The sequence below is a fragment of the Toxorhynchites rutilus genome, chromosome 3, assembly GCF_029784135.1.
Source record: "Toxorhynchites rutilus septentrionalis strain SRP chromosome 3, ASM2978413v1, whole genome shotgun sequence".
NCBI classification, from domain to species: domain Eukaryota; kingdom Metazoa; phylum Arthropoda; class Insecta; order Diptera; family Culicidae; genus Toxorhynchites; species Toxorhynchites rutilus.
Genome location: NC_073746.1, coordinates 250,443,340 through 250,509,751, shown reverse-complemented (window position 1 = coordinate 250,509,751; position 66,412 = coordinate 250,443,340). Strand labels below are relative to the sequence as shown.

The following is a 66,412-nucleotide window of genomic DNA, read 5'->3' as shown; positions in this document are numbered from 1 at the left end:
CCGCATTTCCTATTTCCTTGATGGTTAGAAGTCATTAGCCGGCACTTCTTTTTACAGAGCTTTTCTTTCCTTTTTTCTTTTGTTTTATGGGAGAGTTCATTTGATTTACTAATTTTTTTGCTGCGATTTTTATTAAAACATATGCGTTATGTCCAAATATATTGTTGTTTGAGTAGAACCCAAATTAATACTTGGAACCAACGGTTACAATACCTAAAAACATTAATGTTCGATGACAATTTTATTTGACGATATGTCGTGGTACATCATAGTAAGATGCATTTGTGTATTTATTTATATTTTCATCTCCACAAAAACTATGTTTTCCAATAGTTCTCATAATGTTCTCTCAAAAAATTACTAAATTTTCTAATTTGGTGCATTATACAATACTTTCCATAGCGCTGGTGATGAGGCTAGGGGGAACTTTTTACGAATACACGAATACAATACTTGTAAACTCATAGATTTTAGGAAAATAAACAAAAAAAATTATTAAACATTTATTAGATACTAGCTGACCCGGCAAACTGCCATATATTGTATTTCTAGAGAATATTTTGGTTGGTGAAAATAACGAATATACATCAAGAGAGTTTGTATGTTATCGTTCAGATCTGTAAAATTGATCTAAATGAAGATTTTTACAGCGAAACATACATATGCGTACCTCTTATTTTCGAATTTTCCCTTTTTTATTATAAATATTCTTCTTATATATAAAGACATGCATAGACTTTTTTTTCGAATTTTTCCAATCATCTCAAATGTTTTCCATAGTACTCTATCAATCTAATTTGGGTGAAGATAAACTCACAAAATATGCGAATGACGCAGATTTGATCAGCCGTTCTCCCGTGATGATGATATACGATATACGTACGTGGGAAAAACTCTCTTTTTTATGTAAAGATGCATAGTAAATTTTTTCGAATTTTTCTAATCATCTCAAATATTTTCCAAAGTAATCTATCATTGTAATTTGGGTGAAGATAAACTCGCAAAATAGTTGGATGACGCAGATCTGATCAGCCGTTCTCCCGTGGTGATATTTTACACGTACGTGAGAAAATCCTTCTTTTATATATAAAGATTTTCGTATATTTTAGATATACCGTACCATGCATGAATTTCACAATGTCTATATATAACCTGATCGATGTTTCTCAATTCGAGCCAGGCTTACCATATCTACAGAATAATCTGTAGATTTTCTAGCCTTTTTGAAGCTGAGAATATTTAGTTACAGATTACAGATATTTTGGGATTCATTCAGAGTTTACAGATTGTTTTTCAAATAACGTTCCAATATTAATTATGACTTGAAGTCAATAATATTTTTTTTCCATCTCACCAATTTTATTAAAATTTTGGCACATATTGATATGCATATGTAGCGTGATGTCCTGCTTTCTCATGTCTCATAAATCTCAATTATCTTTTTCTTATTGAAGGGTGTTTCACATTGTTTTTTTTGCCGTCTGACCATCGAAGCTGGCGTTATCGGTAATAAGGATCTTACTTTTTCCCTGTTGGATGTGAACCACTGCGTCCATTGTTTTGAACTATTGTGGTATGCCCTATTTTTTTCTACTACGCTTCAAGCTTATCTACTACTTGTGAATGAAGGAGTAGACTGATAGCTATAGCAAGATAAGTGCCAATCAGGAATAATATGTCTGATTCAATTTGATACTCCTGATCGGCGACACAAATCAAACCTTCTTGGGCTTCAAAAGGATCAGAAAGCACCGGGAATTTTTAAATAAAACAAAACAGAGTTAATTTCAGGCAAATTTATTCTATCTCCTTCCAAATATGATCCAGTCCTCCATGCATCTCTGGTAAGCCGACGAAGGGATGGCCTTTAGTTCCCTCGTCGCATTCTCTTTGATCTCCTCGATCGACTGGAATTTGTTTCCACGAAGTGGCAACTTCAACTTGGGGAACAAAAAAAAGTCACGCATGTCAGGTGTGTACGGTGCTTGCTCGATGGTATTTACTTGATGTTTGGTCGAATGATTTAGTTCAATTCGGGCTCGGTGCGATGGCGCGTTATCATCATGTAAAATCCAAGAATAGTCGCCCTAAAATTTAAATTTTACTCAGACTGTCTCCTGTTTGTTGAACGGGTTTGATTGACAGCAAGGTGACTTCCGAAGCGTAAGAAGCGAAAAGTGTGTACAAAGGAGCTACAGAGCTAATATTATAATTTAAAATTGAACTTATAAACTTTAATATAGATAACATACGACGTTCCTAAGAAAAAACAAGGATGAAAAGATTTTTTTAGATCAAAAACACAATTTATTATTGCAACCCTGATTCGAGCTCGTAACAAGAACGACTCCATTATTATAGTTATGCTCCAGCAGAAACAGCGCATGCGTACTCATAACATATCTGCAAGTCATCGATTTTCCATCAAATGCAGCGATGTGATTTCACCCTCAAAGGGGTGACACCCACGACCGCGATAATTATGTTTGCATAAAAAAAAACAATCTTTAAAACTTTAGAATGAACATCACGTCTTCTTTGAAATTTATTCCAGTAAATTCTGTGATTCTGTGATCATGATTTAGTGAAAAATTTCACCATGGAAATGTTCATGTGCAGAATCTCAAGTGAATTATTGGAGTTTTTTGTATTGGATGGAAAAAAGTTACTGATTTGAGTAACAACACCTCTCATTAAAGGGGTATTCTAGTACAGAGGCACGAATTTCGGGCGTTTTTTCGAGCTCTGAACAAATGAAACAAGGAATATTTTCACTATCCATTATTTCATGATTAGTTTCTTTCTGTTTTAACTATACAACAATAAATAAACGATAAAAATATTCAAGTGAGGGGGCTGATTCCGTAAATAATTCCAGCCCTTCTGGTTATCTGAAACGAAAAAAAAACTAACAGATTGGTAAAGATGCCGCTATCGTATGAGCCTCGGACAAGTGAAAAATCACTGAAATGACTATAACTTGGTAAACGGTGGAATTTACGAAAAACACTTTCTGGGGTATATTCTTGAATGTCTGAAACTCAGGAATATGAAAGAAAAAAAATCGTGTTTTTTCAAATTTCTATATTGACGAATTTCATGCCAACTTGTCTTAGGAGTTGGCAGCACCATCACAGACAGCAGCGAAACGTTGTGGATGTACACACATGGACCTTTTAAGCAACTTTGCATAAGGTAAATGATTTTGGTTTGTCCAGTCGAAAATATGATCATGGTTTGTCCACTTTTTTGAATGGTCTAATTTAGCACACCTTTGTCAAATCAGGTATTCGAATGTTTCAAGACACATGCGCCCCTCATTCGGACTAACTTTTAATCGATCACTAGATATTTTTTTGGCACGTATTCAGACCTTTTCTGGATTATAACACTTACAAATATTGTAAACATCATCATTTGTATCAAATTTACATAGCTAATCATTAAACCATTAAATTAACGCATTTTGATGAACTCAATTCTGATCATGAGTTGTCCAATTCAATAATTTTGTTTTGTCCACATGATTTCTATGGCAACCGCTTGGCGCGCTGCAGTTTGTTTATTATGTCCTTCGCGCATAGCAGAAATAAAGTTTCTCTGTATTGAGTGTGTTGAGGGTAACACTTTTAAAATGCCCAAGAAAAGGCAATATTCTAAAGAAAGCCTAAATTATGAATGGATCAATATGATGACTGTAAACTCAAGCAATGATAAACGCAACATCTACTTGAGAATTCGAATGTTTTCATTCAAAAATGGTGATTTCTAATACCGGACAAACCATAATCATTTTTTTGGACAAACTATGATCAGAGGTGCTCAAACCATGATCATGATTCCTCTTTGAGGAAAATCGTTAAAAAACATAAAAATTTGAATAATTTCAACACCTTATGGTAGTATTAGCAACTAGAGACTTGGGGTTTTTAACAAACCCAAACTCGAATCAATTATGTGTAATTTTCATTAAAAAAAATCGATTTGCATTTACTAGTTGCGTGAAAACACCCCAGATCGGACAAACCAAGATCATTTACCCTACTTGAAATATTCGAAAACAATTAGACTACTTTTTTAAATGAACCAACAAATTTTTCTTGATTTTTTACAAACACTTCTGACTCAAAAACTATAATATCTACAAAATTTGGGTCAAAGGCTGAAATGTAGGAAATTGTTAATATTTTCATAAAAAAAACACCAAAATTTTTTTTTAAATTAATTTTGCTGAAAAAAAAATATCTTAAAAATTAAAATTAATTTTTCTCAAAAAAGTAATTGTCAAAATTCTCAAAAAAAATATATATATGAATAGTCCTTACAATTTCTAATAAGTTGTTCATATATCGGAAGATGGGCACTTTTACAGGGAAATTTTTTTTCTAACAACAACATGTTATCTTTATAAAAATTACAACTAATCCTAATTTTGTTTGATGTCAAAATAGCGATATAGTGTATTCGACAAAGTTTTAGATCTTATTAAAATATGAATTTTCGTCAGAGACGTCAACTTTCTATCTTTTATAGTTTCTAGAATATAGGGCATTTTTTTATGGAGACCCCTGAAAAAAATAATGTTTTACTCGTTACATTTTTGTGTGTAAATTATCGCGTTTGACATGTTCTTGACATGTTTCTGATTAGAAAAAAGTTAGCAGAGTATGGAAATCGCGATATTTTATACATACAAATGTTACGAATTAAAATTTAATAGTAATTTTTCAAAGAAAAACATGAAAAAGTTGTTGTTCGAAAAACTTTTTTCCTGTAAAAGTGCCCATCTTCCAATATATGGCTGACTTTTTGGAAATTGTATGGGCAACTCATATCTATTTTCTTTAGAATTTAAAAAAAACATGTTTTCGAGAAAAATATTTTTTTAAATGAATGTTTTATTCAAAAATTTGCTTGATATTTTCTAATGAGAACAAAAACAATTTCCTACATTTCATCCTTTGACCCAAATTTTGTAGGTATTATAGTTTTTGAATTATAATTTTTTGTAAAAAATCAAGATCATTTTTTGACCCTATTTTGAAAGTAGTCTATTTCTTTTGGAATATTTCAAGTATACAAAGTTGCTTAAAAGACCCATGTGTTTACACCCACAATGTTTCGCTGCTACCTGAGATGGTGCTGCCAACGGCCAGTCGAGTTGGCATGTAATTTGTCTACTACAACAAGTGCCGTTCTCAATTTTCGACAACGTCCCAACTATGTCAGGAGGAGTTCAGGTTTTGTAGGGAAAGCAAAACAAAAAAGCCGTATTCAAGGGTGTGTAAGCCACTCTTCGAAATTATGAGGACAACATGCTGGTAATTTTGCTTGTTGCAGAAAAGAGCATTGATCGTTTTCACCAAAATCGCCATATAAGTAATCGTAATTTAACATGTATCTTGAGCAGTATTTGATTCCCAAATTTGCAAAATTTTACGGCGCAGTTTCGGAAAGCGAGTAGTTACTAGAAACTTAAAGGTTCCGTGGACATTGAAAGGCCGCTGGACTTAACCTAGACGATGCCAATCATTAGAAGTGTTACAGTTCTTCATGAAATGGAACTGCTAAAACGCTTCCAAATGTTACAGTGAGTTTGAAGCTGTCACTAACGATTTGCGTTTTTATGGTACCCAGTGGAAGAGGCTTATCAAAGTTGAAATTAATTAAAAATTATTCGCAGTCAACGATGGGATCGGCATGTTTAAATGGATTGTTTTTGTTGTCAATCGGAAGTAAATTGACAAACTCTGTTGACTTTGACGATGCGTCCAGACAATTGGCTGCTGGTAAGTCGAGACGTGTAATTATTTTACGATTTGTTGTTCGTGATTTTTTTCTGTTTAGTTTTCCGACGCACAAGTAATTCGTGCCATGTGTCAAAACTAAAGTTGCAAGTGTTGATTGACATTTCATTGTTAAACTTACAAAAAAATTGAATTTTGTTCAAATCATCAAAGTCAATGCTCTGTTAAAAATGCTTCAGCGATGAATCACATTTTTGGTTGAATGGATACGTTGATAAACAATATTGTCGTATTTGGTCACATGAGCACACACAAATGATACGAGAGCTGCCAATGCATCCCGAAAAATGTATTGTTTGGTGCGGGTTGTGGTCCGGAGGAATCATTGGCCTGTAATTCTTTAACACTCCTATACTCGCGCAAAAATCGAAACTCGTGTACTCACAGACTGTGCGCGTCTCTGTAATATTGGTTTTGTGTATTTTTAGACGTTATTGGTATTTATTTAAAAAAATATATATATAATTGGTTAAAAAACTCCAGAAAATATTGTTTCTTTAACTTCATTCAGTTTTAATAGTCATTTAATTCAGTCACCTCATTCATTCTAGGTCTGTCAGACCTATGCGCGAGTATAGGAAGATTAAAGTTGAAGATGAGAACAATGTTGCTGACAATGGTGATCGCTATTGCGCGGTTATTTTCAATTTCTGTTAATTCAAAAACAAAAGCCTCAAAAACACCCGTTTCATAATTTATAATCACCCTCAAATTTAGGTTTCTTGGATCTGTAAATTTGATTTTTCATTAGAGAACGAAAAGAAAGGCTTCATAACAAGATTTAATTGGAGGGGTGACACCCAAGACACCCACCGGTCATCCGGTCACGCTACGCCACTGAACCTTGCTTTAGTTTTTGTGTTCTTTTTATTAGAAATAACAGTTTGAACAATAAACAAACATTTAACAATAAATATCACAATCGCACAAATATCTTTGTCATCACCACTATTACCACTACTGACATGAGCTGCTGGTAGGCACTTTTCCGAGCGGATAACGTCCATCCGCTGGAATACTGCGTTTTACCTAAATCGGGTTTGAAGTCATAGCATGTAGGGAAATCGCGTGGTGCTGAAATCATTTCCGATTTGTCCCCCACTTTCAACACCAGAGCCATTCCGATCTCGGCGTGAAATTCGATGTGGCAATGGAACAACCAATAGCCTGTAATAATAACAAACAATCCTTTAGTTGATTCGCTCAGTAGGAAAAACAAAATCAATTACCTGGATTGTTTGCTATGAACCGAATGATGGTGTAACCCCCGTCGGGAATAGTAACGGTGTCCTTGATTGGTGCACCCTTCAGCCGCCTTTTGATCTTTCCCTCCTCGTCCAGCCGCTTCACTTCCTCCGCGGTTATATTCGCCGCTAATCGTTCCATTCCAACGACTCGGAACGCGTGGCCGTGCAGATGAAACGGATGGTTGGCATCGAATGTAAATCCCTCGTCAATCAGTACCATCTCAACGGTTGAGTGCAGCGGTACTTGTAGCACATGGCTGCACTGGCAGAACTCCTCGCGGCAATTTACGCCCCGCTCCATTAACGAGCTGGCGTTGCAGAAGAGACTCTCGTCGAGCTGGTCCTTGCCCGGCATCATGGGAATCTTCGGCATACGCATCGATATGTGGTTCAACTGGGGCGTGTAGAGTCGGTTAGTGCTGTTGATCACTGTGAAAGAACAATGAATGCAATTTTAGTCATTTGAAAGTAATTTTATGATTCTCTGCGATTTACCATCTTTAAAACCATACAAATCCGGCACATGGAAGTGTGGGTTATCTTTGGCGTAAAAATCGTAATACACGTAAAATTTGAAATCAGTCTTCTCCTTGAGCAGCAACAAATCCTCCTGGTCCCGGGAGGTGGTCTCTGCAATCGATAGCGTATCACTATGACCCGTTCCCTTGTTGAGCGAATTAAGTTGCAATCCTTCCAGCGGAAAATCATAACTGGGCCACTCCTCGAACTCCACTTCGGGGGCTCCTTTGTACCGCAACACTGCCACCTGATAAGCAGCGGTGAATCGTTCGTCGCAGTCCATTAGGCCACGGAATCGCATAAGGTAGTTGCCGATAGGCTGATTCGCTCTCAAAATGAAATCGAATCGCTCTCCGGCGTAGCTAACGAATGAAGCTAAGTCATCCACCGGATTTATGTCGAAACTATCGGATGCGATAACGGACATGTTGTGACCCTCGATCGAGAGCTCCACGGGACAGTTCAAAAACTCGGCGTTGATGAGACGAAATCGATAGCGCTTCATCTGTTCGACATAGAACACTTTCAGCGGGATGTGTTCGGATTCTGGAACAACGACAGCATTGAAATTTACGGTTCGTGACTGACGTTTGGTTCGCGACAAAGGACGCGTTGAACTACTCGAGTCGGTGGTGTTATTAGCTTGAGGCTCGATGGATAGTAGCTTTAGGTTGGTATCGTTCGAATTTTGCAGCAATTCTGCATCATTCAAAGTTTTGGCTGTGGTAGAAATCGGATTCGATGTGGTAGTGGTAATACTGGTTTTTGGAAATCGCTTAAAGTATTTGCCACGACCATTAATTAAAATATTTGGCGGTTTGTTATCTCCCGTTGAATGATGATGTGCAGTGAACATTTGAACTCCACCGACATGTCCCCAGTCCTGGACGGTTATCACGTGATCCGACAAGTCGTAATCATACATTATGCGCTGAGGATCGTTATCTCTTCTGATAATCAGTGCACCAAACGCTCCATCCCCTCTCTGCATTCCCGTGTGGGAGTGCCAGAAGTGAGTCCCTGGGTTATCGGCCTTAAAAGTATATCTAAAAGTTGTTTCCGGACTAATCGGACACTGGGAAATATGTGGAACGCCGTCCATATATGGTGTTCGCTTCTGATGTAGACCATGCCAATGGATTGTCGTACTTTCACCCATCAGATGGTTCTCCACATCGACGATGATTATATCGTTTTCACAAACCTCAATAGAAGGCCCCGGCATCATTCGATTGATGACCATCACGTTTCTCTTAACTCCATCGCCGGGAATACAGTGCGGACGGCTACAGTCTGTAGCATTATACGGACACTCATAACATGCTTTGCTCATCGTCTCATACCATTCTATTTCAAACTTGTAATAACAGTGTAGTGGTTTTCTTCCTTTCAGGCACTGTCTTTTACACACATGGTTCGTATAATCCAACTCATCGTAAAATTCCATTCCTTGAATCGGTTCGGGAGGCGCAGGTGGTTCATCAATAGTGAAATTGCAAACCCTGCAACAATTTTCCAACACAACATTTTCCAATGGACAGTCCATCATTATTGGGCACTGCTTTGGTTCGGCAGTTATGGACAACAAACCATTCTCCTTAACACATTGATACTCGAGGCATCCGTCCGCACTACGCCACGACTCTCCTTCCGGGTACATCTGATCGTTGAAGCGACACATATCCTGAACACATTGCGGACAACAGTGCTGATCCGAGTATTGAAGTGCGAAGCCCTGTAGGAATATTATCAATATTATAAATATTATCAATATGTATCAGTATTTTGGATATAAATTTCCCCAAAATATAAAGTAATGTTTAATTCGATTGAACTCAAATTAATTCGAGTTGAACTTTATCAATATTTTATCGAAATAAAAGTTTTCTTTACTTAGGCTGACCAAACGTACCGTTTTTAACGGGACAGTACCGTATTTGGAGTATAAAGAGAAAAAAGTATGTCTTGTTGTACTACGCGATTTGTTTGAAAACCCGTGCCGCAAGCAATGGTTGCTTTCTACCACAGATTTTTTTTAATTTTTCTATCATTTTATTAGAACTCTTCAACGTGAAGGGGAGAAGTATTTTCGACTAGCGAGGTACAGGGTTTTCCATTTCGGGCTTCCGAAAGTATACAGCCCTGCGCTGACAACCGTTTGACATAGCTGTCAACCAAAGCGTCATATCGTTAGTTGAATGTCTGCCATTTTACAATATGGATCGTTATAGCATCGCACAACGTGTTAATTTTATTAAATTATACTATAAAAATAATGAAAAACCGGCAAATGTTTTTCGAGCATTACGGACGGATTTTGGTCGTCATGGACGACATACAGAGCACACAATCGCTAATGTAGTGCGCAAATTCGAACAAACTGGATCCGTAGCGGATATTGTGAAACCTGTGCATCATCGTAATGTGCGTTCGGCCGAAAATATTGCTGCTGTTGCTGCCAGTGTGGATGATGACCCGCATGTTTCGATTCCACGGCGTGCTCAGCAATTGGGCTTTTCAAACACATCATTGTGGCGAATTTTGCATTTGGACTTGCACCTACATACATATAAAGTCCAACTGGTACAAAAATTAGAGCGTGGTGACCATGGAATGCGTCGGGCATACGTCGATTGGGTGAACGAACAACAGCAGCAAAATGCTGAATTTTCGCATCAAATTTTCTTCAGCGATGAGGCACATTTCGAGCTCGGTGGCTATGTGAACACCCAAATTTTCCGTATATGAGGCTTAGAAAATCCACACGTGATTGTTGAGAGGCCATTGCATCCGCCAAAAGTCACTGTTTGGTGCGCATTATGGTCTGGTGGAGTAATCGGGCCGTATTTCTTTGAAAATGAGGACGGCGAGACGGTAACTGTGAATGGTGAGCGCTATGGCCGCATGTTAACCGATTTTTTTTTGCCACAAGTTGAAGATATGGATACGGATGACATGTGGTTTCAGCAGGACGGCGCCACGTGCCACACAACACGACCGAACATGGCCATATTGCGAACGAAATTTGAGGGACGCACAATTTCGCGTTTTGGTGATGCCCATTGGCCGTCCGGATCATGCGATTTGAACCCGCTAGACTTTTTTTTGTGGGGTTATGCGAAAGACCGTGTCTATGCCAACTCTCCGCAAACTCTTGAACATTTGAAAGACAACATTCGTGAAGTTATGACCGAGATACCGCCCCATATGTGCCGAAAAGTAATCGAAAATTACCTGTTCCGGATCAAGGTGTGCGAGGAAACCTTAGGTGGACATTTGAATGATGTTGTATTTCACACATAATGGCATAAACCAGACTTTAATTTGAAATAAAAGTTTCATCGAAATTCGAATTCTAAGTGTGTTTTATTTCAATTTACTTTCGGAATTTAAAGTTGGAAAACCCTGTACAAACTGTTCTTAAAACTCTAGTTAATTCAGGTGAAACATAGTATGCTAAATTTATTAAAACTGTGAAAAAAAAATCGATACTGCGTTGGAATACATTGAATAATGGAAGGCTAGTATAGGAAAAACATAACAGAGTATGGATTAATAAATGACCAGCTGTTCAAAACAGCATTAGTTAAAAAAATTCAGTTTAAATAGATGATCACATTTTGTTTTATAAATGGACAATGATTGAAGAAGTTATAATTTATGAGATAAAAATTTGCAACAAACAATTCGTGCCAGTTGCAAATCGGAAGGTACAGATGTTTACAGAGATGGAAAACGAATTTTTAGAGGGTAAGAATTCGTGAAGCTAACGGATTATAGAGCAATTTCACGCCAAATCAGCCGACCGTTGTCCCGATAGTCTCCATTTTTTTTCTAATGTTTGTACGTATGGTGGCAGGTACCAAAATCATTATTTTCATTATAATATGTTCAATTTTATTTACATTTAATTTTTCATAAGGCCATATCTATGATCATTGACCTTTTTTGCTAAAATAATAACTCGGAATCCAGACGTCTGCTTAAAATATGATGTACGGCAAAGTTGTTAGAAAATCAATGGATTATTTTGAAAAAAATACATGGAGACATATTTTGAGTAAGATTTTTTTAACATTGTATTTTGAGTGTTATATTTTTCTATATAGTTAATTGATTTCCCAAAAAATTCGAGTAATGATTCTCTCGAAAAAAAATTATATTCGATACGGCCTTATAAAAATCAGTCGTAATTGGAATTGGTCATTTAAAAATGGAAAATGCAACTTTGAACAGTTGCAACAAGATTTTAAAAAAAAATTGAAGGTTGGTGTCCAAGATTCGACCGCATTGTTAACGTAGAACTACAAAATAATTGCCGGCGAGGGCAAGCGTTGCGGAACAACCTTTAATCTTCATTTGTCGTCGAAGAACACAGCTTTCACCTCAGGAAAACACCGAAAACAATGCACTGCATTCTCTGTGTTTTTCATTTTTCATGTGGCGATAACTTGCTCCTCAGCTGAAGTTTGAAAATTTCTTCCAAGCTGTAAATTTTGCCAACCGTAGTTTGAGCCTCTTCTTCTGCATCCCTTTAGTTAAGCACGAAATACGTTTGAAGTGCAAAGCACCATCGACCCTCTCGACGAAATTCCCAATAAAACACTTGTACATTGACACCACTTTAGCCCGGAAACAATGCTCTGATTCATGGAAATTAAATGATCGATCGGAAAAAGTTACAATCAAAAATCAATTCGCTTTACATTTAGCCGGACATTACATTAGGATACACTGAAAATTTTCAAATCAAGTTTCAGGACCGATGGAGAGAGTTGTAAAAACTTGTGGAGGTTATTGATTGATGATCCATTCTTGTCCTCGCGAGAGCAATGCGCAAGAAATTAATTTCCTTATTTTAATGCAGCGACAGTCAATGACATATTCGATCACAGACGATTAAATATACGCTCCCCCGAGATCAATATTGCACATTTCTTAATCATTTCAATTTACGTTGAGTAACACATGAAACAACAAAATGTGCGTGTCATGCATAAACTTACACATAAAACCTCTCAACACCAGGAAAAAAAAGAAATCTTAGAATATATCCGATTCGACTGGTGTGCAAATCATTAACATTCATTCATAGCGAAAGTAGTTAGTAACTTAAACTTTACTTCATAAAATCGTGATCTGTTTTCTGATTTGGCACCCTTTACTGAAAGTCGTAGTTCTACATAAAAAAAGGGTACATGATCGCGTCATAATTGTTTGTTTTGGTATGGAATTGCCGTATATTTTGTGTCTACCGTATTTTTGTGCCATGAACAATATGTGGACAAAAGAAAAGTCTCTACTCAATGTTGAAAGCATGAAAGTTAGTTTGACAACAGAACTTCGATCTGGAATGTGACAAACTTAATGATATAACTTCCAAAAATCAGAATATCCTTCACAACGTCTCTTCTTCATCTAAATATTCCTTCGTTGGATTCCTAAGAATGTTTGATTATTCTGTTTTACACTCGGTTACATTTACTCAATAAAATGTTTCGAAATTTTTTTTTTTTGCATAGGTGTCCAGTTTTTATGCCTGAACTATTTGGTCAGGCTATCCTTACTTGATCAAATTTTTCCCAAAACCCTTCAATTAGCGAAGCCAGGTTAATTTGTTCGCTACCAGTAGTACATATATGTGATATAATGTACACAACAACATTAACTCGGCTCCTTAAAACTTTATAACTGAGCCTGTAAAAATAAACGAATTAAGGAAAAAACAACATTAACATCCAAAAAAATTGGGCCATAATGCCATAATACATTGTCTCTAGAAAAGTTGTTGGACAAGAACTTTTTAAAAGACAATGTAACATTTTTGTGCCACTACAAGATCATTTGTCTCATTCACCGGATCTTGCTGCTGTCTGTTTCGTAAAGTAAAATCTAAATAGTAAGTAAATCAGCTTAGCTCGGGAGCTGGCAAAACTGCTGCATTATCCTAAAAGTACTGTGGCGCGAATGATTAAAAAGAACAAGGAAACTCCCACGAGTGCAAGTGCAAACCAACCAACTGAGTGAAACCTTAATCGTCAATGATTTGGCGGAAAAAACTGAATGCTGATCGCGATATTGAAAACTGCAAATAATTAGTCAAGTTTGCCGTTGGCAGAAAACACATCATCTTCGGCAGAAAAAAATATTTTTATCGTGTGCTGAAGGTTGAAATGAATAAATGAAAGCAACTTTTTCAAAAGCTTTAAAATGTTTGTGTATATATGGGAACAGACATCTCTTTCTCTCATACTGAACGTCAGCTTGGGATTGTGCCCAAAAAAAATCCGAACGATGACAAGCGGGAATGGAACCAAGGCCAGCGCCGTTTTATACGACCGCGCTATCTACATAGCCACTGGCGCTGTTGCATAAATGCGTGATAATATTACACTACAATATAGAACGAAGTTGGGAAATGCTTTCTAAGAGTAAAAAGGATATATCCTTTTCGGTCTGGGCCGTGTATGCGGCAAAGTATGCGAAAAGCTTTAATATGTACAGGATGGGCCATTTAAAGTGGAAGCATCTGGCAACCCCATAACTTTTGACAGAGATGTCAGATTAACAAATGTCATACCGCGTTGGAAGCGTCATTTCAGTACAATTTTAACCATGGAACAATACACACCTAAACAACGCGCTGAAATTGTTCAGCTGTACATTCAAAATAACTTCTCAATTGTGTTAACTAAACGTGCGTGGAAAAATAAAAATAAAGTTAAAACATCGCCTGGAGACAACACTATACGTCGATTATATGCCAAATTTATAACGTCTGGTAGTGTTGATAATGCCAGTCATCTGTCCAGACAACGACCAAGACGTTTCGACGAGAATATTGATGCCGTTCGAGCCAGTGTTGCAGAGACTCCATCGACATCAGGTCGCCATCGTTCGGAAGAGTTAGGCATCTTTTTATTGCCATTTGTTCGTGAAAATGAATTGGACAATTACTGGTTCCAACAGGACGGCGCTACATGCCATACAGCGGCTGCCACGACCAAATTATTGCGCGAAATGTTCCCCGGAAGATTAATATCGAAAAACGGCGATTATGACTGGCCACCGAGATCACCTGATTTGACGCCTTCTGACTTTTTTTTTATGGGGATATTTAAAATCCAAGGTATACACTGGTAAACCAAGGACCCTGGCTGCGCTGAAAGACAATATCCGACAAGAAATTGCTGCCATATCGGCCGAAACATTGGGCAAAGTGATGGGAAATGCCGAAAAAAGGGCACATTTGGCGGTCAAGGCCAGAGGCGGTCATTTACGAGATATCATAATCAAAAAGTCGTTAGAACAAATCTCCTTGGACCAAAATAAATGAATTTCAAAAAAAAAATTTAAAATTCCACTTCTTTACTTTGCTATTGCAAAAACAAATCCTTCCACTTTAAATGGCCCACCCTGTACTTATTCGCAATGTGTCTCTTGTTTCGCTCACTCATATTGCTCTTATATTGCTGTGGAATATATATTATACGAATGCTGTACTAGTATGAGAGAGTAGCACATTTTTTGTTATTTTTAGGTTCATTTAATGTAATAATTCATGATGCCAAATATGTGATAATTAATCATTTTGGGTGTAGCTTTGGGGGATTTCTTTCCTAAGCTGAATTTAAAATTGGCAATTCCTTTCATTTTCAACAAAAACTTATGTTCGGTCTACTAATTCTTCTGATAACGCTTATGAACAAAAAAATCACTTAGACAAAGCGATTACTAAATTTGTAGCGGCGAACAGGATGTACACAAGTGCACCCGCTAGGCTAGACTGATAGTGATACAAGATTCCTACCATTACCACGCTCGTCACTCCGTCATATGGATAACACTTTCCTCGTTCAAATTGAATAGGATTTTAAGAAGCAAATTGATGAAATGTTTATACATTACTTTTTACTAATTTATATATCGGATGGTTTGTCTTACGAACATATTTTCTATTACATTGGCATGGTTTTGTAGTCAATTTTAATGACGTTCGTCTTCAAATTAAAATAAAATATCCACAGAATGGGCCCCGCAAAAATCAAGCTGATTTGCGCTGGGCAACAAAAGTCTTAAGAAACACATAATCACACTTAATCTGGAATCCATTCGGATTTGAAATTCGATCGGATATCACAACTCGATCGAAATCGATTTCCGTTCGCCAAAATCGAATCGAGATGTGTAAATGTGGCAATCTTGCCTTGTGTTTAGTGTTTATTTTGTTTAGTCGTTTTATCATGAATACATTGACACTTAAGCAACGTCTGCAATTTGTTTATGTAGGACTACGCTTTTCATTTCTGTACCGAGATGTGAATCCAAAGTTTTGAAAACGAGATTGTTACGTTGGAGGAACAAGATTTTGAACGTTAATAAATATTTGCCGGCTGAACGAAGAGGTATGGTAAACACTTCATTCGGAAGATAAAATCTTGCGTAACTTTTGAAAGGACCTATCTGCTTTGATCGATTTTCTTCATTGACTTTCTCATTCGATAACCACGGCCTTGTAGACAGATTTCGCGTCTGTTTTGTCACATAGTTTGATAAACATTGCACTCCTGATCCTCAAACACATCAGGAAATGTTTTTACCGCTGAACTATTAACGAAAGAGAATGTTGATTAAGGAAATCTATCAATGCAGCTAGGTCCTGGAACGCGGGAAACGTCAACGAGTGATGCGTTTTTATACATATACCCAAAAAAACCTGTTTCAATAGCTCGAAAAGCACTTTAAAAGCAAACTGTTGAAATCACAAAAATCTGTACATAAACAGGTACCAGCTCGAAAATCCAGGGGCGGATGACCTTCGGGTTAAGCCCCTTAAAAAATTAGAACTGAATAGGTAATCCATTAGAGGCGAATGAACTGCAAAGTTTAAAGCCTCGTAAACTTTTTTAAGGCTTGTTTGCCTTATAAAAGTTTACGATATATATATATATATATATATATATATATATATATATATATATATATATATATATATATATATATATATATATATATATATATATATATATATATATATATATATATATGTTTTCAGTGAAAAACTTATCAACTTGTTGCATTTTCAACGAATCGAAAATCGCGGTTTTTCTACATAAAAATGACTCCCAGCTTAATATAGTACATTTTTAGCAGCCCTGAAGAAATTTGAGTATTCCCAGATATCTTTAGAAGTCTTTGGTTAACCAAAATATTGAAATAATATTCCAAGTGGCATTTTTTTCTGGGTGGTTATATAGATGACACGGCCTTACAAAGGGTTAAAAACAAAAAAAAAATGAATGAATGGGAATCTACTCAGTTACGATTGCGCAGTGGTTGGAGCATGCTCTCGCTGTCAGCCAAAGCAATGTGCCCTCCCTGTCCAAACCTCTGGCGAAAAACAACGGATCGTTAATAATTCGATTCGGATTACGAGCAAATGGTGACATTGGCTATGGATTCAATCGCGGAGAATGCGGACTGTTTGATATGGAGTTGAGAATACTACATGGGCTGAAAAGTCCCGGGATTTTTCAACAGATGGCGCCACTAAAAAATGAACAAGATTCATTTCGAGAGGTTCTGTCACTAGCTTATGTGTGAAGTTGTCATCGAAATGTCATGACATTTCGTTTATTTGTTCACAAACTACAGTTGTTTAAGTGTCACTACCTGAGCAGTCGTATAGAAATGGAAATAGAGGAATATAGTATTTTGATCAAACATTGTTTTTTGATTGGAAAAACTCCTGAACTATCAATGCAGTGGTTGACGAAATGCACCTCGCACTGGAAGGTCAAAAGAGGCTACGAATCCGGAAATCGTAAAACAAGTGCATCGACTCGTTTTGAACGATCGTCGAGTGAAGTTACACGAGTTAGCTGAGGCCATAGGCATTCTAAAAGAACGAGTGGGATACATTTTGCACGGTATTTCGGACATGGAAAAGCTATTCGTGCGATGGGTGCTGCGTTTGCTGACCGTTGACCAAAAACTGCGGTGCGTTGATGATTTAACAGCCGGGTTCAACGTTGTTAAAGCGTAATCGAGTGGATTACTTTCGTCGTTTTGTGACAATGGATGAAACATGGATCCATCTCCACACTGTCTGTCTGACTGTCTAATAGGCAGTCTGCAACGTGGCACTGAGGCATATTTTGAAGGCTTAGACGTGTCGGACTACAGAAAGGGAATTGAAATGTTGGAAACTCGCTATACGAAATGTATTGCCCTCGAAGGAAACTATGTGGAGGAATAAATACAGCTTTGCCCAAAAAACTATTGTTTTCATTAAAAATCCAGGGACTCTTCACCCATGTAGTAGAATTTTATGTTCTTCCCTTCATAAATGATAATCCAATATTTATACTCATCCACACACAGGCTTACAACAATAACGTTCAGCAAACTTTCCAAATATCCATTCATTTATTAACCCCTTCACGTACAATTGCATTTGCATATTATAAAGGGTGTGTCACATCAAATTGCATCACGGAAAAAACGCTGTAGAAATTCGCCCAGTAGACCGATCCTTTTGAAAATTTTAGACAGTAAAATAAAAACTATTAAACAATGTAACGATGTTACACATTTACCATACGGTTAAAAAAAAAAGTATTAACTGTAGACTAACGCTATAACTTCGATACAACTTTTACGAGGTACTAGATCGCGGTCTCTATCCTGTTGTACCGAAAGACGCCAGAAGGGTTTTGTCAGCGATTTAAATCCACATGCGGTTGTCTGTGTGATCGCTGACGAAAGGGATTCTCGGGTCGATCGCCATGGGTCAATATTGGGTTTGAAAAGGATTGAAAGGTCTCTTTCAGTTCAACCGGCTTAGAGAACGGATCTACGTTTGAGTTAGTAGGAAACAATAGGAGTTCATACACAAAGAAAGTGGTTATAAGGTGATAGAAGTTCTGCAAGTATAAAGTGATTAATGATTGAAATTTGAATTTGAATTTAGATCTAGATGAAGTAAAAGAATCACAGTGAAAGTCGAGAAAATTATAGAGAAAGATTTTATTTTGAGTGGTGTATTAGTTAAGGTAACTATACAAAAAGTATGAATTTACAATTAGGCCTAATTGAGTTTTCGCTTGAAGATGAAATTCCTTCAAGCGAAGATGCCAATCTGGGAGTGTTGAAATCCCCATACTTTGGCCGGTTCGACCTTTGGCATCCGGGAAGGCCGTGTGTCGCGCACGATAAGCCCGGAGAAAGTCACACAACAATCCGGAGAAAGCGCATACACCATTACGTGCGTTACCATCTAGCGAAGACACCACTCAGCGTAGCAGCAAGTGCACTTGTTCTCGACCACCGAGGGAGCCACAGAAAAAAAATACTTGCAAGTACTAGAGTTAAGGCAAATTTGTGATTAGGGATAATTTGAATTTAATAGAAAACAACTGTATAGATACTGTATTTCACATTATAATTTATGTTGATTGAATTTTGGCTGTTTGGAGGCTTTTCAATTGTTCGGTTTTCGGGTTCGAGGTAGCATAGGCTCTGGGAAGGCAAACCTTCAAAGGAAACCTTTCCATCCTGGATGTTTTGAATACCAATTTGATTGAATTCTATTCCTTGGTGAGCGCCAAGACAATTCAAGTGTGGGTTGAAGATCGTTGGTAGGAACTCGCCCTGAGGTCTCACGGTCGGGCACGGGAAACTGAAGAGACAAATCTCGCTCCTTCACGGCAAGTGTAATAACTTGCCTGGCGCTTAAGTGAAGGTTGTATCGCCTCCTTGTCCTCGATATCCTTCCTCCCGTTACAACAACTTTTGGCATTTTCTTTTTATTCATACTTCGAGCCCAAGCCCGTATGCTCGCACCTTCCTCTTTACCCCGTCCATAAGGTTCTGTACAACGTCAGGTTGTAGTTTTTTTTGAACAGAAATCCATTTTCTCTTGAAGTCCGCCTCCGATTTGACAACTTTTGGGTTCTTCCGGAGGGCCTGCTTCATAATCGCCCAATATTTCTCTATTGGGCGAAGCTCCGGCGCGTTGGGCGGGTTCATTTCCTTTGGCACGAAGGTGACCCCGTTGGCTTCGTACCACTCCAACACGTCCTTTGAATAGTGGCACGAAGCGAGATCCGGCCAGAAGATGGTCGGGCCCTCGTGCTGCTTCAATAGTGGTAGTAAGTGCTTCTGTAGGCACTCCTTAAGGTAAACCTGCCCGTTTACCGTGCCGGTCATCACGAAGGGGGCGCTCCGCTTTCCGCAAGAGCAGATCGCTTGCCACACCATGTACTTTTTGGCAAACTTGGATAGTTTCTGCTTGCGAATCTCCTCCGGAACGCTGAATTTGTCCTCTGTGGAGAAGAACAACAGGCCCGGCAGCTGACGAAAGTCCGCTTTGACGTAGGTTTCGTCGTCCATTACCAGGCAATGCGGCTTCGTCAGCATTTCGGTGTACAGCTTCCGGGCTCGCGTCTTCCCCACCATGTTTTGCCTTTCGTCGCAGTTAGGAGCCTTCTGAACCTTGTATGTACGCAGGCCCTCCCGCTGCTTGGTCCGCTGGACGAATGAACTTGACAAATTCAGCTTATTGGCGACATCCCGGACCGAACTTCTCGGATCACGTCTAAACTGCTTAACTACGCGCTTGTGATCTTTTTCACTGACGGAGCATCCATTTTTGCCGTTCTTCACCTTCCGGTCGATGGTTAGGTTCTCGAAGTATCGTTTTAGTACTCTGCTGACCGTGGATTGGACGATTCCCAGCATCTTACCGATTTCCCGATGTGACAACTCCGGATTCTCGAAATGAGTGCGCAGGATTAATTCACGACGCTCTTTTTCGTTCGACGACATTTTTCCAAATTTAGGAAAAATTGACAGTGAAGCATGGCCAACGTGATCTATACACTCTTATATGATTATAAGCGAAAGCTGAAGATATAATTCCTAAAAATTAAATTTCTACAGCGTTTTTTCCGTGATGCAATTTGATGTGACACACCCTTTAGGGCGCTTAAACGCTTAGCAGAGTAGTGAAATCACGCGATACCTGGCCGAATTAAATCACACGTTAAGGAGTTAATTTAGAATCGATCCAGATGCAAACTTCAAACAAATGAATACTAAGCCAATGGTAATCCTACGTCTATCTTGCGGTAGTATCACAGATATAACCCACCTCTAGTTTTTTTAACGAAATTTTTGGTTCAGTTCGAGTAACTCGTCAATCAGAACAATGAATTCGAGCAACAATGGATCTTTTGTACATCCCTTTTACTCTATAGGATAACACGCCTCGTCAGATACTTCGTACTGTGTGTAACGATTTTTGTTGTGTTTCATCGGAACCACTTCTTGTACCACCATTTAGTGTCCTTAACACGTTAATCCCTGATTTTTCTTGCTGCCCTTTCCATTCAGCGCGTCAAAAGCGATTGCTCGATATCAGCGTCGGTCCCAATTCCCTAAGATACTTTTTGTATAAATAAGAAATAGTCATCAATTTGTCCCACCCAAGGGAAATATTTTTCCCTTCTACAAAAATCGTTATCAATTGTTCAATTATTATTGAATCGACATTTTTTTCACTGAATGTCAAAATAAAACGTATGTCCAAGGCAGCAAATGTGTTTATGAACGAATAAAAAAAGAGCTGTCAAACATTGTTATGTGCAATGACCACTTGTGCTTTACAAGTAAACGAAATTGTTTCGTAGAATACCACAACTAACTATTTATTTTACTTTTCTAATAATTTTTATTATGTTTTTTTTGCATTAGCAAGAAAATACCGACATAATAAACCTAACTCTTCGTTTATTTACTTTTATGGTCCATAGGGAAAAATATTTCCCATGAATAGCTAAATGGGAAATAGCTAAAATATTGTGTTGTATTGGCATATTTAGTCTTGGATATCTTTTTTTTTTATGCCCTCCACTCACCCCCATCTCGAAGAAACTCTTATTCGAGAATCCTAGAGTTGGGCACCAATTTTTTTGCTGGAAAAAAAATTAAAACAATTTACAATTCCATAGGACAACACAAGATATTTAGGTGAGCGTGAGGTGAGGTGAGCGGACAATAACATGTAGAGAAAAGATGTATGGATCCCAGTGAAAAATAGTATTTCTTTTAAGGGATCCAATTTAATATAAGAATATAAGATAGTAAAAAAGATAAATAGAAACAGCAAAAATTTGAATATCAAATATTTAGGGTACAAAATTATGAGAACAATTGTACAAAAAGAAGGAAAACTAAACATCTTATGGTCCTTGAAGGGTTAACACAGTTAGACTAATTTTCGATGGGACGGTACGAAATAACTGATATCCGGCCTACATTGTTAAAAATAGTTGTCACGTAGGGAAACCCGAGGAATCCATCAAACAGCATCAAAATTTCCTTGGTTTTTTTGGGTCGCCAGTTTTCGCCAACAACAGTTTTCTGTCTGAGTTATTCCAAAAGTTCGCATTGCCACTGATGATGGCCAAATTAAAATGTTGTTCAAGAATTATTTATGAGTACCACATGTGAAGTCAATTCACTACAGACATCTAGAACCACTGCTCATGATCATCTGATGATGCTTGGTTACGTAAATCGCTACAATGAATTTGTTTCACCCAATTTGACCGAAAAACATTAAATGGATTTATGTCGTTTCACACATATCGTGATGAGTGACGAAATATGGGTCAATTCAACAAAAAAACGGCGCGAACTTGTCGACTTTTAGCGTACTACTTGTTTGCCTGATACCGCTCTATTGCTCGCTCTAATAATGAAGCGTTTTTAGAACCACTTTGAACAAAGCTCACATTGGAACATTTGAAAATAACTATCACAAAAACTTCAAACGCGCTGACAAAAAGCAGAATGCTTCTGAGGCCTCGAATAGTTATTGGCAAGAACATTTGGTTGAAGAACTCAGATCGACCGTTGGTCGGATACAGAGCTAAAAATCTGGCCACACTCATAATCACGAAAGTGAGCGCTGCCCAACAGACACCCACTGGCCGAACAATTGGTCTTGAACATCGATAGTTTGAGGAGAACTTTCCCAACTCAAAGAAATCGAGTGGTTCTAACGTTATGACACACGGTGTATGGGTTTCTACCAGAATGTGAGACGAGTCGTCATGAGCCATTTGCACAGTCATATCTCTGGGTGGAAAACATATGGTTTTAGCACCTCGATAACGCAGTTGCTCATCGCCTTGATTATAAGTAACTTTTTAACGAAGATTCGATGCTTCGCAGGCATCATACACATTAGATAGATGTCAGCGTGCGACTTTTTTCTCTTCCATAAAAAGGAATTTCCGCTTCGTGCAAATCGTTCATTAAAACAATTGCCGATGGGCCGAAGATACTACTGCGAAAGGAACAAAAATATTTTTATCCGCAATTTCCTGGTACGTTTGAGTCAGGAGTGTCATATAGTTAGCTTTTCAATGAATGCCAAATGCTATCAAGAACACACTCTGTCTTGAAGAGGAACACTGCCCGTTACTATAACCAACGCTTGTGTGAATAACAATTAGACCGCTGACAACTCGGTCACAGGAACACAATTGTTACATTGATCTCGGATGAAAATTTCAACACCTGTTTTTGTCAAAACATGTTCCATAAATCACTTAATGCGAAAATGTTAAAAACAAACAACATCAAATGGGTGAAAAAACACTGACTTACATAAATTAGGTACAATTATCATATGTAAAACAAACCCTTCCGATCCACCCTTTTGTGATTAGTACGATCAATGGGTAAACTTACCGCGGTACAACTGGCATTGCATGTTATTCCAATCGAGTTCACGAACGGTTCCAGTGTGCTACTTCTCAGGCATTCAAAATTCATACACGTCGTGCTGTTGACCATGCTGAACCATTTTTCACCAATATGTTTCCTCGTGATGGTGCCATTGATATCCACTTCGCATTGTTCTTGTCGTGAGAAATCGTCTGGAAAAGCCGGTACAAACGATTCTTAATGCTGCCACAACACGTATGCAATCATGCTTACCGCATTCGTATAAAGTGCAGCATCTGCCTTGGACGATTCTGGGCCGCACTGTCCTCTCCGCATCACAAAATTGTCTAAGCGGGGGACACTTGCTGTAGTCACATCTCACTCGGGTCACCTCGCAACAGTTGACAAGTTCCTTCACGGCGCGTTCTCCCACCTGCAACAAGTTTTCCGCCACAACAACCGGTGGTGGACACTTGGATGGATCGCAACCTGTTGGGAAAAGATAAGATAAACGCTACGTTACTAGATGAGCCACTTTCCACGCGGTACCAGCAGTAATCAACTTTCATTCATAAGCCGCTCGTTCAAGTTCAAGTGTACAACTGGTCGGCGGCAAAATGCAACGAATGACCTTGCGACATGCCAGTTTGTTTAGCGACTTTGCGAGCGATCATTTTCAATTCATTTTAGCGCGATGCGTGATCATTTGAATAAACGTCCAAATTGATTCGCTCCGTCATTTGTTTGAAAATACGGATATCAATGCGTACCCATCACGGTGTATGGCTAACCACCTTTCAATGGAACAATTTCGCATGCTGTCAGTTCCGCGCGATCAATCGAAGCGATGTAAACAAGCTGTGGGACTCGAAACATGCCAAGTTTATTGGACTTTGATTGGAATGCGGAGCGCGCGCACGCTTGCGCCTCATATGACATAACGTTGCTCGGAGCGTAAAACGATTGACAAAACGTGCTCACAGATATGGTCAAGCGCGAAACTGACCATTCGCAACCTCCCCTGATAAGGATAACACGGAACATGCGCGCACGCGTACCGAGTTGAGTTGAATGATAATGCATTTCTATTTCCAGTTTGGTCACAACCTGAGATGTACATATGAAACAGGAATAAAACTCATCGAAGCATGATTTCTTATGAGTTAGAAAAATTTAAATCGATGCTGTAATGTAAGCGAAGGTTTCGGTCGGATTACGGGAAGGATAGATTTGTTTAGCAAAAGATTAGCCGGAAAAATAAAGAGCGAAACATCGGTTCATTCCTCGCTGGGAAATGAAACTTAAGATGATCAGAAACCAGTTACAGGTATTTGAACTGTGGCAACAATGCCGCAGCCCAGATATTTTAAGCTGCCTATTTGTTGACCAACGAGTCACAAAGGGCATAGCATTCGAAGTAACATTAATCGCTTTTTAGCCGATGATCTGATAGATATATAGCAATGTTCAGATACCGTTAACCATAAGCATGGAAATTGCATTATAAGCTCAACAACAAATAGAGATTTTGGTTCTCAGGACGTTTATCGAACACGACTACCGTGTAGGCTTCGTTCTGATTGCTCGGAAGCATTCATTCACTGATTGACGCCGGTTTCACACGCGATAATAATCATGATACATGCTGTGGCAAAGTATCAATAATACCGTTCATTTTATCGCACACACATACACTGTACCGTGATATTATGCAAGGTGATCTCAACTCATCCCTCCCTGGGAGCCAGCTGCTTGTATGTGCATCCGTTATTATAATCAATGACTTCGAGTCGCTTTGCTGTTTATCTGGTTAATTACCTGAGTACAAGCACATCCAAGTTTGGTTTGTTTCGGATGCTGATCTCACGAATCGTTTAGTGGTCGATTTAAAATAGTTTCTGTCAGTTATACGGTGATATTTCATTCATATCTCAGAATAATGAGTTCATTTACGTTTATGAATAATGTGTTCTTGGCTGAGCGGTAACGACATCACGGCGTCGCATGACTTGGGTCAATTTTATGCTCGAATTCCAGTTGAATCGGATGATTCCTCGAGGATGCAAAATATGTTACGACTCATGGGGTAAATTATATTTTTTTCCCTGTTGGGTGTGACCACTGCGTCCATTATTTTGAACTATTGTGGTATACCCCTTTTTTATACTACACTACAAGCTAATTGATGAAGGAGTAGACTGAAAGCTATAACGAGATAGGTGCCAATCAGGAATAATCTGTTTGATAAAATTTATAATCCTGATCGGCGACGCAGACCAAATTTTCTTGGGCTCCAGAATAGCTTTATCAATTTTATCAGAATAGCGTCTAGTTAGAGCTCCGCAGTTACAGAGCAAATGTTCCGAGGTTTCGCTTTCGGCATTACAAAAGCGACAAATATCATCTTCGGCTAAACCTATGTTTTTAAGATGGTATTTACTCGGGCAGTGTCCTGTTACAAGCAGGGTTGCTAACTATAATTTTAAAACACCAGGAAGAATGAAAATAAAAATCAGGATAAATCAGGATAGCTCATATTGGGTTGTCCGAAAAGTTAATGTCGATTTTTGGGAAAACAAAAACATAACTTTTAATCAAAGCATTATAATTTAATTCTATAGCAATAGTTCTGTTCCACAATCTTTCGCCATCTTTCACACAGCCTAAATATTCTATTCTCCCAGAACATATTTGCTTCCTCGTCGAAAATTGCTGCGAGCCATACATGTAAGAAACAGGTTGCTTGGTACTGGCTCATAATACAGAATCCAAAATCCAAATCCCACCAGAAACAGTCAATAAAAAGGTTTTATATGTAATTTGTTCAAAGATTTTCTCTTGAGTAATTTTACGCTTTGAAACGTCTTCTTCTTCTTGGATGGCACTAAAGTTCCCACTTTGGCCTTCTCAACGTAAGTATTATTTACTTACGTCATTTTTATTAGTAGTACCTTAGTTGAAATTCCTATGTCGAAAAACACGCCTTGAATGTATTCTGGAGTGGCAAGCTCTAGAATACGCGTGACCACAGTGCAAGTCGGAAGAAATTTCTTTGGCGAAATAAATCCCCCGGCCAGAACAGGAATCGAACCTGGACCCCCGGCATGACAATGTGGGAAATCACTCGGCCGCCACGGGAGCACACGCTTTGAAACGTATTCGTACATTATTGACTCTGGGGACACATCTACATACACATTATTCTGAATAAAGCAACGTTGTTTCTCAAACTTAATCTCGTTGTAATTTCATAAAATTTTCTAGCACTGTTTTGGAAAACCACGAAACAATTGAGGGTAGAGATAAAAAAGTTAAGTGCATCTTCGCGTCTAGAGAATTCAATTTAAAGTAAGATATACACAAGTGCGAACAAGTGAGAACTATCATGACAGAAAGCTTTGGCATGGAAACCAGTATATTTATTACGAATAATGTAAAGAGTACAAAAATCAGGAAAAATCAGGATCGTTTCAGAAAAATCTGGATAAATTGAGTGTTCGTCAGGATATCAGGGAGCGACTTAAAAATCCTGGGAAATCCTGAAAAATCAGGAAGGTTAGCATCTCTGGTTACAAGGCAATGTGCTGAAGTCTTTCTTACTAAGGCTTAGCAGCTGTTGAGTAATTTTAATACTCATTACTTATATATAGTTCTAGTCAAATAAACCAAAGCATGTGTGGGTATATTTTGTACACGAAATACCGTTTTTTCTCAAATTCCGAACACTTAAGCTTTGTTGGCCATGAAACAGTGTCTCATTACTCAAAACGGTACCCTTTTCGCGAAACTATGTGATTTTTGGATACAATAGAGCCTTTTCTTTCATTTTTCCACCATAAAATTGATTTACAAATACATACGAGGGCGATCCGATATGTACTTTACCTCATCAACCGATGGGGTCAGTATCGCAAGAGAGATTACTTATCGTGTAGTACATTCACGTAAACGGCTACTGTCAAAATTTCAGCCGGATCGGACTCGTAGTTTTGTTTTGACCGTGTGTGGAAGCGGGCGTATCCGCGGATTTTTGAAAAATGGAAAAAATGGAAATTCCGCTGTCGCCACGGCCACGGTATTCTCCAGATGGAGCCGATCTGGCGTAGTGGTAACATCCATACCTCTCACGCTGAAGATCACGAGTTCAATTCTCACTCCCAACATTCTTCCAAAATTGGAAGTAAAAAGTGACGAACCAGCCAAAAGTGTTGAAAGTCACTATAATACAGATATAAAAAAAAAAAAAAAAATTCTCCAGATTTGGCTCCGTGCGACTTTTTTTTTTGTTTCCAAACTTGAAAAAGTCACTCGCCGGGCAGAATTTTGAGTCGAATGAGGATATTATCGCCGTCACGGAGGCCTACTTTGCAGACCTCGAGAAAACGTGTTTTTCAGATGGATTAAAGAAGTTGGAGCATCGCTGGGTCAAGTGTATCGGGCTAAAAGGAGACTATGTTGAGAAATAAATCGCCACATTTCCAAAATTTTTGTTTTTTTTTTGGTAGGCTAAGTACTTATCGGACTGCCTTCGTATTCATGACGAAAAAGTAAAAATATGTTTGATTACTTGTGTCTCAAATTCCGAACAGCAAAAATGCATTATTAAAAAAAATATCATAACTTTTGAATTACTAGACCGATTCAGATGTTCGACATTATTGATGAAACGGATAGTAGTTTGGCCGGATACCGGATATCGGATATCCGGCAAGCTTCGAGGCCGGGTAGCAGTATCAATACCTGTAAATGATGTTAAAATGAAGCCTATACCACACAGAAAGTCTTGGTTTTCATTATTCAGTTATTTATAAAATTAATGTTTGGTAAATTTACATTTAAAAATGAAGTGTTCTTTATTTCATCTTTATTTTATCTGACTATATGTTGTCATATTAAAAAATTGACGGGAAAAATTCAAAATGGCGTAAAAACCACACATCTTTACATCATACATTGAAATTAACACATAAAACCCAGTATTCATCCTTGATTCGGAGGATTCGGTGGTCCACGTTGAATCCGACAACGGAAAGCTTCAGCAGATTGGTTGAAGTCGAAGAATTCATTAAACACATTGAAACGTGCTGACATGAAGCGAATTGGGTCTTGTAAGCCGTAGTTCGCCAAATGTGGTCCAAGATGAAGAAAGCTTCTTGAGCGAAGGATTCCCTCAGGTACATAGATGTTTATTTCCGCAAGAATACCAGGACTATCAATTTCTCCCAAAAGCACTTTGGCTGCAAACAATGCTTGGCTTATCTTCCATCTATTCTGGAGTGTCTCAAGGCTCAGTAATTGGCAGTGAGCCTCGTAGGGTGGGAGATTAATTGGACCATTCCGTGGGAGATGACGTAAGGCATAACAGACGAATTTTCTTTGAATTGATTCGATTCTTTCAACTCACAATGTTTGATAGGGGCACCAAACCACCACGACGAATTCCAGAACCGATCGAACAGGCGTGCAGAATAATGCTTTCAGGCAAGTGGGATCGCAAAATTCATCGGAAATTTTGAAGATGAATCCGAGAAGCTGAGAGGCCTTAGATATTATGTTCGAGTAATGCGGCTTGAATTTTAGAGCTGAGCCAAGCGTTATTCCGAGATCACGTATTTTTTTCTACAAGTAGCAAAGGACGAAGATCGATCAGGTATGTAAATGTTATTGGCTTGAGTTTTCCGTGGAATGTAATGACGTTGCAGTTTTGATAGAAATTTTTTTAAGCACGACTCATCGAAAGTGTTTAGCAAGTGCTGAATTCGCAAGCAGTCAGCCATTTCCCGAGCTGTCATAAAAAATTTGTCGTCAGTCGCATAGAACAATCGACTACCAATTGGGAGGATCAACCCAATCACGTTCAAAAATATAGAAAACAGTAACGGTCCGAGGTTGCTGCCTTGAGGTACTCCTGAGCTGTTGGTAAACTTTTCCGAGAGATCCGTTCCAATTCTCACACATAGTTTTCGGTTCGTAAGGTACGACCTGAACCAACGAGTGAGCCTTGGAGATGCTCCAAGCTTTTCAAGTTTGGCAAGCAGTATGTTATGATCAATGCTATCAAATGCAGCCTTGAGGTCGGTGTACACAATATCCACCTACGTTCCAGCTTCCATATTCCTCAGCCAAAGCGAAACGAAAGGAACAATATTCGTTGAGACAGATCTCTTAGGGTAGAAACCGTGTTGATCAGCAGAAATATAATTTTTGCAGCAATAAAGTAATACGTCGTTGTTTATGATTTCGAATATCTTTGAACAGGCGTTAAGCGACGTGATCCCTCGATAATTTTCAAAGTCCTGCTTGTCTCCTTTCTTGTTAAACGGGAACATAGATGAATGTTTCCAACGTGTTGGAAACACACCCTGCTGTATCGAGATATTGAACAGATCCGAAAGTGTTATTATAAGTTCAGAAGAGCAATTCTTCAGTACGCAGGAGGGAATTCCGTCGGGACCAGCAGCGTTGGAAAATCTCAGTTTTTTATGGCAGATTCGACATAGGCTGATGAAATCGTAGCGATATCAAAATCAAAAATGTCTCTGGGAGTATCCCTTATCGCATCTCCAATCTGGATCGACGAAGCGGAGCGATCGTTGAAAACACTTCTGAAGTGCTCAGCCAGGATTTTGCATTTTTCAAATGAGCTGCAGGCAATTCGGTTTCCCAGGTGATTTTCCAATGGTGGCCCATCCTTCTTTCGTATTGTTTTCACAAACGACCAGAGCTGTTTTGGATTACGCCGTAGATTGTCCTGAATGCGCCGTGTATACCTTTCGTAAAGGAAACGATCGTTCGTTCGGTATTCCTTGCTGGCTACTGAAAGCAAATATTTGGCAATAGAATTGCGGGTGTTACAGTACTTGCGAAGCGCTCTTGATCTCAGTCGCTTCAAATGACGTAGTTGAGCATTGGACCAGGCAGGCTTCAGAGCAGGTCTGCTCAGCGGTTGAAACTAAGCCTTCTGTCACGTCCAGCTGCCCGCATGGACTCTTTATATTCTCTACCAAGGATGGCTCAATTTCAGCCTTTCTATATTAGCTAGTAAAGGAAAACACACTCTTATAGGTTACCTAACGAGACGGCGTTTATTAGCTCGGTTCTGACCTACTTCCCTAGCTCCTATTTTGTATTACAGTACTCACAGGTGTATTGGGTATTGTGTCAGGGCCCGCCGCTGCCTCTGCATCCGCTAGACCAGTTCCAGACCGAAACGTTGCACTGGTTAGGGGTGTTCTGTATCGCCGTATCCTTCGCCTCTTCTGGACCAGTTTCTAACCGGAATATTGCTCCGGTTGGGTATAAGAATGCTCCTTCTTTCGGCTCGATATCTCCTCGAACTCCCGTTCCTTGACTGGTGCACAGGAACCGGGATGTTCCACTCGTTTCCGTTTGTCGGCACAGTTATTGCTAGCACGTACCACAAAACTCGCGCACAAATGAACTCGGACGTTTTATCTAGTGGAATCTGAACACAACTTTTCAGACAGGTTTATCAACGATGATGGATGGAATACGTCTATTCTCTATCTCGTGTCCCAAGCAAGTCCCCTCTTCTCAGGCCGGAATTTCCTCCAACCAGCCGAGTAAAAATTGGGATCGATTTATCCCGCCAGGAATCCACTCGTACCAATCGTAAAGCCTTTTATTTTGTGGTGTGTAGTGTTGTGGCTGCTGTATATAAACCCTGGTTTCGTGTAATGTTTGTTGCCTGTGCGCCGTCCTTTTAATTCTAGCTAGCTCGTCTTTTATTAATAAAATTTTTATTTCGTTTCATATAGGTTTTATTTTTATCAATGCGTTGGGTGCATAGTTTCATTTTTGTGTAAATGTCCCTAAGTAGCTTATTTATTTTTCCCATAGATGTGTGTTTGCCTTTTTTTCCTATATTTTAATGCCGTGAGTTGAAATAGAACCCCGAACAACATAAACGAACAGGTGACCTGTCACACGGTACACAATCAGAAATTAGTCGGCTCACTCCTCCTCAAAGTAGTTAACTGCATCATCTATCGATGGGCAGGAATCCAGAAACTGCCAATCTGCCTGGGCGAGTAAAAGCCTCAATGCAACAAAATCGGTTCTTCGAAAGTCGAGCTCACGCACATCAGTTCAATTGGAATTTGAGACTGTTCGGAATATAAATAAAATAAATAAAAAAACTTTTTTAAGTTAAACGGTTTAATTGTGATTAAACATAATAATGTACTAAACGTTAGAAAATAATCAGGCAAGTAGAAGTTAGCAGTTATCACACCTCTCCTTCATTAGTCTAGGGCATTGATAAGACTAAAATAAAATCGTGGGACATATGATGAGTCACTATTTCTGGATAATGGAAATCCAACGTGCCCCACGATTTTATGTGTGATAACTGCTAACTGCTACTTGCCTAATTATTTTCTAGCTTTTAGTACATTATTATGTTTAATCACAATTAAACCGTTTAACTTAAAATTTTTTTTTTACTTATTTTATTTTCTAGTTTTTAGTACATTATCTGTTTCATTAGAATATTTCTCTACAATAAAACCATTGTACTGAATTCTATCAGTCAAAAAATTTCATTTGATACCGATATTGAGTGGATTGCAGAAAATACATAGTGTGTTCTCCAAGTCAAGTTCGTTCGTTTGATACACATATCACAATCAACCTTTTTTTAAGATTATATGGAATCAGCTATTTTGTATGCAGCGGCCAAATTGAATTTTTCAAGATAAGCAGTTTTAAAATGACAGGAGAGATAAAGGTATTTTATAAATTCGGTCAGTTCCTATTGGTCAAATTTCTATTAATGTGGGACAACCACACAGACATACAAACATACATACGAACAGTTCAAGCTAAATAAACCCGTTTGATAAAGTAATTTGCTATTTTGTGGTTGCGGCCATCTTGGATTTGGATTTTTCATTATCTACTGTGATCTACTATCCAAGCCTATTCATTTCATACCCATATTAATCGGGTTTTGAGAAAATAAAGGGTGTGTCACATCAAATTGCATCACGGAAAAAACGCTGTAGAAATTAAATTTTTAGGAATTATATCTTCAGCTTTCGCTTATAATCAGATAAGAGTGTATAGATCACGTTGGCCATGCTTCACTGTCAATTTTTCGTAGATTTGGAAAAATGTCGTCGAACGAAAAAGAGCGTCGTGAATTAATCCTGTGCACTCATTTCGAGAATCCGGAGTTGTCACATCGGGACATCGGTAAGATGCTGAGAATTGTCTAATCCACGGTCAGCAGAGTACTAAAACGATACTTCGAGAACCTAACCATCGACCGGAATGTGAAGAACGGAAAAAATGGATGCTCCGTCAGTGAAAAAGATCACAAGCGCGTAGTTAAGCAGTTTAGACGTGATCCGAGAAGTTGCGTCCGGAATGTCGCCAATAAGCTGAATTTGTCAAGTTCATTCGTCCAGCGTACCAAGCAGCGGGAGGGCCTGCGTACATACAAGGTTCAGAAGGCTCCTAACCGCGACGAAAGGCAAAACATGGTGGGGAAGACGCGAGCCCGGAAGCTGTACACCGAAATGCTGACGAAGCCGCATTGCCTGGTAATGGACGACGAAACCTACGTCAAAGCGGACTTTCGTCAGCTGCCGGGCCTGTTGTTCTTCTCCGCAGAGGACAAATTCAGCGTTCCGGAGGAGATTCGCAAGCAGAAACTATCCAAGTTTGCCAAAAAGTACATGGTGTGGCAAGCGATCTGCTCTTGCGGAAAGCGGAGCGCCCCCTTCGTGATGACCGGCACGGTAAACGGGCAGGTTTACCTTAAGGAGTGCCTACAGAAGCGCTTACTACCACTATTGAAGCAGCACGAGGGCCCGACCATCTTCTGGCCGGATCTCGCTTCGTGCCACTATTCAAAGGACGTGTTGGAGTGGTACGAAGCCAACGGGGTCACCTTCGTGCCAAAGGAAATGAACCCGCCCAACGCGCCGGAGCTTAGCCCAACAGAAGGAAGGAAGGTATTGAATTAGAGAGACTTTAAACTCTGAGAGTTCATTCGTCTCTTTAGCCCAACAGAGAAATATTGGGCGATTATGAAGCAGGCGCTCCGGAAGAACCCAAAAGTTGTCAAATCGGAGACGGACTTCAAGAGAAAATGGATTTCTGTTCAAAAAAGTCACAGGTGGGTTGTGTCCGAGACACGACCGCATAGTTGACGTAGGATTCCGTTAGGCTATCTGTTGAGTTTGGATATGTTTGGAGAATTACATCGTTAAACTCTTTGATAATGATTCGGTGGCCCTGAAAAGGACCGTTTTGTTTGGTTGTTGGGTATTGTTTGTTCACTCCACCAATATTTACCGAGCGATGGCGACAGAAGGATGGTAAACAGTCGTTGGATGGTACGTATCAGATAAAAGATACCAAAGATGGAAGAAGATGAAGAACACCGCCCTATGTTATCCAAAACGAGATGTCTCCTGTGTTATGTATGGATGAAGTAAAAGGAAAAAAACTCTCAACTCTCACCAATTTGATATAAATAATTACCAATACCGAACACAATTATCAATTTTTCTCATTAGTAAAAACATGTTACTTTAATATAGAGAAAACATATTTGAAATGGAAAGGTAATTTTATTTTATAATTTTTACTTTCTGAGTGTTTATTCTACCCAATGCGAATTTTAATTGTACTAACACCATCTAATACTATATGTAGAGTATATGGGAAATCACTTTTTCTAATATTTCTTCACTTTTCCAATCTTTTTAGCCGTATAGAGTTTCCTTGGGTGAAAACGAACACAACAAAACAGACTTGAACCAAATGACCAGTTCTCGAGCGGGACACCTTGGTTTTTATTTATGAAAATTGAAATAAATCATTTCATATTTCAAGTCATTTTTAACACAACTGCTACCATATACAATTTTACACTTACACTTGTGCTATCACAATACACAATACACGATCGGTTATTGATATGAAATTCCACGAAGCAACCAACTTTAAAGTTCCAAATTTAAATTTTATTTGCTAGTATTAATCGTATCCTTACTTGCAATATAAAAAAACCCCGACTTACATATGTTTTCAATGCCGATTTTCCCCGAGTACCTTGGTTTAGATGTCTCTGTTAGAGAACCCTTTTCGGTGAAAACAAAAGCTCCCACTACTTTCATGTATTTGTAATGTCGATTTCCTCAAGGCAACATGGTTTTAATGTTTCTTTTAGGGAACACATTTCGGTAGGAACAAAAATTCCCTCTACTTTCATGTATTTTCAATGTCGATTTCCCCTAGGCAGCTTGGTTTTGATGTCTCTGTTAGGGAACACATTTCGGTGGGAGCAAAAGCTCCCCCTAATTTTATATATTTGCAATGCGATTTCCCCTAGGCAGCTTGATTTTGATGTCTCTGTTAGGGACCCGCCACATGTGTCGTCAATTCGACCAACCAGAAGTGGGTATTTCCGTTAGGATAGCGGTTGAGATTTTTCAATTGTTCGATAGTTAATTACATGATATATATTATTTTATTCAAGGTAAAAAATTGTTATAGAGTGCAGAAATCGTTTGATGCAAAAATCTCATCAATCCATGATGAAATGACTGAGCAATAAGCGTTTGAAATTGGACATTTTTCACGATGCGATCGATTTTCGTTTTTCGATTTGTACCCCCATATGTTCCCGAAAGACGTAATCCTACGTCAAAAAAACTACAACCTGACGTTGTACAGAACCTTATGGACGGGGTAAAGAGGAAGGTGCGAGCATACGGACTTGGGCTCGAAGTATGAATAAAAAGAAAATGCCAAAAGTTGTTTAATAGTTTTTATTTTACTGTCTAAAATTTTCAAAAGGATCAGTCTACTGGGCGAATTTCTACAGCGTTTTTTCCGTGCTGCAATTTGATGTGACACACCCTTTATGCAGCCCGCCATTTGATAGAGACAGCCATCATAGATTTGCATTTTTCATAAATAACTGTGTTCTACTAGTCAAGCCCTTTCATTTGATACCCAGAATAACGGGGTTTTGACATAATATGTATTTCGCCATTTTGCAGTGGCAGCCATCTTGGATTAGCATTTTTCATAAATAACCGTGTTCTACTAGACAAGCCCTTTCATTTGATATCGATACTAATAAGGTTTTGATAAAATATGTATTCCGCCATTTTGTAGTGGCCATTTTGGATTCACATTTATCATAAATAACCGTATTCTACTAGTCAAGCCCTTTCATTTGATACCCATATTGATGGGGTTTTGGAAAACCATATTGATGAGGTTTTGAGAAAATATGTGATCCGCCATTTTGTAGCGGCCTCCATCTTGGATTTTCAAGATCATGAAATACGCAGTTTTGGGTCAGTAATGTGGGTCAGCGCTACAGACAAACATGTTACAAAGTTAAAAACATACAGACAGATTACAGGGCAAGCTAAATAAAACCGTTTAACAAAACGGTAAGTGGGTGAATTGTAAAATACCTTGCAAGAACCTTAAAGAATAACAAATGCTTTGAAGAAAATATCGATTTTTTGAGATTCTATCAACACCATCATCAGCATACTCTAGCAGTGTATGATGTTGATGGTATTAATCCATTGGAGAAAAAGTTCAATAACCATGCAAAATCCAGGAATGTTCAATTTTTTTTTAAAGTTATGCGTATTGATTGCGGCTTGAACTATGATCAATGATAAATAATTCCTACGTCGATCTACTCATATACCTATGTCATCGGCAAAACGTTAGTAATCTGGATAATCACGCAATCACTGATATGTACTCATGAGATGCAAATTGCTCCAGCTACTTTCAATCTCACTCGGAAAAACGAGCACAAACAGGTGATGAATTTAAAATCTAACCCCGATAGCTGTTCTACCCAGGTGGGATTTTATAATTAATATTTATTCGTATATTCACCCTATTTTAGCAAATCGCAGTAATTTAGTTGGTTCGTTATAAAACCATTGGTACTGGTGATGCCAAGCATTGATGGATCTCGGAGCAAACCCTTTTTTTCGAAATAAATTATTTATATAGATTGCATGCAATACTTACGAGAAAATGATTGTCTGATTTAAACACTGTCACGAATTGTCTTACATATGACCGCACCTGGGTGATATATCGGTTAATATTCGTTTCCGTATAACTCTTAATACGAAACGGATATGAGCTTGTTCGGTGGGTAGCATTTTCTGTCCAATGCCAACGGCGATGTGTGAACTTTACTGGTTTAGCGTGTACGTTCTAAAAATCACGCTACCCTGGAAGGTCACTACAGTTTGGTTTATTTCGGTATCGAAGTTTAGGCATTCTTCTCCGATGGTGAATTGGTTTAAACATAGCTTGTAATGATCAGTAAATACCGGTTTGGTCTAGCGCAGCGGTTCCCAATCTATTTAACTTTACGACCCCCTGTAATTACTATCAAGTGTTGCGCTGCCCTCTGAAGGATGTAATGTAGAATAGCGCCGAGGTAAATGAAAACAGTTCTGTTGGAATACTTTTTTGAGTTTTATTTCAAAAGTTCATGTTAAACTCGAACTTTTCTCCGTACACGGTTCATCATCTTTTGTATGAGCCCTGTTCCCTCTTGTTTAGCTGCCGAATTCCATTTCTACTTGAAATCCTTCAGATCAATTGCAATTCCACCACCTTCAGATTGTAGTGTCAAGCATTGTACCTAGCTATTGACAAAAAAAAAGTGAAAAACGAAAACAAATATGTGTGTTTCACAAGGCTATGTCCGAAATAAAAAGCACATTTCAAAGATGATATTAAATCTGGACGGTTCACTGCAAAAGTTGCAAAAAAGTATGTTCATGAAATAATTTTCATAACTTTCGTTCATTATTGATGTTTGGTTTATGATTATAATATAATAACAATGAAATGCAATGATAGGCATAAAAGAAGCTTAAAGAGCTGGTTACTACTACCGTAATTTCAAAGAATTGTATATTAACTATTATTCTTTCATGTAATTAACAAGTTTTGCCATTTTTGTTAGATTTTGTTTACTTCTCTACATGACTTCTTTAAAGTGTGCAAATATGCGATGACAAAAGCGCAAGCCCCACAAAAATAATATGAAATTCATTCAAAACCTTTGAGTAACCCCTCATTTCCGCATGTTATGACAACTAGTGCTGAGCGATAAAATTCACAACCTTTCAGTGATTCAGTTGACGCCATATAAACAAAGTATTGTTTACGTTGGCAGATAAAAGTCGATTGTTGTTGTTTACACAAAGAGTTTTCAACAAAATCAAAATAGGTGGAAAGAAAATCAGCATGCAAGTCCGAAATCTTGTTGTACAGGATCATTTGCAGCAGGTTTCACAGCGGAAGATTGCAAAGAAGTTCGGAATAAGCCGGGGAGCAGTCCGTGAAATTGTGCACAACCACAAAGCTTACGGTTCGCTTGCTGACAGATCCGGAAGAGGCCGTCGTCAGAAGACCGCTTGCCGGACGGATCAACGAATCATCCGGTCAGAACCGTACGCCGCTGACTAGCCGAGCATGGACTCAAGAGCAGATTCACAAAAAACATCCGTTTTTTTAGCAAGAAAAATAAACTGAAACGGATAGAGTTTGCCCGGAAACATGTTAACAAACTCAAAAAAAAAAGGTACTCTGGACTGACGAATCAAAATTTGAGCTTTTCAAGGAATTCATTTGTAGGCTACAGTCAAGCACGGATGGGGCAATGTAATGGTGTGGGGATGCTTTTCCTGGGCGCGTGTTAGAAATCTGGTGCGAATTCACGGAATCATGACAGCAGATGTCTACATTGACATCCTTAAAGACAACCTGAAGGAATCGTTTCGAAAAACTGGCAAGGGAAACAGCTTCGTTTTCCAACAGGACAACGACCTGAAGCATACTGCTAAGAAGTCTATTTCTGTTCACGCAAAATAAAACCCCTTGAATGGGCTCCCTGATTTTAACCACCCGATTGAGAACCTGTGGACCATTCTCGACAACAAAGTCGTGAAAGATGGTGACTAATAAGGACACTTATTAGTCACCATGGAAAGATGTCACTAATAAGGACACTTATTTCACGGCTCTCCAGAAGGCGTGCAACGAAATCGACCCTCAGCACCTCCAGAACTTGGTCGATAGTATGCCAAACGTCTTCAGCAGATCATTAAAGCTTCAGAAAGCCACACTGAATATTGATGCTTTTAACTTTTTCAGTTAAGACTAATGAAATCGCTATTTTTGCTCAACAAAATTGTTTTTTATTTTATTTAAACAAAATTGAAAATGCTGTTTTTAATACAATTTAAACAACACTTTGTTTATATCGCTTCAATATCGATTGCTAACAATACCGCACAGCTCTAACAGTCATAACACGAAGAAACGAGGGGTTACTCAAAGTTTTTGAGTGATTTTAATATCATTTTTTGGGAGTGGGCTTTTATTTCTGTCAACGCATGTTTGCACACATTAAAAAAGTCATGTGAGGGATTCAAGAAAATCTAACAACAATGGCAAAACTCGTTAATTACTTGGAAGAGTAATAGTTAACAAAAAATTCTATAAAATTACGGTAATAAGTAATAAGCTCTACAAAAATCAATAACTAATATCTCTCAAAAAAAAGTTGCTGACAAAATGTTTAGGAATTAGAATCAGGAGCATCCGGAATTCAAATAATGAATAACAAAGTGTCCGGATTTCAAATCACGATATAGTGAAAAAAAGGTACAATTTTGACAAATATAACATGGTTTTGTGGAATTCTGTGATTCATAACTTACATGATTGCACTCAGTTTCTCCGCCAAAACGACTGAACAGTCAGTCGGGCGTGTAGTCGCTATCTCCCTCTACCGACTCGACTATATCATTTCATTCTTCCCAGTCAAATTGTCCTCATTGCATTTTGAAGTGACTTCCCCCAAAACGGATTCGTTGCTCTCTCTCTTTCCCATGTATCTTTATGCATGCATCGATGTTTGAGTTCACCGTGGTTTGACAAACGCTGCAGGTGACCTAGATTTTTTTGTATCGTACACGAAAATTACTCACACGTATAAAATAGCGTGCTGTGTGTAAGCTATTTTGCACGCCTAATACTAACTTATACTAACGCGAGGACCTTTATAGTATACTTGATAAATGTCTAAGTTCGTTGGTTTGAGTTCACGATGGGTAGAAAATAAACCGTCCATTGATGGGGTAACTACTTTTTTGCATCAGGAGTCATCAGGAGTTTTCGTTCCTCTTTATATGGACGTACAGTAAGATTGCATACAGGGGTACAAAATTAGTGTCAGGGGGAAATGGAAATGTGGATTGAAGTCAGTTGAATGAAAAGGCAGATTTGTATTCATTAGTCGAGTCAGTTAAAATAACCACTGACTGGACTAGTTCACCAGTCATCCTTGCTAGTCAACGCTAGTCAATTCATTTTCTAGTCAAGTCTTTTTTTTTGTTGGCGATGACTGCCGAAGCAGCTCTAGTCGAAGCGGAGCTGCTGGGAGTAGAGTCGGTCTTCATTTTTCACCCTCGAAGATTTCGGGCCCTGCTTCTGAATTGCTGGGCTTTGTATTATTCTACCAAGAAAAATACCCAATAGCAAAAGTAAAAAAATGATGTATTCAATAGAAATATTTCTTTGAGTTTAACTGATTTTTCCTCTGATCTTATCTCCATGAAATATACGCGAATCTCTTGAATCAATCACAACACGCTGAGCCCCACACTGTTCTTGCTGAGTTTTCCATTCAGTCCGAATCAAGAGCGCTTGCAGATTATTAGTACCGGTCCCAGCTCCCAAAAATATTTATTGCATAAAAAGAAAACACAAATTCACAATTCAGTCACAAATTCGACTAGAGAGTTATGAAGTTTTGTATCACAACTGAAGAAGGTTGGGGAAAAAGTAATCCATTATTTTTGGGTGAAATTCAACTATTTTTCATATGCTTCGGATTGTCCGATACGATACGCACCGTTTTGTTGTAAAATTTATCGCCATTCTAAAGGTAGCTTCAAAATGTCTCTATCATAGAAGTCTGGGTCCTTATTGGCAAAAAAAAACTCTAGCAATAGATTTTTACGATCTTCTCTTAATCCTAATTTCTTATCACTCTGGAAATTTTGCAATGCGAGAAAAAGGTGGTAATCGCTTGGTGCCAGGTCCGGATGATATGGTGGATGCATTAAACAATCCCAATCAAGCTCTCGGAATTGTATGGCCTTGCGTTGTCCTGGCAAAACACAACGCCTTTTCTGTTGGCCATTTCTGGACGTTTCTGGTCAATTGCTAGCTTCAAACGGTCCATTTGTTGACAGTAGCTATCTGAATTTAGTGTATTGCACTAAAAAAAAATTAAAAAATTCGAAAAAATAAATTCAAATAAACTTTAAAAAAAATAATTTATTTTCTAATAAATTAAATTGCACGTAATACACTGTTGCGGTATCAGTACCATAAACACCATTCGAAATTTCAGCAGCCTGGCTAGCATTTTCGCCATTGTTAACACCCTGTAACTCACAACTGAATGGAACAAACAGCAAAAGATTTTTTTTAGTGTGAAACGTCACCTTAACAACGAGACTAAACGAAGTTGTATGATCGATATTATCGATATATTGATCACTAAAGCCAGCTATAGAAAAAATAATGGATAACTTTTCCCTCAGCCTAATATTTTTAAAATGTCTTGCTTTGTAACTGTCATTCCTAGTGAGTGATAAACTTTCTCCCAACAAAAAGCTCAATGTCGGTCCCTTGTGACCGACGGTGGGCTCAGCGTGTTAAGTAAACTGCAAATAATACAGCGATGGCGAGCTGAGATATGTGAATACATTTTTTTTTCTATTTCCACTTATTCACCTCATCTTTTTCTCATCATTCACTTTCGCGTAAAAGAACAATTGACAGCAAGAGTCATATTGAATGAAGGATGCCCACACATGAATATACGTGGTGTTTTGCCTGGAAGCATATCACAGAAAAAAATATCTGAATAAACACAAATTATTATTACCAAAATCCCAAAATCGCTCCATTCAAGTACAAAAAAAAACCTTACTGTGAGAATATCCTCAATTGTATTTGAGTGATAAACAGAAATGATGTAATCGTTGATCACAAATTCGTAATTCCTTAACACGTCGCCAGTGCACGTTTCGGTCTGGCATTCTACCAACGAAGTGAGTGGTTAGATCAGTCTGAAAGTCATACGAGTCAGTCAGCAAGTTTTTCAGTTCGTCTATAGTGAATGAAAGAATTGTATAATATATGTGAAAAATTGATCATACGACGAGTATCATTTTTGCAACCGAGAAACATGAGGTTGTACATGGACATCATCAATACAAAACAATAATAAATACTTTTTACCGGTTTTTACCGGCTCTTTTTTGGCTCTCAACTCTGAACTCAGAAGCATACCGTACATTTGAAGCACACGATCGTCATTACAAGGGTTCAGTTTTGAGATACGTGATCGCCTGTTGCAATACGTAATTCGTGACGTCAACGTTGGATAGTGCAAATTTTATACAAATACATACAAATAAAACACAAATTTCTGCATAACTTGAGAACTAATCAATCAAACAGAACTAAATTTGGCATGTGGAGGTTTTAGGGGGTACAAAATGTTTCTATGGTGGTTGAACACTCATCGTCCTTCTCTCAAAGAGGTGGCTGCCATACAAATGAAACACAAATTTCTGTAAACTTGAGAACTAATCAAACAAATGGAGCCAAATTTGTCATGTGGAGGTTCTAGGAGGCTTTAATTTTTTCTATGGTGGTTCGCCACTCCTCCCTCCTCTCTAAGAAGGAGCTGCCATACAAATGAAACGATGATGAAATTAGTTTAAACGGATTATTGGCTGTAGCCACTACTAGAAAAAAATGTTTCGGTTCATCCAATTTCGTCACAATTTTAACTGTCAGCCTAGTGGATGTGATAGTGTAAATATAATTTGTGACCGATTCATTACAAATTTATTATACATATCTTTTTCGCATGAACCAATAAAACATTATGATTTTTCAACGTTATTATTTAAAAAAAATCGAAATCGTCATGAAAAACGTGCTAAAGAGCAATTTTTATTTTTAAACGGCCACCATTTTGTCAAGAAACAAGTTTTTGGCTTATCCGAGGTTCATGCGATAGCGGTATCTTCACTGATTCCGAATCTGTTCGATTTTTTGTTACATATAACCAGATCGTGTACGCTATGACACAACTTATTTTTCAACCCCCTCACTCCATCAGCTTGTAACTATACCAATTATGAATATTTTTTTCCTTTCAATTTTTGTTTTTTTTTTTGCTGAAAGATAGATAAACAAATAATGAAGTAATGGATGGTAAAATTATTCTTTGTTTTATTTTTTCGGAGTATGAAAAAACCTCCGGAATTCGTGCCTCTACACTAGAATACCCCCTTAATGAGGCGATTCAGATGATGATATTATGGTTATAGAATTTGTTAGGTGGTCTTAGATGAGATTAAAATCTATGATGGATTGAAATACCTTCCTCCTCTGAAAGGGGTTTTCCCATATAAACAAAACACAAATTTCTGCATAACTCGACGAAAAGAAAAGGAAAACTAAGTTCAAACGAAAAGAAATCCAAACAATAGCTAAGTTGCGGATGAAGCAGAAGAAACTTGAACAACTGAAAAAGGCAAAAAAAAACTTCAAATTCACGAATTTCTTAAGCGAAATTGGTACAAAAGAATAATGACAAAATAGATGAAACTATGTAACATAAAAGCAGAATCAAGATTCAAGCTCTGTGAATAACCTTGAGTTATTTTATTAATTTGAACAACTAATAACTTGAATTGAAATATATAATTATCATTCAAGCAATATAACCCTTACGATATTTTAAACTATGAAGCTACAACATAAAGAAAAATCAAGAAACGACAAGCATTTTGAAGGAAAATAGGGGAAGGGGTAAATGCTTGTAAATATTACAAAAGAGGTTTTTGAAAACTATTTCAAGTTAATTAAAAAAACAAGTGGTATTGGTTCTACTACAAGTTTACAACCCATTTGGGTGTGTAAGGAAAGTTGCAGTACACTTAGAGACAGGTCAATTGGTTATTATACTCGCATGTTTGATCATTTCATTGCATTAGTAATTGTACAGAAATTTAAATTAAGCTTAAAACCACAAGAAACCGTTATGCTAACAGAGTGTCCGAAATTCGAATTAACTTTATCCGGAACTTGTTTTTTTTCATAAATAGTGTTCTAAATTTGATTCTTATTCGCTTCAATTGAAAAGCATTTTTATTCAATAATGTTTTGATGTTTTCAATCAAATAGGTACCATAGTAGAAAGCTTGAAAGCATATTGTACTAATTTATTCAAAACTAGCTGACCCGGCAAACTTCGTCTCATTTGTTTTTTTGTTATTAATACCTTCAAACATTCAAGTTTTCTTACTATGAGCAAGTTCATGGGTCCAATCGCAGAACTGTTCACTGATTGATCTTCTCATCGACTCCGTTGGATTTACCTTTTACTATGAAATTTCAAGTATTTCTAACAAAACTCATCATTATAATATCAGATTATTTTCAGACACAATTCTCGTTCAAGATTTTTCAACCACTTGCAAATAACATGTTTCTCCGTTACATGGAATAAATGTTTTATACATAAAATATGATAGAATAAAGACAGCCCTAAATCGGACAATTCCTTCCTCGAATTCTGCTCTTATCAACACATTCGGCGATACTATTTTATTGGTATAGATAAAATAAGATATAGGAGTGCATTTCATCACAAAAAAATCCATTTCCAGTTTCGAACGAATATCAATTTCGCTAGCGCAAACATCAAATGGACTAACAGCACTTGTCACTATGTAATTGTAGAACATATGGGAATTAGATTTTCCGAATTTTCCCTTTTTCCTTCAGAGTTTTCCGAAAATTTTCAATTGTCATGTTTGGTTGGAATATTTTTGGTTTAAATATGTTTAATATTTTTATGGGACCCCCTCTCCATTCCAGAGGAGGGAGGGGTATCATACCATCATAGAAACATTTCTCATACCCAGAAACCCTCACATCCCAAATTGTGCTTGATTCGTTCTCGAGTTATACAGAAGTTTGTGTTTGTGTGCCTCCTGTAATTTGTGTTTCGTTTGTATGGCAGCCCCCCCTTAGAGAGGGGGTGGAGTGTTCAACCACCACATTTATTGTACCCATATGCCTAATTTGGTTCCATTTGCTTGATTAGTTCTCGAGTTATGCAGAAATATGTGTTTCATTTTCATGGCAAGCCACCCCCCCTCTAAGAAAGGTGGGAGGAGTGTTGACGCACTTTAGAAATGTTTCTTGCCCCTAAAACCCCCACTTGCTTGATTAGTTCTTGAATTATGCAGAAATGTATGTTTCATTTGTATGGCAGACCACACCCCCCCCCCCCCTCCATCAGAAAAAGGGTAGGAGTGTCTATTCACCATGGAAACATTTCGTGTCTAAAATATTCGCATGACAAATTTGGCTCCATTTGCTTGATTAGTTTTCGAATTAGGCAGAAATTTGCCTTTCATTTGTATGGTATCTCCCCCTTAGAGAGAGGGTGGAGTGTCTAACCACCGTAGAAACATTATCTAATCACCGTAAAAACATTGATTGCACCCTAAAACCTCTACATGGTAAATGTGGTTTCATTTGCTTGATTAATTCTCGTGTAATGCAGAAATTTATGTTTCATTTGTATGGCAGCCCCCCCTTACAGAGGTGGGTGGAGAGTCTAACCACCATAGAATCATTTATTGCACCCTAAAACTTCCACATACCAAATTCCGTTTCATTTGCTTGATTAATTCTCCAGTAATGTAGAAATTTGTGTTTCATTTGTATGGCAGCCCCCCTCAGAGAGGAGGGAGGGGTCTCAAACTATCATGAAAACCTTCCCCGGCCCCAAAAACCCCTACATACCAATTTTCATGTCGGTCGGTTCAGTAGTTTTCGAGTCCATAAGAATCAGGCAGACAGACAGATATCAACTAAATAATACATGTGCATAAAGTTCAGATCTGGTTTCTGCATCAAATGTCTTAAGTGCCTGAAATATGATTTAGAACGGTACTAGGGAATTTATAGTAAAAGGAAATTGTAAAGGGTCAATTAGAACGTTGAACGTTTGCTTATTAATAAAACGTGAATGTTTGAAAGTATTCATAACAAAAAATCCATTCTGGGCGAGACGAAGCTTGCCGGGTCAGCTAGTATTAAATAAATTTGATTTCTCAGTAACAAAACAAAGTTGAACTAATGTCAGAAATATTATTATCAATAACAAGTAGGGTAAATTTACCAGATAAAACCAAACATAGAACACCATAACCTATTACTTTTCCAAAATATAATCGACAACTATTACTCAAAAGTAAAATTTTAACTAAATTTTCAGTGTTGGTAATCAGTAGAAAGAAACAGAAAATATATTCCAGAGCACAGTCCTTTTTTTCTGTTGAACAAACGCATATTTCGTTGCACAGAATGCTTTCACTGAGCGGCGCGAGCAATCGGCACAGCAGTGAAATTTCCAAATTAACTCTCACATGGTTCCACACATGGTGATAGCTGATCGCTGTCTAGAGTGAAACTAAAAATCGAAACCACAGAGCAAATCAAACATACCTCTTGTTCGATGCATCGTGACATTGAAGAAAAAAACATACCCGAATTGCATGCAAGAATGTTACTTGTTGCATCGCGGGAGCTTGTAAGCGATGAGTAAAATCAGAAAAAAGTTCATACGTTACATTGTTTACACGTTTCCCTATTCTCACTATATAGGCCTTGGGGGCTGTCCACATACCACGTGGACAATTTTAGAGGGGGTAGGGGTTACGAAAATGACCACACTTGTCCACGGTGAGGGGGGAGGGGGTTTTGATAATGTCCACGTGGATACGTTAAGTAATTTTGTCAAGTAAAACATTCAAGTTAATAGTCAAAATTGAATGAGATCCGTTTTGTATTTACACGATTTTTTGAACTTCGCGCCCGCCCTGAGTACTCAGTATTCATCAATAAAAAGAATGAACTGCCTGAGAGTGCTGCTCGGTCAAACATCCATATGTATATTCTGAAGGTAACGCACATGAACTTGGATCCATCAATTTATTCCAATGGGTAATAGAGGGCCCTTAAATCCGTCAGGATAAAGACACCCAATAACACAAAAAATGTTGGATTTTTTGTAGTACTAAAAATCACGACTTAAGTGCGGGTTGAATTCAGCTTTTGCTCAAAACTGTTTGTTTTTTTTCGAGAACTGTCAAGGATTTCTGAACAAACGAACAACAAATTCTTCCATGAGTGTATGGGCCGTATCTCTGGAGATCTATTTCATGCAATGATTTTGTTCTTCATTGATGTCTGGTAATTTTTGTAATACGCTTCTTTTGAGTTGTCTGGAAAGTTCATGCTACTACTGCTGATTAATTAAAAGAAAAGATTAATCCTTGATGCACATGAATTTGTAGATTCGCTACAGATGTCGAAAATCACCGTTCATGAGAGACGAAACATCACGAAAAACGCTACAATGCATGGTCTACCCGTATTACGGAACCCGGTCGGATTTGACACATCGGAATCCGAACGAAATAAACTTTTGCATTCTGCATTTCAAGATTGCAACATTTGCACAATCCGATAGGATTTGACTCGATCAGATTAAGGGGGATAGAGACACGAATTTCATGCGATAGAGAGATGCATACAGATTGTATTCATATAAACATAGATCGGATAAGTAGAACTTGAGATATCGTGTAAGTCAGCTTGAAAAACATGTTTCGAGAAAAACGCGCTTGAAGTTAATTGTTATGGCCGTACTAGATAAGATATCGCATCACTAAAATGGCTATAACTTGGTAAATAATGAGATTTTTGAAAAGTCTCTTCTAAGGGATATTCTTAAATGTTTGAATTAGAGAAATATGAAGAGAAAAATGATTTTTTTTCAAGTTTCTAGACTAGAATACACTCTTAAAGAACGCAATATTGTGCTAATCCGACCGGATTTCGGAATAAGGGTTTATTTTACCGAAAAACACTTGAAGGGACTTATCTCAATATGCGGTTCGTTTCATAAACGCGACGAAAATACATATCTGTAGCGAATTGTTCACAAGAATGTTGAGTTAAAAAAAATCTTAAATCTTAACTCCGAAGCAGATTTCCGCTTGAAGAAAGTTATGGCTGGGTCTGGTAGGACTGGAAGAAAATCTGTATCATGAGCTTCTTCCAAGCAACTAGTTTCGATGAATTCCAACAAAAAGCTGCTAGCAGCTCAACGTATTAAAATCAACGATCCAGAACGCTCCTAGGGCACTTCTAAAACTCCACCCGCCTTACTCATCAGATATTGAATCTTCAGATTATTAACTGTTAAGATTCTTGTAAGAACTTCAACTTACTGCATAGCATAAGTTCTGAGAGGATGGAATTCTCAAGTTGCATGAAGGATGTACATATACAGGAAAAAACGGTGCATCTATGATCGAAAAGATCTATGTCTACAAAAATATGCTTTTGGTTTTTTCCTTAGAATTGGCACACATTTTTCAGCCTGATTTAACAATTGAGGATTGTAGGTCAACGGAATCATCGATCACGATGATACTGCAGATGTTTTGTTTTTACTAGCTTCATTATAGCCATCAGGCACTACCGAACCTGTAAAAGCAAAAGTCATTGATGTTCTGACGAGAAAATTATGTTTTCAAACAAAGTGCTTGATTTCATTGTCTGATTTTTTGAAAACTCAAACAGCCATCCAGCTTTAATAAAAATACTCGAAAATAAGTTCACAATCTATATTTTAAAATGAATATGGAGATAACGTAAATGGAATTCGGAAGAAAATAATGAGCTCCCGGACAATGTTGAAAAAAATTTAAGATTTCAAGACAAATCGTTACCATTTTTTTTTTTTTTTATCTTCGCTTATTTTTCGTCGGCCTATTTCCGCCACTTTAGTGCCAATCACCGACATCAGGGAGGCGACTCCACCTGTTCCTACCTATCAGACTCAACAACTCATGAGCCGGGCCAACTTCTTTTACTTCCGCTCCGAAGGAAGACGTAACCAGAGATTTTTCGCCTCAGAAAATCCCAACGACGCCAGCTGGGATTGAACCCAGGCCGATCGGATTGTGAGGCTGTTACGCTAACCATACAACCACTGGCGCCGTCAAATCGTTACCATTGGTAAGGCTAAAATTTCTATCAATAAAAATATGGAATAGGAAATAGAAACAAACTTGAAATGAAATTTGAGCGAAAAAAATTAAATTGCTTGATTTTTTTTTTCAAACCCGGAGGAATGTCCACGTGGACAACTGGGGGAGGGGTATAAGGAATGTCCACGCTTGTCCACGCAGAATTGCAGATGCAGAACTTGTTTTAAATATGCATTTTTATTTTATTTTGAGTACAGTAGATTACAAGACAATGAACGCGTGAGCAACTAGAATTATTATTCGGTGAACCGAAGAGATAGGGGAAATATCCCCAATTAGAACCTCGAGACCCAGCGTGTGAGTCGGTTCAATGCATTCAAGAACTACACACAAACCGTTCCAGGTATTGTCGTTGATTTTTTTTTCGGATATGCTATAAGTTTTCCCCTGGTGCATGGTGTAAAGAAGTAAGAACCTCTTCATGAGCGAATGCTATTAGAATTTTAGACGAAAGTTCGGCTAGACATTCGTATATTACTTAGTTTCTTCGGAACAAAAAATATATTCTGTCTGAACGAGACAGAATAATTTTCTCCAGCTGTTTGGTTGTGGTTGCAGGCTGGCTTGTTGGATTTTCGTATGCATATTACTCTGACATTCCTTCAGTGGGGCGTAACAAAGTTTGACATCAGAAAATTGTTAAACAAGTTACAGTAAACAATTTCAACAGAATAGGGAAAGGGAATACACAAGAGGAGGGGCAATTAAGAATTTTACCTTCGAGGAAATTGCCTGGAAAAGGAATCGTCTGAGATGTAGTGCATAATTATAAATCAAGCCTGAAATTAAATTTCATTGTATGAATTATTCGAGAGGTGGTAATCCATGGAACGGGTCAATATGCAAAGAAAATCTTTCTCCAAACATGTGACATTCAATGTATCAACCTCGCAAAAAATCGTATCTCGTGGGTATAACCCATTAGAAATTTATAAATATAGTGGTAGATATCACTACTACGGGGATCTCGGGAAGCCCAGAAATGTATCAATATGATTTTTGATGTCTTGTTCTGACGTGACGTGGAAGAGCGCTCTGCAGCCATCGAATCTGGGCTGTAAAGCGTACAACTCAAAGCACCCCAAACAATATACCATGGTTTAACCATGTTACAGCAGGTCATAATAGAAGACACCCTTCTGACCCATAAAATACAGAGCATACTCTGGAAACCATGGATATTCGGTTTGGACATTGACGTTACTGGCTGTCGAGGCTTCTCATAGAAGTTTTTGTGCTTCTGATCGTCATCCATTACTATTTCCATTTCTCGTCATAGATTCATAATTTAGGATTAATGAAAAGGATAATTCACAAAACTACTGGCACTCATTTTTTACCATACAATTCCACAACCAAACGATAACCGAAAAACTCAAAACTTGCAACTTTTTCTCCCATTCATAATTGGAAACATGCATTGTAGATTAGTAGATTGTAGTAGTAGATTGATCATCTAAATTGAGATTCAGCACGTCCGCAAATGACACGTGTTGGACAAAATTGTTGACAAGTTATCACAAATTCGCTCCACCTAAAACAATCAACGAATCACAATTACGCGCATATTCTCGATATCTTGTCAGGGCGAAATGTATAATTGACACAATGAGAAGCTGCGGTTGACATGATGAATGGTAATTAACGTCGATAATATAATCATTTTCATTAAAACCCGCGGTTAATTTTCGAACCAATCACTCCTTTGAATGTTGAGCGATTTATCTCACCTTATCAACCGGCCTCTCAAGTGCGAATGGGTACATCTTTATCTCGAGAACATACGATAAGAACCGGTTCTACACTTTCCCTCCATTCATTCAACTGTTCGTTAACTCATACGGGATAAAATAAAAACGAACATATTCCCATTAGCGGTGATGTCAATGACTCAGCTCGATAATGATGCTGGATCACATGTTAAACGATGCGTATAAAAACGCTGATTGAAATAAATATATCCCCACGGTTGGGGATTTCTAGCAGTTTGTGACGACGAAAATAAGCTCCTGGGGTTCACTCATCGTCTTGAGCGGCCCGATTGCAGAGATTGGGATTTTCGATAGACTAAATCGGTGGATATTCCAAACTGCTGCTGATGCTCTCGGCAGATTCCACAACTCACAACAATGTTAAATTAATTACGATAATAACGAATCCCCAGCTCCTGAGCCAGCACGCGATAAACTCCAAGATAATGTTTGTGTGACTATACAGCTGAATGAGCCTTCGATCATTCAGTGAACAACTGAACTAATTGGACAATCTCTTGGGGACATTCACTACCCTACAATCCGGATATGCTAGTCTCAGTCTGTCGAACTGAATGACAAATGAGTACACTCAAGTTTCCCATTCCTATTTCGCAATTTGTACCCGTCTGTAACAATCGAATTATGCGCATGCGATTTAATTGTCATTTGCACACAATAAATTAATCGGCATATTAATTAATGACATTTTCTCACCTCCGGTTTCCTCAAGCGCAAACCGAATGAAAAAAAGAAAAGCTTCTAAGATGCTTGGAAGAGGAAAATCAACAAAAAAAAAGCTTATTCCTAATCTGGGACAATCAGCTCTATACTTAATACCGTCAACAATCACGTCCACAATCATACTTCAATGTAATATTGTCTGTCGTCATGCGATGCTAGCTCGAAATCAAACACGATGGCCTTTGCGGATTTTATCGTATTCATCATCTGTACAAAATCAAACATTTATGCACACCAAACATACCTGAGCTAACTAACTGACCGTAAGCAGCACTCGCGAGTGAGGCCAAGCTGACAATAGCCAGCAGTCGGCGCAATCCTTGGGTCCGAAACCGCCGGTGCTGATAGTGTCGTTTATTGCAGGTCATCTCGGGGGTATGGCAATTAGTTGTAAGCACTAAATCTCTACAATCCCACGAGTGGTTATATTTCACTACGGAGACGGGCAACTACTTCATAGATGCTCTCTATCATCAATGTGCCATAGCACTTTGGAGATCTCGTTGATGTATTTATTTATCTTCACAGTAACCGTTCGGGTTCACGGTTTTGAAAATCACATAATGTAGATTTGGCGCTATTGTGTATTAATTGTTTGTTGCTGAAAGACAAAACAAAAGTACATTTTATTAATTCAATAATTAGAATGAAGGTTATTAATTATAAAACTAATATGAAATGCAAACGGGGTTCTTGAAGACCCGTTGTAACATCGGAGGCGTGCTTCAATATTATACGTATGTTTAGTATGTCTTTTGTCACCGTTTATAAATACAAAACGCATTATCACCATCGCAATGTGTTAACTAATTCCCACAAGCTCAGTTACATAAGTTGAAAGGAGCCAAACTCTTTACTATATTTTTTACTAATCCATATATATAAAAATGGATTTCTGTCTGTCTGTTTGTCTGTCTGTCTATCTGTCTGTCTGATTCTTATGGACTCGGAAACTACTGAACCGATCGACATGAAAATTAAAATGTAGGGGTTTTGGGGCCGGGGAAGGTTTTCATGATAGTTTGAGACCCCTTCCCCCCTGCCATACAATTGAAACAAAAATTTCTACATTGCTCGAGAATTAATCAAGCAAATGCAACCAAATTAGGCATATGGAGGTACATTTTAGGGTGCAATAAATGTTTTTAGGGTGGTTAGATACTCTAAGGAGGGAGGGGGGGGGTTGGCCACCATACAAATGAAACACAAATTTCTCCATTACTCGAGAATTAATCAAGCAAAAGCAAATGAAACCAACTTAGGCATATGGAGGTTTTAGGGTGTAATAAATGTTTCTATGGTGGTTAGACTCTCCACCCCCCCTTTCTAAGGAGGGGCTGCCATACAAATGAAACGAAAATTTCTGCATTCCTCGAGAATTAATCAAGCAAATGAAACCAAATTTGGCATGTGTAAATTTTAGGGTGCAATACATGTTTTAGGTTGGTTAGATACTCCTACCTCCTCTCTTAGGGGGGGCTGTCATACAAATGAAACACAAATTTCTGCATTATTCTGCACGATTTGCGTATCACGATCAACTTTTAACTCTCTTGAAACAAACTATGAATTATTGTAAACTGTCAAGCATTATATAAATGCGCTAAATCCTACCTTCCAATTTGTACACCTCAATTTTTACCGTCTAAAACGAGCTACCAAAAGAGCAGCTAAGTACTGTTTGAATATATCCATAGCATTGCGAAAACAATAATAACTAACCAACGTTTATCATTCTATCCAAGGGGAAAGGAAAATATTCAATCATCCATCTATTGAGGATTGATTAAGATACAACTTCAAACAAATGATTACTAAGCCAGCATTAGTCCTACGTTAACCTTGCGGTTATGTCACATGTGAACCATTCCATGGGGTTATGCACCAGAGAATCAAATTTCAAATCTAGTTTTAGGAGAAAATAGAGAACGTTATTTGAATAAGCACTAGTTATATCATAAATGTTTTGTAACAAATTCAATTTTTATGCACCAACCTTTGAGAGAAGCGAGTTTAAAAAACTACATAATTATATTCAAAATATTCTAGGTTTTCACTATTTTTATGTTTCTTGAGATATCTCTGCACATGATTAACCTAACTTCAATGTCTATATACCATTGAATTGGTGATTAAATGCTTGTTTGAAGATCCGTGGGTAGACCTCTGTTTCATTTCGTAATTTATGAGAAACATGCATTCGAAAAACAGGTATTTTGAAGCGTTGTCACGTCACAAAAATAGAGCATTTTTTTCAGTTTATCAAACGAACATAGGTTCAAACATTTTAATACTTAGGTTTCTCTGAGCGAACAATGAAGGTCAACAGCCCACCAAATTTGGTTGAGATCGGTCCACAAATAGAGGCGTATCAACTGGCTCCAGAAGTTGTTGTCACGTCACGAAAAGTATACGATCCATTCCAGTGTGACGTAACAACATTTTGACTCACTACAAACACTTTTTTTGCGTTTTCATGAATAAAGCACACAAAATTGATCGGTGTTATAGTAAAATTAGGAAAATTTCCAACAATAATCATCAGTTGAAGAATATTTTATAATTAGATAGATTTGCTATCAGTCAAATACTTTTGTGACATGGCAACACCTGACTTTATGCTGTTTCGGACTGTTGAACATTAATGATTAATTTAATTAATTACTGTTCCGTTTCAAAACATACAATTGATCTTTCTCCTATGTTTTATCAACAATATATGAACGTAGATTCCATAACATAAGATATAATCTTATTTCAACTCCCGGTTTGCTGATGGTATTATTGAATGCTAAAAAAATATGAAAACCCCATGCGATAGGGGCTTATCAGCGGAAGTCGAATATCGTATCCCGATGCCATTTTGGAATCGAGAATGGTGACTTCCGGTTCGTTAAAAACGGATATAAAAGACCGGGAATGGCATGAAATCCCACAATACGATCGTGAACGGTAATGTTGGCATATATCCATGGGTGCGCGAAGAAGTATAAAAAAAGAATAATGTTTGATAATGAGAGATAGGATTTAAGTGAGAGGAAGATAATCCCCATTATTCCACGCGGCGAGTGACGTGAGATAGCAAAGTTTCTCGTTCCATTGTGGAAGCTACCTTACTTTTCAACTTCTTTTTGATACCCGAGTTGATAACATATGAGGACACGACTTCAAATCTCACCTAGTGATAAACTATAGTCACGCCATTCGCCTACGAGAATGCAGTGACTTGAGCCATCTCACCTCATTCGCCGCGCGGAATAAAGGGGAATTTTTGAGTGGAAAGAACTTAGCCTTAGAGCGACGTTCGTGGAGTTATACAAAGAAAGTGCACACACAAATGCTTTCTCAAAAATCAATGATCAACGATCAAAGTCAACGTCAAAGTCATCTTCAACACGCAAACATAAACGCCCTTGCACAGGTATGTGCGCGGATGTGTACAAATAGTCAAAATAGTCAAAAGTTTCTGATAGCAAAATCAAATGCGTTCCTCCTGCTGTGAGCGCCACTCGATGAATCAGGATTGTGCTAGTCATTGATGGCAAGTGCCAGAGTGAACGTGTTAAACAATCACGATATGAAAACTGGAGGTCGATTTGAGACCACCACGACTTTTCCCAAATGAAAACTTACCGTGTATACAGGTAGATTCAATTTATATAGCTTATTTAGATGAACATACCATAAACAATTAAAATTGCCTTGTTTCGCAATGTTTCACAATCTAAAAGAACATAAAACTCATTTTGCACACAGGTCGAACATATTTCTTCTCTGTTTTTGAAGGAATGAAAACGTAAAATGGCGCTAAAACGCTCGAATGAAGAGAGCCAGAAAAAAGTCACCATATTATCAAATTGTCAGCGTTATGACTCCTTTCATTTGACACTATTGAAAATTCAGTAGGAAGCACCTTTCCTGGGATACAAAGGATGGTAGGTTCAGGACCACCGGTTGCGTTAGGACCACCTTCCCCTATAGGATGGACTTTTGGAAGGGAAAGGGGAGATCTCAGAGGAAAGTAAGAAGTATCCAGAGTAATAAAAAAACATAAAAAATAGTATATATCTTGCTACAATACGATGAAATTCTTATTCAATACAACTTGATACAGTATATTGATTGTGTGACGTGACAACGCTTAGTGGAGACTGTTTATTCGCACAGAGCGCGTTGTCACGTCACAAAATGCCTGCCGTCAAAATGCAGGTTCTTACGAGTTTTTTGAAAAACTGAGTATACGGAATCTACGTTCATCCATCATTAACAAATCATAGAACAAAGTTTATTTGTAAGTTTTGAAACGGAACTGAAAATACAACATTGATGTTCAAAAGTCGGAACCCGCAAAAAGACAGGTGTTGTCACGTCACAAAAGTATTGGGCTGGCAACAAGCGAATTCAACTGCAGAATATTCTCCAGCTGAAGATTCTTGTAGGAAATTTTCTCAATTTGACTTCAAAATCGTTTACTATTTGGAAATCGTGTAATTTATACATGAAAACGAGAAAAAAACTGTTTTTAGTGAGTCATGACATGACTCATGTCATGGGGTCATGTATAACCCATCCCTAGTTTTTATTTTCTTGTCAACGGTAAATTTTACATTGACAGCCATATATCAAGGTATGTTTATATATTTTTTGCTGGCAGAACAATTCGCAGGAATATACTGTTTGTCGAATTGTTAGTCGATAAAATAAAAAGAATTGTCTCGATGAGGTCGAAAACAGAGATACGTTTCTGATTACATTTTCACAGAGTTAAACATCGTGAAATTGGATATACAAAGGTTTTTCTCTAAAATTTCATGTAATTTCATCAAGTGATATTCGAATGCACCTCACATCTATTGACAGCAAAATTTAAAATTGAGTATGTATAAGGAGCCAAAACACGTGCAAGCAAAGCAGTCAAACATTAACAGAACACTCAAGATCCTTAAACCTGCGGCATAAGTGAGAAACATGAGTATCAACATAACGCTACAACAAAAATTGAAAATGGAATTTACGTAATCCGCGAAAATTCAAAATTCGTGATAATTTTTGAACAGATTTCGTACCTTCAACTTTTAACTTATTTGTATAATAGAGGCTTTCTAAATGAAAATACATTTACCTCTACTATATTAAACCAAGCTGATACATAAGTTGCTTGTTATTGACAGCACGGATGAGTAAGCACAAATATGAACAGATGAAGTATATGGGAAAATAGGAATGTTTCCGATTTTCGTAAAAACCACTTACGAGTTAGGGAATCGTAATGTTTAGAATATCAGTCTTAGAATATTTCCGATTCAATTAATATGCAAACCATCCGTTCCGTTCACAGCAAACTACGTTATAAACATTGAAACTATTTTTTTTAAAATATGACTTGTTTTCTGAGTCGGCACCCTCACTGAAAGACGTGTCCTACATCGAAAATAGAAGCAAATTCTAAATGCGCTTGTGAAATAAGGAGGAATGCTTCTCCCAAATGCGATCTGTCGCGCTTTCCGAAGCTCTTGTTCCACCCTCTGCAACAATGTGTATATTACTTTTCAACTAATCCCCGTAATGTAAAAGTGAGAGGAAGGATTTTATGGTGACCGTGAGATAGCCTACGAGTCATGCACTCACAGAAGAACTATGCCGATGTTAGTACTTGAGCGAGGGAAAAATTGCCCTTCAAAACACTTTACACTTCCAGTTCAAAATTTAGCCGCTCTTCTGAACAGAAGCCAAATAGATTTTTCAAATATGAGCAACCATTGATAAACCATCTTAAGCTCTTCATACCAACGGATAATATTTCCAGTAAAACTAAATGAAATTGAATCAGTGAAACATTTATCTTATAAGTTATGTTGCTGATCAAGGATAAACAACTCACAGGATTATGCCAATTAACGGCGAATATCGCAAAGTTACAGCTTTTTGTAAATCTTACGATAACCGATGTTTACCATCGAAAAAAATCTAGATTTTGCCATGAAGAAATATTAACGACCGATAATGTAGTGGAAGATTAAATGGTCTTAATTATGATGCCGCTCCTGATGTAGACAAACTGATCGAATGCTGTATGATGGAAAAAATAATCTAGTTCAGAGCGATACTATGAACCTCGTGTATAATAAACAGCAGCTTGACGTTTCAATCAATTTGCATCACAATGAGTTTTAATACCCTTCACATATCGTATCAAATCGAAAAAATGGTCGAAACATAAATTCCCATTGTCAAAAATGAGATACATTTGAGCTAGAGAAAAACAGACTCACTTTCAACCTACATTAACAATACTTCTAATTGTTTCTGAAACCAAAAACACAGCGACGTTATCTTTTCGGTTCGGTCGACATGTATTTTGCAAATACCACTAATTGCAGATAGATTTGAAAATTCGCCGTCACTCAAAGCTTCGATATAATAAATCATATCGCTTTTTATTCCTCCGCAGGAAAACTCAAAATTGTTTCCCTGTTTCATCTACTCATATACAGAAGACACTTACATTGAATTCGCTAATGAACTGATAATGAACTTCAGCTATCTCCCAGCAACACCTATCACACAACACTTATCACAGGTTATCTGTTCCAATTTGCCACGTTTAAAGTGCCTAATAACTTCACAATAGACAAGTCGCAGCGATAAGATTTGAAAACACTATCAAGAAACAACTTTTTATCGCATCTTTCTCCTGGACGGCACTTTCAAAACATCAGTTTTAAATGAACACACTGTTAGTTGTAAAACAAGTACAGGACTATTTTACCGGAAAACAAAAAACAGAACTCACTTTTGGAACACCACAGATTTTCACCGATTATATCGAATGCTACAATCTTCTAAAATCTGTTCCGTGACTCGTGACTTTCCGACCGCGCTTAGTAAATTTCGCGCGCGCTTTCCGTGCCTGCATGGAAGCAACTGTTAACTTCTCTAAACACCACCTCGCAGAAGACCATGCGCAGCGAGCTGAGCTGGGCTGCTGACACTTATCGGTCGGCTCGGTCCACAGCAGGTGCATGTTTCATCCGAAATGAAACTGTAAAACGCCTGCATTGATATTTCAGGTTCTTGTTGGATGGGTTTTTCGTGAGATGAATCATTCAGGCGCGTAGGCGTCATGCCTCGGTAACGCCATGTAACACCTGTCCCAAATTCTCGCGAGTTTATTTCTAATTGTTAGGGAAAACTAGCAATCGCCATTGATAGCTATGTTTTCCTGACCTACATTAATCTGACCCTGAACAAAATCGATGACGTAAAATACTTTTTTTTAACCATTCACGATGCACTCATCAATAAAATCTATCAATAAAATCTATCGAATGTGACATAACTTGACTAGAGGGACTAGACGAAAAGGTCGGATCAGGCAAAATTGTGTCAATTTTCAAATATTCATTCCTCTCAAAAAGACTTATTCAGATTCAACTGATTGTATTTGATGGGAAAATAATTTGAATTTTATCAAACCACTAGCTGACCCGGCAAACTTCGTCCAGCCTAAAACATATTTTTCGTTATCACATCCACATTTCCTTACTAAGCGCACGTTAATGAGTCCAATCGCAGAACTGTTCATTGATTGATTTTCTAATCTACCCTTTAAAATTATTTTTTACCATAAAATTTAAGTACTTCTCCCAAAACTCGACATTATAATATCAGATTATTTTCAGATACAATTCTTGTGCAAGATTTTTCATCCATTTGCAGACAACATGTTTCTCCGTTACATGGGATAAATGTTTGATACAGAAGATATAGAAATATAGAATGAAGACAGCCCAAAATCAGATAATTCCTTTCTCGTGGTTTGCTCTTATCAACACATTCGGCGATCCATTTTTGTTTATGTAGATTGAAGACGATATAAGAGCTCGATTCATCACATTAAAATCCATTTCCACTTTCACTGACTGATGGTGTCAGTATCGCAAGAAATATTACTATCGTGGAGTACATTCTCGTAAAATTCCAGCCGAATCGGACTCGTAGTTTTGTTTTGACCGTGTGTGGAAGCGGGCGTGTCCGCGAATTTTAGAAAAAATGGAAAAAGAGCAATAGGTAGGTGATCCGATTCTTGTTTTCGGAAGGGAAATCGCGCAGCGAAATCAAAGAGCGCTTGGATGCTGTATACGGTGACTCTTCTCCTTTGATGGCGATCGTCGAAAATTGGTTGAACGAGTTTCAACGTGGTCGCACGTCGGGTTTTGATGAGCCACGCCCAATTGCCCCGAAAACGGCTATCACGGAGAATAACGTGACAAAAATCCACGGTCTCGTATTGGCAGACCGTCGATTGGTGCGTGAGATAGCTGAAACAGTAGGTATCTCAGAAGACCGCGTGGAGTATATCCTGCATGAAATTTCGGGCATGAGAAAGCTGTAGGCGCGATGAGTGCCGCGTTTGCTCACTCCGGACAGCAAGCGCAACCCCGAGATCACTTCAGAGCAGTGTTTAACGTTGTTCAAGGGCAATCCGAAGGAGTTTCCGCATCTTTTCTTGACCGTCGACGGAACGTGAATCCACTGGTACACACCAGAGAACAAGGAACAGTCGAAACAGTGGACTTCACCAGGCGAACGTGCTTCGAAGAAGGCGAAGACTGTCCTATCGGCCGGAAAGGTGATGGCCACCGTTTCTGACATTTACAAGGTGTGATCTACATCGACTACCTGGAGAAGGGCAAAACGATCACAGGACTCTAGTACGCCGAATTATTGGGCTGATTAGACGCCGAATTGCAGATAAAAGGGCCCCATTTGGCGAAGAAAAAAGTGCACCTCCACCATGACAACGCACCGGCTCACACCTCCATCGTCGCCACGGCCGAATTGGTCGAATTGCTGGAAGTTAGGAAGCAGAAATTTTCAAAGTTTGCTAAGAAATACATCATTTGGAAAGCGATCTGCTCATGTGGCAACCGGAGTGCGCCGTTCATGGCGACCGGGATTGTAAAAGGGCAGATCTACCTGAATGAATGTCTACAGAAGCGTCTGCTTCATCTGTTCAAGCAACACGAAAGCCCTACGATCTTCTGGCCAGATCTAGCTCCGTGCCACCGCACCGGACCGCACCCTGGTACACGATTTTGGGGGTGCAGAATGATCCGAAAAATTCAATATAAAATTTCTAAATATAGGACACTTACAATTATTTTGCATATACCATTCGGAATACTCCATATACAGATGACATTGTCAAAACTTTACAACTTCTTTGCGACCCAACGGAGCATATGAATAGGAACAGACAAGGTACCGCCCAAGGACTCATTTACAACAACTCTAGTCAGTTTATTTGCTTCGCCGATGACGTGGACATAAGCGGAAGAACAAATGCGACAGTAGCAGAACTGTATACCAGACTGAAACACGAAGCAGGGCTTAATGTGCTTGGGATAAACGCGTCCAAGACTAAATACATATTACCAGGAGAGGTTAAATCGTTGGTCATTCTCCCCTTGCGTATTGGAGCGTTGCTGGCAGTGTTGCAATATTTTTTGTGAGGTGCGATGTATAAAGCTGGAGTCATTCAATATCTGGACGCCAAAAAACGGATCTATCTCGGAACGATTTATGAAAAAAAGTAGAGTACTCAACATAAAGGTCATTTATTGTTTACTTTTAGGAAAATGTTTTAAAAAACATTTCGATTTGGTTTTGATGAAATCTCGAATTTTTCTTCGTATGCCACAAACATATTTTGGACACTATGTTAGCTAACCTGAGTGGCCATTCTGTTCATCTCTGTCGCATCCCGTGTCACCTTTCCATTCTCATTCGACTGTTTGACAATTGCTCAATATTTCTCAATTATGTGGAATTGAGGGCAGTTGGGTAGATTGATTTCCTTTTCGATGAAGTCTACCTCGTTGTCTCGATACCACTGTAGGACTTCTCCGCTGCAGTGACAGCTTGTCAAATCAGGCCGAAACTTTACAGATCGATTGTTATCTTAAAATGTAAGGAAGAATACATTTTTCAGACACTCCTGCTTGTACATTTTGGAATGTTATCATCTTGTTTGTCACGAAAACCTGGGGTTTTCTGTTCGCAACCGCACATACCGCACATCGATACAAACGAATTTGAGCTTGCTAGGGACATCACATCGACCAGTGGCTTTGTAGAACTTTCGTCCGGGAAGCCGCCCATAATCCATCCCAACGTACGTTTCGTTGTCCATGAGAGTGCTTCCTTCGTACATCGTAAGAACCTCATCGAAAAATTCCGCGCACGTCTTTTGACTACTAGATTCTGCCTCAGTGTCCTGTTTGGTTGTTCACTGGCTCGAAAAGATCGAAATCCTTCTCGCAGACGAATCCTTCTGACGGTGCTTTGGCTGACATTGAATTTGTTTGCAATATCATAATTTATTTATTTTTATTTATTTTAGTTTATTCATTTTCGTCAAACGAATTTAGACTACATACTTATATATATATGATTGTTACAATGTTTTCTTAGGTTAAATATTATTCTTACGGTACATGTTTATTTTTAGCTGTTTTTTATATATTGCTGTGTCAATTATTTCACAGTGCTGGTTGGTTATACGCATCATGCGATTGATAGGGGCGTTGTTTGCATAATTAGTTTTGGATGTTTTCGTTAGAAATAAATTGCGTGTTCTTAGTTGATGCCCAGGTACATAGAAATTTAATTTTTCTAGTAATTCAGCTGACGATACTCGTTGCAAAATTAAGCAATTAACAAAAGAAAACATTGCAAATTCTCGGCGTTATTTTAGTGCCTTTATAAGAATGCAGCGTGCTTCATATGAAGGGAGTGAAAATGAGGTCCAGTTCAGATTACGAAGTGCAAAAAGAAGAAATTGTTTCTGGACTGACTCAATGCGTTCTTCATGTACGATTATATATATAAAAATAGATTTCTGTCTGTCTGTCTGTCTTATTTTTATGGACCCGGAAACTACTGAACCGATCAAAATGAAAATTGGTCACGTGAAGCACGTGACCGACGGTGGCTTATCGGTCCTCCGCAACAGCTCCCCCAGGTGAGTGTCATCACGATTCGGCCGACAGTGGTCTGGCTGACACAATGTAGTTATGAAGAAATCAAATTACCTAAAATCTTTCAGTGTCCATGTGCTATATGAAACGTCCCATACCAGAAAAACAAAAAGAAGAAAAAACGAAACAGTGGACCAAAATAGGAAGAACAAATATGAAAAAAAAACTAACATTTAGTTCAGAGAATATGCTTAAAGTATAGGAGAAGATATTGAAAAATATCTTTCAGTGTGTTAAAAAAAAACATGACAATTGAAAATTTTCGAAAAATTCTGAAAGAAAAAGGGAAAATTCAGAAAATTAAATTCCCATATGTTCTTATATTACATAGTGAGAAGTGTTGTTAGTCCATTTGATGTTTGCGCTAGCGAAATTGATCTTTTTTCGAACTGGAAATGGATTTTAATGTGATGAAACGCACTCCTGGATCTTCTTCTATCTATACCAATAAAAAAGTATCGCCGAATGTGTTGATAAGAGCGTAACTCGAGGAATGAATTGTCCGATTTAGGGCTGTTTTCATTCTATCATATTTTCTGTATAAAACATTTATTCCATGCAACGGAGTAACATGTTATTTGCAAGTGGTTGAAAAATCTTGAACGAGAATAGTGTCTGAAAATAATCTGATATTATAATGATGAGTTTTGTTAGAAATACTAGGAATTTTACAGTAAAAGGTAAATTCAACGGGGTCGATTAGAAGATCAATCAATGAACAGTTCTGCGATTGAACCCATTAACTTGCTCATAGTAAGAAAACGTAAATGTTTGAAGGTATTGATTTTTTTTTATCCCTTTTGTTCATTTTAGGCTCATTAGCATTTTAGCTGTAACAGAGCCGAATTTTAATCGTGTACATGTCACATATTTATCATATCTATAATTAGCACATTACACAGTTGCCATTTTTCGGCGTTAGAGTATTCCCTTTTATACCATTGGAAATGGTACACATTTACACAGTAGCCATTTAGGCGTAAGAGTTTTCTATCTGTTCTTCCATTATCCAAGTTAAGACTGGACAGCGGAGACAGTCGTTGATCCATTGTTGAGTTATTTATAGAACAGCAGCCCGATGTGTCTTGCAGAGCAGAGCAGTTGTATGGATGAATCGATCTTGTTTCGACCGTGGATCGATCTCCATCGCTGATGATTGTTGCGTGGACGTAGTTATTCTGTAACAACACAAAGATGGTCAATGGGGGCCATGAGTTTTGAACTCACGATCGATCGCTTACTAAGCGAACGCGCAACCAATGTGGCTACGGAGGCCCCCTGAAGGTATTGATAACAAAAAACAAATTTTGGGCGAGACGAAGTTTGCCGGGTCAGGTAGTGTAATATATAAAAGTTTCATTGTGTATGAGTCCTGGAAGTTATATGAAAAGCGTTTGACGAAACTTTACACACTTTTATTTGCCTTGTTAATTACAGAATTTTGTAATTTGTTCTATGAATGTGAGTTTACAGTCCAGGAAGACGCCTAGATCTCTAACTATTTCATATTTTCCTACATTTTGATTTCCAAGACGTATTACAATATTTAGTACATAATTTTTTCTGCTAAATGTAATGGAGTTGCATTTTTTTACATTCAGTTTTAGTAGATTTTTATTACACCAAGTATGGAATACATGTACTTCGTTTTGGAATGCTTCGATGTCGTTTTCATATCCAATTTCCACGAAAAGCTTCATGTCGTTGACATACACAAGTACATTGATACGCTTGAGAACTAAGGAGATGTCATTGACCTACAGAATGAAAAGAAGAGGACCAAGATGAGAGCCTTGAGGAACTCCAGAAGTGACTTTTAGATGACATATCGTACGGACACATAGTGAACAAAAACATCGGGGAAAAAAATAAATTTTGAAAAAATATCAAAGTTCATCCGAATTAACATGTTTGTCGGCCGGTCACCCAGATATGGGTGACACTTTTCTCGTTTAAATTGAATAGGACTTTGTGTTATTGTTGATAATTCGTCTTCAAAATAAAAAAAAATCTTGCTAGATCATGTAAAAATTGTCTACAAACTAAGTTTGGGGAACCCAGAAACGCTGCGTTGGGCGACTAACGTGTTAAAATAATATGGGGGCAAATTGGTCACCTGCTTGTTTGGTAATATACCTATTGACTATAGATGCCGTATTGATAATCATCTTACGTATGAAGCTTTTAATGACTTTTAGGTCACCCTGTACTTCAGTAGAGCTGTCGCATGTCAAAATATAAATAAAAACAGAAATTACTTTCTCGATAGCAATTCGGCCGTAGTTCTGTCCGCATGGTATCTAAGGAATTTCTCGTGAAATTTAGTTTATTCAATCTGATATATTGGACAAATAATCAGTTTGGACGACTGTTCACAGATTCTAGGAGATGTGAACAAATATGTTGTTCAATCTCAGCGATTAATTAGCATAGAAATCACTTTGATGTTTGGGGGCAAAGTGGTTATAGGTGAATAACGACTTACAATGTTCTGTTTACTAAAGCTGATATACCTCATCGCATTCTGCTCTTGAAGAGGTTTCTTTTGTGGCTTCGACCCTAGGAAAATATGCCACTCCAACTAAATCGAGCCTCATTATCGGAACGTTATGTGTTTCTTATTACGTTTTTGTACGCATGAGAAAATTTAAACTGAGACTATAGGTGAGTAGGTCAAGCTTATTTCATACATGTAGCTACTATATCAAATATGATTTGAACATATTTGGACGAAAAAAACACATGAATCTATCCCATTTAGCTTGATATGTAAGAGTGATCACTTTGCCCCCACTAGGTGACCACTTTACCTTTAAGCAAAATAAATGTTCGATTTTTCACCTTTTTTCTAATGATGAAAAATATACTATTTTTAATTTTTATAGTAAAAGCCGTTTGCTATCTTGAACAACAATGAGTTGAACTGTAATATTCTTCGAAGAACGCGATGGGCATATTCCTTAGGGTGACAACTATGCCCCCACTTCCCCTAGTCCCAAACAAATCAATGGCAAATTAAATCAATTAATTGACTTTCATTTGATTCATTCACGGCTCCAATAAGCCCCTTCGAAAAACTTCTAACGACCGAATGAAAGAAAAGAAATGTACCTCAAGTTGGCAAAATACGAGCACCATCCGAATATACCATGTCACTAGAAAAATGCAATGTGTTAGTCTATTTTGTCCAGAAAATTATAAAACGTTTAGGATGGTCACAAAGTACAGATTGTACCAAACCTGAATGAGAAGCAAAATACCACAGCAAAAATCTGTGCCCGGGAACTCTATACGCAATTGCTTTTAAAATCGTGTTGGATCGTGAATACACAAATCTAAGGAAAGAGTATCTTCAGAAACGTCTCGCGCAATTTCTGGAGAAGCACAAAGGTTCAATTTTGTTTTGACCTGATCTAACACCTCGCCGCTACGCTCAAAAAAATACCAAGTTTTTTTTTTAGACTGTTAGTATCATTCAAGACAAAGAAAATTGATCACAAGACGTCTTGAATGGCCCTGAAACAATGCCGACTCTACAAAAGCTATCAATTCAACTCGAAAAATGTTGAAATATGGTATCCCAACTGCTAAGCTGCTCATTCTGCCAGTTGTTTCAATCGATGGTTACGGTAATTTCGAAGAAATACAAATGCATTCATTCAAATCCATAATAAATATATCGAATCCAGCTTCATTATCCAGATTTCATCAGGAAAGTATGCAATTTCTCCATAGAAGATACGGGGGTATTAGTTTCTTTGTTCAGGAAATAAATCCTGGATAATGAAGGCAATCAATTTCGAATCAGATCGTTCGACAATCGAATAATGTGTAAGTATTGTTAGATATCTTTGTAAAGATGATGGTTTCCATGTTCTTTAATGTGCAAATATTTCCTGAATCACTTAATTCCAAGATTTAGTACCATCAATCAGCCACCAAAATCATACGATTTGACGTTGCATGAAGTTTGGATCACTTGAGCAGCGAATCGGATGAAATATGCGAAAAAGTTATTGTGAAATACCTCGAAACAATTTGCTCTCCACATTATAGCACAGTCCAAACAATAGGAAAAAAATGAATCGAAGTTCTTGTGTTTTCTTACTTTTCTTCCAGTACTACCAAAAGTATAACCATTTTCAAATATTGGAAAAAAAAGTGTGAAAATATTTTTTCAATGTGTTGTTTCTGGTACTGCATCCTGTATCGGGCATGAAATAATAAATTCTCAAGAAAAAAGGTTCTCTATGCTCAATAAATCACAAGCTGTTAAAAATTGAGGTTCATTTT

At 37.9% G+C, this 66,412-nt stretch overlaps 1 protein-coding gene across 1 annotated transcript; it reads right to left on the bottom strand.

Annotated features, from left to right (window-relative positions):
* Positions 1 to 6,698: 6,698 nt before the first annotated feature.
* Positions 6,699 to 57,986, bottom strand: LOC129775791 (uncharacterized). The gene is made up of 7 exons (XM_055780890.1): positions 57,583 to 57,986; positions 51,322 to 51,678; positions 23,585 to 23,800; positions 23,336 to 23,523; positions 7,550 to 9,308; positions 7,037 to 7,483; positions 6,699 to 6,974 (listed from the first exon to the last, which is right to left on the bottom strand). The coding sequence occupies exons 2-7, from the start codon at positions 51,443 to 51,445 to the stop codon at positions 6,724 to 6,726; spliced, it is 2,985 nt and encodes a 994-aa protein (XP_055636865.1). The 5' UTR covers positions 51,446 to 51,678; positions 57,583 to 57,986; the 3' UTR covers positions 6,699 to 6,723.
* Between the last annotated feature and the right edge of the window lie 8,426 nt (positions 57,987 to 66,412).

What these genes read in the sequence shown, in the direction of transcription:
- LOC129775791 (XM_055780890.1), bottom strand. Translation starts at nt 51,445, where the DNA reads ATGACCTGCAATAAACGACACTATCAGCACCGGCGGTTTCGGACCCAA. An exon ending in GCAATGCCAGTTGTACCGCG is followed by an intron (nt 9,309 to 23,335) that starts GTAAGTTTACCC and finishes ATATTCCTACAG; the next exon opens with GGCTTCGCACTTCAATACTC. An exon ending in GTTCATAGCAAACAATCCAG is followed by an intron (nt 6,975 to 7,036) that starts GTAATTGATTTT and finishes TTATTATTACAG; the next exon opens with GCTATTGGTTGTTCCATTGC.